This window comes from Anolis carolinensis, chromosome 1 (assembly GCF_035594765.1).
Source record: "Anolis carolinensis isolate JA03-04 chromosome 1, rAnoCar3.1.pri, whole genome shotgun sequence".
NCBI classification, from domain to species: Eukaryota; Metazoa; Chordata; class Lepidosauria; order Squamata; family Dactyloidae; genus Anolis; species Anolis carolinensis.
The window spans coordinates 115205682-115277770 of NC_085841.1; the positions used below are offsets into that span (position 1 = coordinate 115205682).

General features: G+C 40.6%; 1 protein-coding gene across 1 annotated transcript; it reads left to right on the top strand.

Moving 5' to 3' along the window:
• Window positions 1-9593: 9593 nt before the first annotated feature.
• Window positions 9594-48608, top strand: cnr1 (cannabinoid receptor 1). Its single transcript, XM_008119545.3, has 2 exons — window positions 9594-10031; window positions 41565-48608. Exon 2 carries the CDS (start codon window positions 41616-41618, stop codon window positions 43035-43037), a length of 1422 nt encoding a protein of 473 aa, XP_008117752.1. The 5' UTR covers window positions 9594-10031; window positions 41565-41615; the 3' UTR covers window positions 43038-48608.
• The last annotated feature ends 23481 nt before the right edge of the window (window positions 48609-72089 follow it).

The following is a 72089-nucleotide window of genomic DNA, read 5'->3' on the forward strand; positions in this document are numbered from 1 at the left end:
TCACATAAAAGATAAAAAGAAGCATTTCAAAACACTTTACAAAATGCAAATGGTTTCTTATTGTTCAGCTCCTTTATGCTGTTAAATAATTCATCACAGCAAGCTCCTCGATGCTAGGGTCACTTTTGTGTCTGCTTCATTTTGTGGGTGTGTCTCTGACACAAGTGATGGGAGCAAAATTATCTCTGAAGAGAACTATTTTGGATTGGGTTGCTCTGGTAACTTCTCTTATCAGAGCACTCCAAGACAGCACTCAGGAAAAGCACACTCAGGCAGGGATGAGAGACAAAGACTCTGGAACCTAAGCAAAGTTTGGGAGGAACAAAGGACAGTCCACATTAACTGGGGATAGGGGCACAGGACGCTTTTGAACTATGGTGTTGGAGGAAAATCCTGAGAGTGCCTTGGACTGCAAGAAGTCCAACCAGTCCATACCCCAGGAAATAATGCCCGGCTGCTCACTAGAGGGAAGGATATTAGAGGCAAAGATGAAGTACTTTGATGCTGGGGAAAATGGAAGGAAAAAGGAAGAGGAGCCAGCCAAGAACAAGATGGATGGATGGTATCCTTGAAGTGACTGGCTTGAAGGAGCTGGGGGTGGTGACGGGCAACAGGGAACTCTGGCATGGGCTGGTTCATGAGGTCACAAAGAGTTAGAAGCGGCTGAACACATAAACAACAATGGGGGCACAAGACCCTTGCAAAAGCGAATAACCATGATTTTTAAAAAAATGTTAATTTTTACTTCAGAATCTTTACCAGGAATCTTTAGGTTCTCCAGCACAACTTTGCTATATACTGACCATATAATTGCACTAGAAGTCTAGAGAGTCATAGAGGAGTGTCTAAATCCTCCAGAATGACTCTATTACTGACATCTGGTAGAAGTTGGCCATAAAGTTAAACTAGAAGACTTAGAAATTTCTAGAGTGAACATTTTTTCATCAAATTCACAAAAGTCAAAAAGACAAATGTGGAGGGACAGCTGTATATAGTGGGAAACATTATTCCCAATGTACAGGAGCAAAATGAAAATACCTTTCTGAGTCGCAAGCATATTTATTCCAAAGGAAAATCACACTGATGCATGGCCTGTAGCCAATGACCAATAGGCCTCTGAGGTAGGATCCTGAACAGAGTCTTCTGGACACCTATAACAAGTGCCATTGGATACAACTTCTAGTCAACTTTTCTTATTGCAATCCCCATGGAAGTTTCACAAAACCACTATTCTGTTTCTTTGTTCAGCTTTGTTCATGTAAGTTCAGGTGGCTGGATAAATGCAGAAGTACTAATGAGTTTTGTGTGGCAATGAGCTATAACAGTGAACCCTCGCAAACAGAAAAGTACACACTAGGGATTTGCAAATTATTATTGCCTAACTTTCGTAAAGAAATCAGTGGCAGAAACATAGGTGACTGCGGAAGTAGATATCCAGAATGAATATGTTACCTTACAAACTGTCTCTTTCTGTCTGTTGCCATGACAGTTGCAGTAGTCAGACCAGATAGTACTGAAGCTAACAGTTCATTGTTTAATGAAGAGATGTATTCCCAGCCATTTTCATCAGAGGGGATTTAATTCCAGAGGCCAGGCTCTGCCTAGGTTCAACAGAGCTTACACTTCCTGCCCTATGGTTTCTGAGGCAAAGATAAACACAGTTTTATTTAGTAGACTGGAAATAATTGCATTGTGCTTACAATAGTTCTCTTCCTCCCTCCCTTCCCTCTCCCCCCTCTCTCTCGGTATACATATCCAATGGCTGCTACCAATAACTCGGTAGCAGTGTGGATGTTTTGGAAAGTGGGACTTTACAGAGCATATCCTGACCTATATACTCTGTTCAGCAGACAGTGGCTGGCTATATTGCACACTCCCTGCTTAGAAACATGAGTCAGTTGTGTCTCTATTGCAAATTGAGCTGGGTAGAACATCTCGACTAAATACTGAACCTATGAACATTTACCCAGGAATAAACACCCATGAGCTCAGAATGGCTGGCTTTTGAGGAAACATTGTTGTTCTATATTGCCATTGTAGATTTGTAACCTAGTTACAGATCTATAACGGCTTCATATTCATGTAAGACAACAATCGTACTGTAGGTAAAGGTTTAAGTTCCCCCCTGACATTAAGACTAGTCATGTCTGACTCTGGGGGTTACTCATCTGCTCATCTCCATTTCTAAGCCAAAGAGCCGCTGTTGTCTGTAGACACCTCCAAGGTCATGTAGTTGACATGACTGCATATAGAGTGCCGCTACCTTCCCGCCAGAGCAGTACCTATTGATCTACTCATATTTACATGTTTTTGAACTGCTAGGTTGGAAGAAGCTGGGGCTAACAGTGAGAGCTCACCCCGCTCCCTAGATCTGAACCACTGACCTTTTGGTCAGCAAGTTCAGTAGCTCAGCGGTTTAACCCACAGTGCCACCGGGGGTTCTGGGGCCACCAGGGGCTCTTACTGTACATAGATGACCCCCCCAATCCACCTGGGCAGCTAGCAGTTGAATCATGCTAAGGAAGGCTATTTAGCTGCTAATGGGGTGAAAGAAGAATGATCTCCGGGCCCCTTATATCATGGAGCAAGGCTGTGATAATCAGAAGCAGGATCTTGTTGCAATTTTTGATGTTGCTTCACTCACTGGTTGGCAGCATAATACTCTTTGCACCCAAATTTGCAGCTGAACAGTCATCCTTCACCTGATGTGGCTGCTGGATATTAAGGTGGGCCAGGAGACTTTACCTAGTGCTCATCTATGCAGGCATAATAACTCGTACTCAGAATGAATCTTGTCCTCAAGGTAGTCTTTCACTAGCTGTAACAATACTGAACTCCATGGTTTCACACTGATGTGGCATTGGGGGCTGTGCAGTGGTGGTTGGAGTGTGGAGGGATGGGTGTGTTGTTATTGTGATGTATGCTGGGGAAAGCATTTAATTTCGTTGTACAATAAAGTTATTTTATTCTATTCTCTTCACTTCCAGTAGGTATTACAAGATAAATAGAACTAATCTGGTTTAGCCATTTAGAGAAAAGCTTGGGGATTCTCTGGAGTTTACCTGAAACTCCAGAGCAACCTCAGAGCTTTGAAGCAGTGTGAAGATTAGGATGGGGTCTGACTTGGCACAGGGAAAAGAGGATGAATCAGGCCCGTTTTACTGTCATCACCGCTTCCAGATGGCAGAAGAGCTCCATGACAGCTTCTGACCATCACCCCCCCCCCCTTTTTTTTTTCTTCCTGGTCATGAAGGTACCTCTGCTGGTGTCAACATGGGTTGCCTGCAATGGCCAGGAGCTCTCATGGAGGTTTGTGGTCATCTGGCAGTGGTGATAGTGACACGGACGGTAAGCAGGGCCAATGAGATCTCAGTTGGGCTGGACTGGCTGGACTCTGACCTGCCGCAGGCACCAGTTTGGGATGGTGGCCTCAGTTACACTTATGTAACTAGATTCTATTGGTAATACATTTTGAACAGAGATACAGGATGGTGAGGTGTAAAAAATGCTAAAGGCCACCAAGGATGACTATGCATCAGTGTAAACTATTTTTCAGGCCGTAAGTACTGACCCCGGTGCAGAATGATCTGTTTTGCAAATGGTACTGCCACAGCTCTGCCACCTGAATCATGTCAGAAGTGAATTACATTCAGGTACATTGAATTGCAGCGTCCCTTTAAGTACAAGTAACCTTGCTGCCACTCCACCTCTACTCTTTCAACAAACCACACAGGATGGAAAAGAAAGCACTAACCTCTCCCATACTGCACAGTTACAGGATATAGTCTTTTTTCATAAGCCTTCCTCCCATGTTACATCCAGCTAACAGGTAGAAGATGTCCTCGTCCTCTCAATATATTTGAGACCATATCCAGTAATATTTTACATCCCTTACACTGATCTGCTACAGCTGCACACTAAACAAAATCCCTCATTACAAGACAGAAAGAGTATGTCTGTAGTAAAGAGCCTTTTGTTGTTGGGGTGCTGTTTAGATCTGGGGGAGGGGGAATAATTATCCTGCTGTTGAAATCTGTCCTGCGAGTTCAGGTTGCGGTGTTTTAACAAGCTGTGAACACGGAGGAGGGATGAGCCACGGAAAGAAAGCATGCCCTTGAGCTCTCTCTGTGGGCTGGTTCTGGTCTGTTGATATTCACCGAACGTGTTTTACTTTAGGAAGGGAAAAGATGGACCTTGGTGAGGCAAGCAAAGCCTTACACTTTTAAATTAAATTAAAAAGAACAACAAACCTTGCAGGCAATTTCCTCTTAGAACAAGAATCAAATAAAAACGACTAGTCCCGTTAGGAGAAAAAGAAACATAAAATCATAGAAATAGCTTTAATGCAGTGTTATGTGAAATAAGGATCCATGTTTGTAGCACTAGCATTTAAGAACCTGTACCCATGCAAATACTCTTCTTGGGCACAGATGAGGTGGCATTTCTCGCCTGCAAGTAGCAAAACCACTTCTAAAATAAACATGCTTCTCTCTTCATTGCACTTTTAATAATTAGATTACCATCAGCAAGAAGCTTTTGGGAAAGAAATGCATGTAGAATCTAGGATCTTATAGACTTCATAAGTGCCTTGGAGCCAGTTCTAGAATGTTTTCAATTTGGTTATGTTCTCCGATCATGAATTGCTGCATCAATCTCAAAGATGTTATTCCTGAAAGTACAAAAAGCAATTGGGGTGCTTTCCTTCTTATAAACATGGTTATTTCCAGATGGCAACCATTTAATACACAGTTCTGACTCTGCCTTGATAAGTGCTAAATTCCTCAACTTCAATGCTACAAAGATGAGCAATAACCATAATGTTATCTGTATACTACACCAAGAATCATTGATTGGCGTTCAAAGATCATTACTAGACATCTTTTAAACCAGAGGTGGGCAATTGTGAAGGATGAAGGCCATTTCTGGGTTGCTGTGAGTTTTCCGGGCTGTATGGCCATGTTTCAGAAGAATTCTTTCGTGACGTTTCCTATTTCCTATATCCCTCCCTCTCCAATCTATAAGCCAGAGCATCATTCTGATGTGGTTCAAATAAATGTTGGTTTTGGTTTTGGTTTCAGGAGAAAAAACACTAAATTTCTCTGGTTTTTTTGTTGTTTTTTGTGGCAATTTGGGTTGAGTGAGGATATCTGTCTGCAAAAAAGTATTCAAAAGTTTCAGTTGGGGAGCGGAGTACTTTTGAGGTCTTTCCAAATGGAGTTCATTTGAGAAAAATAATGGTGTATAGATTTGCACTTCTTAGAGGAGAACAACTTTTAGCTATGCTGCAATCTACTTTTCTAGAAGTTGTGGGAGTTCACACAACTACACAAAGCTACACAAGTTTGCTTTTCCAGCATCTAGCTGAAACAGAAAGAGATTTTAGGAACTGCACTGCACAAATCCCATTCTTCCCCTTCCATGGAAGAATAACACATCTGCATGGATAAATCATAAACCAGAGGTGACCATAAGCTGTAACACAACAAATCTAATGGACATCTCCATGAGCTACTTGTTTACATAACAAACAACTGGCAATCCCAGGCAGCATCTAGCTGACATATCCATAATTAACCTGACACTGTATTTAACATTAATTGGCTGTAATTCTGCAAGCACAAACATTGTATTGCTTGCAGAAACCTACTTCATCCTTCTACAAGTATCAAATGGAGTACTTTTATTTTCCTTGTACACCATTGTGCATCTGCTTAGATAACTTGTCTTTTTTACATTGTTAAGAATGTATTGATTTTTTTATTATGCATCAAATCACGGTGTAGTATCACCACACTCAGGGAATGAGAGATGTGAGAAAAAGCAGCACTGCAGTCATCATATTCAATGCAGGTATTTTGATTCTCTTCTTCCCAAAACCACCAGGTGGCTCATATGGGGTTCCCAATGATCTCATTCCCAGGAACGGCTGCTTCATTTCAACAGTGCACTCAGCAGCAAGAGAATGGCTTGTGGATCCGGAAGTCCTGTGTTCAAACCTTGGGCATAAGAACATGCATTATTTCTACACATGAAAAGGAAAAGATCTCCACAGGATAAAACAGATCTAACAATAGTAATGGAAGCATATGATCAAAATGGATAGGCATGTGAATAAAAGAAAGTTTGTAGAAGGCAAGAAAGGACATTCAAGAGAAAAGACATACCAAGGTTGAACCAGAGCTGACCTTGCTTAACTTCTAAGATCAGATTGGATCTAATGCCTTTGGGTATTTAAGCCCCTCTGGAGACCACGGGTTGAATACCTGCTCAGCCATGGAAACCCATTGGGTGACCTCAGGAAAGTCACAGTCTCTCAGCCTCAGAAAGCAGGGACAAACCCCTTCTAAACTAACCTTGCCAAGAAAGCTGCATGATAGGGTTAGCTTTTTTTTCCATGTCAGGAGAGACTTCAGAAACTGCAGGTTGCTTCTGGTGTGAGAGAATTGGCCATCTTCAAGGACATTGCCCAGGGGACGCCGGGATGTTTTACCATCCTGTGGGAGGCTTCACTCATGTCTTTGTGTGGGAAGCTGGAGCTGACAGACAGGAGCTCACCCTGCTCCCTGGATTCACATCAAGGGTTTAACCCATTGTGCCCCCGGGTGCTCCATAAGGTTAGCTGACTCAAAGGCAGGCAAAAATATCACAAGTTGTTGTAAGCACTGCAGTGTAAAGAATTACTGAAACATTGTCTGTGAAGTTTTGAGTGGACAGCTGTAAACATGGCAGGTGTAAATAGGGCTTAATCAAATGCCCGCAGACTATTGTCTGCACAACAAATTGTGTCATCAGACAGGAGAGGTTAAGCAGGGCGATCTGATGGAAGAAGTGACTACTGGAACCTTCATGTTCAGCCCATCCCTCCACATTTGCTAGAGGACCCACCCAAGTGAAAGTGAAAAAACGCTAATAAAGAAATTGCTTCTTCTTCTTTCTTTTTTTACCTCAGACAACCCCTCTCTAGGAATTTCTGGGTCTTCCAGAATGACCACAGAATCACACCAGAAAACCCAGAGATGACTAGAGAGGTGTTCTCTCTAGAAATGTCAAGGTCCTCCAACATGACCAGAGGAGGTTGACCCCAATTACACTGGAGGACCGAGATATTTTAATCAAATCCATGAATAATCAAATCTGAGACTGTGGCGTGTAGCGTGGGTCCTTGACATCAGCTGCAGGTTGGCTCCAGGACTTTCGTAGATAGCAAAGTCCATGGGTGCTCATGACATGCAATGGTGCACCTGATGTAACCATGCAATTTCTGAAACAACTGTGGCAGGTTGAATCCTTAGGTGCAAAATCCGTGGATACGGAGGTCTGACTAAAATGATCAAGGATCTGGGGAACAAACCCTATGAGGAGCAAGTGGCTTAAAGAGCTGGGCATGTTTAGCCTGCAAGAAGAGAAGGCTGAGAGGAGACATGATGAAGGCCATGTATAAATATGTGAGGGGGAGTCATAGGGAGGAGGGAGAAAGCTTGGTTTCTGCTGCCCTGGAGACTAGGATGCAGAACAATGGCTTCAAACTACAGGAAAGGAGATTCCACCTGAACATGAGGAAGAACTTCCTGACCGTGAGAGCTGTTTGGCAGTGGAACTCTCTCCCCTGGAGTGTGGTAAGGGCTCCTCCTTTGGAGGCTGGATGGCCATCTGTCGGGGCTGTTTTGAATGCGATTTTCCTGCTTCTTGGCAGGGGATCGGACTGGATAGCACGAGGTCTCTTCCAACTCTATGAGACTGTACTACTGATTTGTACTGAGAGAGAGGTGACGTTGGCGCCAAAGAGAACCGCTGGCAGCCACCCATCCACTCCTAGGACGCATTCTCGTGGATGGTCCACAGCAGTCTTTATTTTATTGGCCAGAAGAAGCGGTTATTAAAGCAAGCCCCTGCGAGGCGGGAAAAGAAATGCCTGGGGACCGAAGCGCTCCGAGTCCGCCTTTGTCGCTCGTGACCTAAAAAAGAGAAGAGAGAAAGCGCGAGAGGCGGCGAAGCGCCTGCAGAATCAGACTAGATTATCTCCCAATTCCGTCGAGAAAGCCGCCCAGACGAGGGAGGGAGGCGGCGGTGGCGATGATTATGAATAATTGAAAGACCCCGGACTGAATGAATGAATGCAGGGAAGAGACGCAGTTTCGCCAAGGAGCGGGGAAGGGTCTCGTCCCCTTGTCGTCGTCGTCCCCCGCCCATGACAGCAGCCCTTTCGAAGAAAACAGGCGAAAGAAAGCGGACGCAGCGAGATCTCGGCGCCTACTTTGCTTCAACTCGAACGCGCGGCGCTCCTCGCCATTCCGCCCCGTTTGTTTACACAAAAGGAGTGTTCAGCGCACAAGCTCCTTCAGGGAAAGGCGCTGCTCCTGGCCCCCCATCCTCCCCCCTTTAGTCTCTCGAAACCATCCCGCTTTGGCCAAACTGCGCATCTTCCCCAAGTAGCACGCGTCTTGCAGCGCCTCTCTTCTCTCTTGAGATGCATCTATAGCAGGCATGGGCACACACAACTCCCACCATTCCTAACAGCCGTCAGGAGTCCAAAACACCTGGAGGGCCCAAGTTTGTCCATGCTTGATCTATAGAAACAGACCCCATCCATACTGCCATATAAAATCCAGATTATCCACTTTGAACTGGATTATATGAGTGTAGACTCAGATAATCCACTTCAAAGCAAACAGTCTGGATTATATAGCAGAGTAGGTCCAGCCAGAGCAATATGACAACACTTTAGCTGCCTTGGCTCAATGCTATGGCCTCCCGGGAGCTGTGCTTTTGTGAGGCACCTGCCCAATTCCCTTGGCTGAGAAGGTTAAAGACCAATTGCACCATTCATAGAATCATTGAGCTGGAAGAGACCTCGTGGGCCATCCAGTCCAACCCCCTGCCAAGAAGCAGGAAATCGCATTCAAAGCACCCCCGACCGATGGCCATTCAGCCTCTGCTTAAAAGCCTCCAAAGAAGGAGCCCCCACCACATTTGTAACTCTATCGAAAAAGAGTGTAGATTCAAAGCCTGGCTGGTTTCTGCATCTACATTGTTCGAATCCATGTTTTAACTGCCTTAGCTCAATGCTATGGGAGCTGTAGTTGCCTCGAGCAGACAAGAGCTTTTTCTCCCACGCTGGACCTTCCGCAGATCTATAATCCCCACTTGCCTAGTTTCCAACAGACCTCACAACCTCTGAGGATGCCTGCCATTGATGCAGGGCGAAACGTCAGGAGAGAATGTCTCTGGAACAAGGCCATACAGCCTGGAAAACTCGCAGCAACCCAGTGTAGATGTCAGTCTCCCCTTTAGATCAAATTTCTCAGGCCTTTCCGTCCCAAAAAGCAGGCACACTTTGTGCCTCATCACACTAGAGTAGACATGGGTAAACTTTAAACCGCTTAAGCGGCTGAGGGGGAAAAGGAAAGGGCCTGAGGTTGTGAGGAATGGTGGGAGTTGGAAGTCCAGAACACCTGGAGGGCCAAAGTTTGCCCATGTCTACACACACGCACCCTTCCAATCTGGCCCAGGAGCGAAGTTTGGGCGAGCGGAGACCGACGCAGGACAAAGGCCCCGTTTGGACACGTGACGGCGGGGACCGGGAGGAGGAGGAGGGCGCTTAAGAAGGGAGACGTCGGGCAAGGCGCCCCAGTCCTCGCCTGAGTGGCAGTGGAGGAGCAGGGGAAGGGAAGGGAGGAGAGGAGGAGACGGGCTGCAAACAAGCCAGGTGGGCGCGCTCGGTGGCGGCGGCGGCGGCGGAGGAGAAGAAGGCTTGATGGCGAGGGGCGGAGGAGGCTGCTTGGAGGAAAGGGGGAGCCACGCAGGAAGACGAAGAAGAGACCCTCTGCCTTCCCAGAACCCCTCCCCTCCGCGCCCCGCCTCCTCCTCTTCCTCCTCCTCCCTTGAAGCCTGAAGGTGGTCAGTGAGGGAGACCACGAGGCGCCCAGCAAAGGCAGGAGACAGAGGCGCGCTTGCCTTCTCCTCCTCCGCCTCCTCTTCTTCCTTTTCCTCCTCGTGTTCCTCCTCAGCCGGGGCCATGTGAAGGGACAAAGGTAAGCCAAAGCGGTGTCTTGGGGAAGGGGCGGTGGTGTCTTCTTCGCCTCGGTCAGCACACCCGCCGGCCTGACCTGCCTCCTGCGGGTCAAAAAAAGGACATGGGAGCCACGCGCGCCTTCCCTGGCCCGTTCCCACGAAGAAGAGCCTCCTTGTGAACCATTCAAGGTCCCCGCGACACCGAAGAGCCCAATCCCTGCCTTCCCGACGGTCCCTTTGGAGCCTCGCTCCCCAACACAGCGAGCCAAGTTGCTGCCAAGTTATCTCCACGGAGGGGCAATTAATGCGGGTCTATTCCCCGGGTGTTTTTTTTTTCCCTCGTGAGAAACTGCAAGTCGCATCTGATGTGAGAGAATCGGCCGTCTACAAGGACGTTGCCCAGGGGACGCCCGGATGTTTTGATGTTTTTACCATTCTTGTGGGAGGCTTCTCTCATGTCCCCGCATGGGGAGCTGGAACTGACAGAGGGAGCTCACCCGCTGTCCCCGGATTCGAACCTCGGAGCAATCCTGCCAGCAATAGAGTTTAACCTATTGTGCCATCCGGGGCTCCTATTCCTTGGTGGGTGGGTGGGTTTTTTAAATGTCTATTTTCCTTGAAGGGAGCTCTAATAATGGCTTGTGTATTATCTGCTCCCTCTCTGTGTTGCGCGCTTGTGTTTCTTCTAGATGGCCACCCCCTCAAAATGTTTTCTGTACACTAAATGCACATACATGGGTGCCTTGGGGTACTGTATCTTTTATTCAGGTAGAGGAGCAAAGGTAGGAAAAGTCAGGTCAGGTAGAGGAGGAGACCGCTCTGAGACCGCTGAGGTACTGAACAGAATCAATGGATCTCTCTGGTTTTGATCATAAGCCACAGTCAAGGTCCAGGATAAAACAGCACCGGATGAACAATATAACAATATGATTATCTGATTATCTGGCTTTGGATCTATGCATAATAGTTGTTTAATGTTTATATATGTTGTTTTAATGTTGTTCTAAATTGTTGCTTAATTGCTTTTAATTGTTTTGCTGTCTAGCCATGAAATAATGCCACCCATGTATGCCACTTGAGTCCCCTTCAGGGTGAAAAGGGCGGGATATAAATGTCATAATAAATAAACAAATAAACATCGGTGGTTGTTTGTTCCTGGAGCTGGGATGTATTACGAAGCTCTCCCAAGTTAAGGAGGAGTATAATGTTCCTTGAGTGATGCCAGAGGTGATCCCAATGAACAGCAATTAATTGGTGATTAAATGGGGAGACTGGATACTGACCCGAGACCTCAGTCTAGATTAGTTTTTTAATCATTGTTATCGGTGATGGCTCCTTAGTAGAAGCTGCCTGCCAAAGCACCACACCCCAAAAGCAACCCCACATTGGTGGGCGGCATCTACAGAAGCCATAGCTTTTCACCTGTATGATACATTGTATACCAATCTGCTTTCTTTCGTGAGTATGGATTGTGTGACCCAGAAGATAACAGGGCAGTGTGACTACATAATAAAGCAAGCAAGACTGAGAGGCTGTGAAATGTTTTTTCTCTCAATTTCATTACTCCTTTTAATGGATATAATTTTAATAAAAGGGGATGTGGGGTTTGAAAAGTGACAGCTTTCTCCAAATGAAAGACTGGTAGTTTCATGGTTAATAGGCATCCATTCTCCACACAGAAGCTCTCAGAGCAGCCAACCTTCCAGGTTCCCATAGGACTTTGTCTGACATAGAGGGTTTCATCTTTAATCCTAACCCTTTGGTGATTAATAATGGAAGACATTCTTATTGATTTTCCCTGTATTATCTCTTCTTCACCCCCATGCCGCCCACGCCCCAACCGCTATGGTTTTGAAGAGTAAGAAAGAAGCAACCCTGACTTCTTGTTTTCTTTTGTGTTTTGCTTTATCTTGGCTTATCCTCAGTACAGAGTTGTTCTGTCAAGCATCAGAGAAGCAAACCATAGAGCATTGTATGCCCTTTAAAACAGTTCAGGATCCAGTCCCATCTCCTTCTTTGGCACAATGTGGTGCCTTAAATACAGCAGTCGTGGAGCGAATAAATGATAGTGCTCAGTGTCAAGTATTTTGACAAGCAAACTCTTCTTTGGGAAGGTTTCTTGTCAAAAATATAAGCTAGTCTACAATAGAAGCATTCCCATGCGAGGAACATAACAAGTTTCCGATGGAATAATACTCTCTGACACCACTTTCCTCATCCTGATTGAATTTAAACTGTACAACAATGTTGGAGCATCAACATTAATGCATTTTCTTGAATAATACAATTATTTTTTTATTTTAAGAAAAGCAGAGCTTGTAATTGGTTTAATTGTACATTTATTTTCAAGAATCTAGATACACTGTGATAGACAAAATTCTCTCTGCTAGGATTATGAAACTTGTGAAGACATATTTGTAAAAAATTTAGAAGCAACAATAAGTATAAGGGCACCATTTTCCTCTCACTCGTTATGCACATTCTTTCAGAGTTATTGTTCTTTGCCTCAAAAAACCACTTCATCTCCATGTGTTATTTGTTATTTCAGTTTGTTATTTGGCCTGAAGAATCCGGCCCGAATAGCATGTTTTATCTTTAATAACCTTTAAGTCATAAGGTTGTTAATGCCGTGACAGGTAGCTGACTGTAATATATTATTTTTCACATTAAACGTACTAGAAACTGTAGATGAGGGGAAAGCTCATTAGAGTGGTGACAGCTCATATTGTGCAGCAACAGTAAAATAACTATATTACTTACTACTTACTTAGGTGATCCCTCATAGGCTGAGGACGATGGTAACTGTATATAGGATGAAAAGGATAAGTGTCTAATTAGTTTGAAGCCAAATGTAAACATGTTAAATTGCACTGACTTGAAATGAGTTAGTAGCAGTGGCACATATAGAGTTATCTCTCAGAATATATTAGAATGGTATGTAGAATGATTTCACTAAAATGATCTTAAGAATTTCTAAAACAAATAATTTCATTTCAGAACTAATGAAAAAGAGAGGCTGTCCACACATAGAAGAGCATCAGTTGTCTTGTAACAGCTCAGATAGATTGTGAAAAATATTGAGGGAAAATATTGTGAAAAATATTGGGTTATCCAAGATTTACAGATTAACTTGAAGTCCTAAAAACATGTTGGAGGTAAATTCATTGCTTTCAATGAATTGCATTGGATTGTTTTGCAACTTGCCTTGGAACTTTTTAGTAGTCCTTTACATAACTGTCTTGACTTGGTTGCATAAAGGACTTTCTTAAGTCCTTTATGTTAATACTTGACTAAATAGCTACTGTATTACAGACAAAGTTTACTTTTCATTTTTGAAATACAGATTTCTAGTTATCCAACTGATATTTTATATATGATTTCTGAAATGTCCTGATTTCATGTAATGACAGATCTTTGTTTAAGATCAAGCTGAAAATATCAATGTTGCTTCCATAATGAAGCTTTGAGGGCTTGTTCGCCTTTGCATTTAAGCAGACGAAACACTTGGATATAACAGACGATTATCTAGTTTCGACTATCATTTTAGAGAGTCTGTTTTGTCCTTCTCTGACTGCACAAGCCTACTTCATCTGCTCACTCCCACACATCTCACTAATTTCTTATGGGAGATTGGTGTCCTTTTTTTAATCTAAGAGATTCATGTTCTTTTCAGACAAACTGATTTCATGAATTTTCTCCAGCAAATCAATCAGACTACAGAGCATCTGTGGAATTCAATTTTGCCCTTTAGGTGTGCGCCTTTTTTCTTCCCTTTCATTATTAGTTTTAGAAATTGTTCGTTTTCAGACAGTGATGTTGTTGTGCCGTTCTCACACATTTCATTTTTTTTGCCATGTGTACAAATTGAAAACTTGGAATGCTTTTATTCCCTTTTCTCTCTTTTGTAAAATGGATATTGTATTGCCGACAACTGTTTTAAAATGTGTGTTACTAGCAATCCTCACACTGAGTTATGGATAGGTTCAAAAACTACAGATAGATACAGGTGCCAAGGAAAAATAGATTCTTTCAATTATAACAATACCATTCTTGTTTCTCTCTCTAATGGACTTCATGCCAGGTCCTTTATTCAAGTACAGCTTTGCAAATGTACTAAGGTAGGCCTAAAACTGCCTTATGCCATCAATGTGAAAGTAAGTTGTAGTAAGATATAACCTTTTTGTCCCTACACTGTTGATCAGTCTGAGCAACTTATGTTGCTAGGACTTATGAGTCTTTGAATGTGTACATACAATTACAGTTGTATAAGTCTCAACAGAACAACAAAATGCGAAGAGATGTTACTGATAATAGTAATCTGAGCCATCTGCTTCTAGAAATTTGTTTTATCAATTATTTTATCCAAAATATCTGCCGATTGGAAGACATGACAAAAATGTATCCCAAATTGTATTTATTGGGAAAGCTTTTCATAAAACTTACTCATTTAAATAGACAAAAAATACAGTTAGAAGGCTCAGTTACATTTCAGCTTCATGCATTTTCAAAGCAGGTTTTTATTATGTTTTATTCCTAGAAGTCAGCATGATCACACTAATGTTATATTTCAGTTTGTTATCATACTGCTAGGTATAGTGGAGAAGAAGACTGACATGCTTTTATTGAATGTTTTGGAAACTTCCAACAGTGCAGCGTATCATAAACTGCTGGTGGGGAAAGAAAAGCTATATTTTTTCTGAACTGTGGAAGGGTCAGGAACCTTGTCCTCTTCTGCACTTGATGTTTTCACATGTTGGTTACGAACAAATTAGATTGTTTCTTCCTCAAATTGATCATAAGCACCCAGCATTTGAGAGTAAAAGAGGTGATGCTTAGGATTTACAGGTTGCCTACAGAAGCAACCTTAGCTCTGTAGCTGTCATGTTTACTGCATTAGTCATCTTCACTAGAAAGATGGGAGTAGAAGGTGCTGATTAAGAAACACTACAAAAATCTATTTTAGTCCAGATGGAGTAGATTTTCACACCTGCATTTTAGGAAAGCTTGCAAAGTTTTTCTCCCCTTGATGACTATGTGAAATTAGTAAGGGATTGGTATTTTTAGCCATGTCTGTCTGTTTTCAACACAGTGTGCTAATAGGTTATATCTGCTTAGTATTACGTGAGATTTTTGTGCAGGGTATTGAGAGTCAATCTACTAGTGATCTCAGTGGAGCCCTCTCACCTTATTTTCTTCTAAGCTGACATGCATAGGGTAGTTTTTCTGTTATATATATTCTTTGGGTTAATTACTTACACTTCGATATGAAGTATTCTGACTTGTGCCATGAATTGCTTCAACATTTACTCAGGTATCAGTAATAGTGTGTGAGTGTGTGTGTGTGTGTGTATTTATATATTTATCATATGCTCTAGCTCATTGCTCAGCTAGGTATACATACTTTTTGTGTGCTTAGAAAAGATCTTGTGCATTTCTTTATCAAACAACAAAGCATTCTTTTAATGGAAAACTATCATGAAGTGGAGGAGTAAAGCTCTAAGATAATACATGTTTTGTCATTCTTAGCAGGATATTCTACATTTTTCCTTTTTGTATAAATATTTATTAATGCTTGAACAATCTGAGGTAGTACCTTAATATACCGTATTACTGTTTCAACAGTTACTAGTTTCCCTTAAGAATACCCTTTTAACTTGAATTCAGACTTATGGCGAGACTTAAAATGTATGCTGGGAAGGGTTCCTCACTTCATCTGATGATAAAAATGGTATATTTCGTGCAAAGCTGTTTTTCTTCTTGCCTGCAAGCCTTACATTATATCAATAATTTTCTCCATGGGTATAGACTTAAGGGCTAGTGTAAAAAATCTTGGCAGTTTTATTAATTGCCATCTGTACACTTTTACGCAAAACGGGCCATCTCCTTAAGACAGGGCTAAATCTATCCCTGTACCTTAGGTGCCATCTAAAACACATACACACACTCCACACACTTGTTGGATTACAAACAGAAGAAGTATGGAGAAGATTATATATGTAATAACATTTGTCGGTGAACAGTGGCAAGGTGATGGCATCTTGACATGCGCTTTCCACCTCTCAAGGGACCAGATACTAGTTTGTGTCTGTGTAACTTTTAGATAAGAGTGTGATTTTGTGTGCTAGTTTACCTCCTAAATATACGTTTGTGTATTTTATACACACAGACAATTCAGCTACTGAATTTTTTTACCCTCACACATAGGCTGTCTGTAAAACCATGTAACATCATCATTTTCCCTCATCAGTAGTTATATACATTCAAGTCCGTTCTTTCCCTCCCCCCCCCCGATCCTGACCATGTCTGTCTCTCTAAGCTATTTATTTGTGTTGTTGTTAATGAACCTATTTGTAGACCTCTGATAAAACCAATTTGCATTTGTTTGATTTAATACTTCCAACATTTTTATCTTGAAAATGCTTTGAGAACGGTATTCTTACAAAAAACACTTCTATGTCAAATATGATGAGGAAACCAATGATAAATGTGGTAGTTTTGTTATCCGTTTATATGACATGTGTTGATCATTCTGCAAAAGCAAATTTATGGAAAATAAAAATATTTATTCAGCCCTTTTAACCTCAGTGAGATGTTTTTGGTTTTTTCCCCAGGGAGAAAAATAAGGAAATGTCTAGGCTATTGTTACCCAAATTATCTGAAGAATTATAGATCGAAGAAGAGAATTTCATTTCCTCCCTGTTTCCTTTATGATCTTGGTCTTGCATTTCTCTCTATTACCTTATCATCATCCCTCATGCTGACTTTCCCTTTCCTCTCACATCCACAGATTCATAAATCCATTCATCGCTTCATCTGCAACATATCCTTAGGCCTCTAGCATCTCATTTCTACTGTCTGATAAAATTTTTATCCATACTCCCATCATTATTGTCTAGCAGAAGAACATTTTCACAGTTGCATATATGAATAAAAAACACATTAGTTTATTATGGCTTCTCTCAACCTTTAACTGGTAAGCAACTAATCTGGGTCAAATGCATCATTTGCATCGTTATTTCGAGATCTGAGATAGGTAAAAGGTAGGTCTACCTCACTCACTGCATGGCTGAATTATGAAATCCACTACTACAAGAGGTAGCGATTGATTGGGTCAGATCTTGAGCAGCCTCCACCCACATGAATCTTTTTCAGAGAACAAACAGTAGCCTTTTCAGTCAGATAGCCAAGAGAAACAGACTGGGTCAAGGGACTTACAAACTGTCCCAGGAAACCCTGGGATCTCCAGGGAAGATTTACACATGCTCCTGCCCGCATCCAGAGGTAGAAGAGGCAACAGAGCCTCTTTCCATCAACAGAGAATGCTGTCTTGTAATGATATGGGCTAGGCTTGCAGTTATGTGAAGGAGTGTTCACTTGAAAAGAAGACCTCATTGGTAATGGACTCCTCAAGAGCAAGGCCCTTTTGTCTGCATCCCACCTCTATGAATGCCTGCAATAGCTTGCAGCTGAGCCCACGGTAGGATTCTTAGAATGCAGTCTTTTAAAGGCTCCCCCTCTCAGGCAGCGAGGATTGCTGAGAAATGCTGTTCACCGTAGTTGTAATCTCCCTGACTGTCTTTCCGTTGCTTTACTGGCCCATTTTTGCTAGATCCTGGACTGGGTTCATCTCTTTAGTGTGCGCTAGCAAAGATATCAACTTTCTGCTTGTGCCCTGCTAGTCTAGACTCATTGATCATCTTGATGTTCTTTCCAGTGCTAATCTAGCCTTGGCTTGAAATAGAACAGATGAAATAATGAAGTATAGGACTGTCCATGGACTAATCATAAATGCCAGTTACCAGGGAACATAAGAGGGTTATGTGCATGTCTTGCTTTATCTTCAGGACATGTTATCTGCCTCTATGGGAACAGAAGACTACTCGATAAACCTTTAGTCTGATCCACTATACCTCCTCTCAGCTTCTTTATTTGTTCTTGTTATGCACCTATATGTTGATTCTGACTTATGGTGATGCTGTTCTTGGGTATTCTTTGCAAGGTGTTGCCATCTGAGTCTGGGAGGATGTGACTTGCCCAAGAACACTCAGTGGATTTCTATGGTCGAATATGGATTTGATATCCGTCATGGGAGGTTTCAACTGTCCTGATATTTGTTGGAGGTCAAACTCTGCCAAGAATTTCAAGTCAGAAAATTCCACACTTGCATTGCAGGCATTTTATTGTCCAGAAGCTGGAAGAGGCAACAAGGAGGTAATCTATTTTAGATCTGATCCTAACCAAGATCTGATAACCTGGTTAATGGTGCAGAATTATTCTCCAGTTTGCCATACAGCGGAAAGGGGGAAATCAAGCATAGATATACATTCTAGACTTTACAAAAGTTAATTTCAACTTGTACGCAGAACACATCATGCGACATGCGGGGCTTGAGGAATCCAAGACCAGAGTTAAAATTTCGGGAAGAAACATTAACAACCTTAGGTATGCAGATGATACCACTCTGATGGCTGAAAGTGAGGAAGAGCTGAGGAGCCTTATAACCAAGGTGAAAGAAGAAAGTGCAAAAGCTGGGTTGCAGTTAAACGTCAAGAAAACCAAGATCATGGCAACTACACCTATTGATAACTGGCAAATAGGAGAAAACGTGGAGGCAATGACAGACTTTATATTTCTAGGTGCAAAGATCACTGCAGATGCAGACTGCAGCCAGGAAATCAGAAGACGTTTACTTCTTGGGAAGAGAGCAATGGCCAACCTTGACAAAATAGTGAAGAGCAGAGACATCACACTGGCAACGAAGGTCCGCATAGTGAAAGCAATAGTATTCCCCATAGTAACCTATGGATGCGAGAACTGGACCATAAGGAGCGAAGGAAGATAGACGCTTTTGAACTTTGGTGCTGGAGGAAAATCCTGAGAGTGCCTTGGACTGCAAGAAGATCCAACCAGTCCATACTCCAGGAAATAATGCCTGGCTGCTCACTGAAGGAAAAGATATTAGAGGCAAAGCTGAAGTATTTTGGCCACATCATGAGGAAACAGGAAAGCTTGGAAAAGATCACGATGCTGGGGAAAATGGAAGGAAAAAGGCAGAGAGGCCGATCAAGGGCAAGATGGATGGACGGTATCCTTGAAGTGACTGGCTTGACCTTGAAGGAACTGGGGGTGGTGACGGCCAACAGGGTGCTCTGGCATGGACTGGTCCATGAGGTCACGAAGAGTCGGAGACGACTAAACGACTGAGCAGCAGCAGCAATTTCAGTAAACTTAGGGGAAAACTGTATGAGACCCCATGGTCAGGAATCCTGAAAGACAAGGAGTTAATGATGGATGAGAGTGAGATATTGAAGACACAATTTCAAATAGTTCCAATGATGGGGAAAATGAGAGGCATCTCAAGAAACCACAATAGCTATTTAAAGAACTTTCAGTGGAGTTAAGATATAAAATGGACATATACAAGACATGGAAAAAGGATAAAATTGCCAAAGAGGCATTTAAAATAATAACCAACATGTGTAGAGAGAAAGAAAAGCTTAAGCTACTAATGAACTCAGGTTTGCTAGATAGGTTTTCCACAGCAAAAGAAAAACCAGGAAATGGTAGGGCTACTATGTAGAGAGGATGTCAAGATGCTGACAGTGGACAGGAAGAATGTGTTGTTGAAGGCTTTCATGGCTGAGATCACAGGGTTGTGTTTTCTGGGCTGTATGGCCATGTTCCAGAAGTATTCTCTCCTGACGCTTCGCCCACATCTATGGTAGGCATCCTCAGAGGGTGTGAGGTATATGTGTTATACCTCACAACCTCTAAGGATGCCTGCCATAGATGTGGGCGAAACGTCAGGAGAGAATACTTCTGGAACATGGCCGTACATCTAGGAAAACACAGGACAGGAAGAACTTCCTGATGGCAAGAGCTGTTCAGCAGTGGAATACATTGCCTGTGGTGGAGTCTCTGGAGGTTTTTAAATAGAGACTAGATGGCCATATATCAAGAGTGCTTTCCTGTGTGGCAGGGATTGGACTAGATGGCTCTTGTGATCTTTTGATTCTATGATTCTGCAAACCTGTTGACTTGGACTCCTAGCCTAATACTCAAACTTTCGTATACCCTCCTTGTTTTACTATAAGATCTGTACTTTAGGATTTTAATATTTGTAAGATACAAGCACTTGGGATAGAATATAGTTTAAATCTAAATAAATAAATGTGAAATGTCTTCCCAAAACTTCAAACACTCTGTATGTTTTGCAGGTTACAAACACTCTGTGTTTTTTCCAATTGCTCTTTAAAAATTCTTCCATTGAGCCTTCTTTAAGCCATCTCAAGCATCTTTCTTTTTTCCTCTTCTCCTTGGTTATAACTTTACAGCTGTTGGATTAAATTCCATCTATAGCCAGTCACTGTCTCATTAGCCTTTATTTTCATTTTAGCAGGGGATTCTTTTTCTTTTTACATTCTGTTGTTTCTTTCCCCTCTCTTCTACACTACCATACCAATCCTACACAGGGATACTCTCACATCACAGGAAGAAATATAAAGTGTTGAGATTCCTCTTAACACAGTCATATCACTAGTTGCATATTAGACTTGCATGGCACTGAATATTCCTTTGAAACTATTTCAGCAGTTCTTCTCTGGTAATATTCTGTATCAAAACATATCTGTGAAAGTTAAAAGGGATACATCATCATTGGAATTCTGAAAAACTTTAATTCTTCAGTAGAACTTTTTGTCGATATATATATATATATATCGACAAAAAGTTCTACTGAAGAATTAAAGTTACTCAGTTTCAGAATTCCAATGATGATGTATCCCTTTATATATATATAGGAGTGCACCATTACCCAATGTGGTACTTGAGTAAAAATGATATTTTTGTCAATATTAAAGCCAAATATGTTCCCTCATTTGTTATTTTGAAATTTCTGTATCCCAAATGGATATGAAATACAACAGGGAATATTTATGCTGAACATAGAGCACATCATTGCATTTAGGAACATCTATTTTGGGGGTCTACTGAAAATGGAATTGCTTGATAGTTTTACCAAAAGTGTTTTTGTTTGCACATACAGATTACTTCTGGAAATAAGTTTTACAGTTTTGATTTTAGTACACTTGTAGGAAATGTCATCATTTATATCCCTCCTTTTTACCAGAACTATATATATTATAGATATATTAAAGACACTTTGAAATGGTTAGTCATAGCTTTTAAGTCAGAGGCAAAGCAAAAAATAGCTAAAGGTTGACACTGCACTGTAAGGCTGAGGTTAACACTTCACTGAGAGATTGATACTGGATTTTTGAAACTCTGCTTTTTCGGTAACCATAAAGAGATCTTTTCTAATAAACATGAGGACATTGCTTAGCAATGTTGCTGTCATTCATTTTGTGTTTTCATTTGTACACCTATGATCACACTAACAGCTTCAAGCTAGATTCTGTGTGGGCTTCAAGGTGGGCTTTATGGAAAATACACCTGCAAAGTTATCATTTTATGGTTATCACTCTTTTGCAATTTTTGCCCAATGTGGTGTCATGGTTTGAGCTTTGGGCTAAGACTCTGGAGATCAGGGTAGGAATCCCTGTTTGGCCTTAGAAACCCACTGTGCAAGTCATGCTGTTTCATAATCTCAGAGGAAGGCTAAGGCAAACTTCCTCTGAACAAATTTGCCAGGAAAACTGCATGATAGGTTTACCTTAGGGTCTCCATAAGTCAGAAATGACTTGAAAGCAGAGAACCATAGCACAATTAAATTCATTAATTGAACTGTGAGAGTTGAAAATGAGAGTAACAAATTCACTCCCCCCCCCCCCCCGTGTCAGGAGCAACTTGAGTCGCTTCTGGAGTGAGAGAATTGGCCGTCTGCAAGGACGTTGCCCAGGGGACGCCCAGGTGTTTTTGATGTTTTTACCATCCTTGTGGGAGACTTCTCTCATGTCCCCGCATGGAGCTGGAGCTGGTAGAGGGAGCTCATCCGCACTCTTCCTGGGTGGGATTCGAACCTGGCAGCTTTCAGGTCAGCAACCCAACCTTCAAGTCATGAGGCTTTAGTCCACTATACCATCGGGGGCTCCTAATTCACTTGTTGAGTGAGGAGAGTTATAAGCAACATGCTTGGTGCTGCTTGAAACAAGCATCGTTACGAAGGCACATATCAAATCATTCTGTCCTTCAGTTAGAGTTACTGGGATGGATTTTAAAAATAATTATTTACACTGTTACTGCCTCTATTTTAAATTACTTTAATGGATTAGTAGATTTGCTGTGCTGCATTGGAAAATGCCTTAAATTGTTGAGGGTTTTAAAAAGGTTTTTCAGTATTAAACCAGTTTATTTCTAATGTTATTTGAAGTCTCAATTTTCTGGGAAAGCCAACCAGGAAAGTTTTGGGGTTGAGGGGGGGTGGTATTGTTTTGTTTTTTGCCCCCAAAGGCTGCTTTGGAATACACTTCAGATAAACAATCCATGATGGTTGGATCATGGCTTCAGAGTGTAGAAGTCTAATATTTAGGAGGCAGCCTAATAAGAGACTTATATGGATCCCTAGAAGAATGGAAACCTATGATTGGAGAGAATGGTGGTACTGCCAGTTTATTTATTTATTTATTTGCCCCATTTATACCCTGCCTTTTTCACCCCAAAGGGGACTCAAGGCGGCTTACACATGGCACAATTCGATGCCCCAAACACATATAAAATCAAAGCTTAAAACATTAAATATTTTTAAAAATTTAGACATAACATTTAAACATTACAACAGTTAAAAATCACACCAACCAAAACATTGTGGTCTAAAGCCATTCCAAGGTAATTGTACATTTTAGACATCCATTCTTGCACTGCACAGTTATCCAAAAGCTTGATCCCAGAGCCAGGTCTTCACTTTCCTTCTGAAGGCCAAAAGGGAGGGAGCTGACCTTACATCGCTGGGGAGGGAGTTCATCTGGCCTTTAGCTTTTTTGTCATGGAAAATCTCTGTTTCCACTTAGAAAATATTACACTGATTACAGTCACTCCATCTAGTGTTGGATAACTCTATTAAATTTGGACTAAAAGCCAAAGCTGACCAAAAGACCATCTGCACTGCAGATTTATAGATGATGACACCAATTTAACTGCCATGGGCTCCATCCTATGGAGTCATGGGATTTGAAGGGTAAATATCTTACAAAACTACGAATCCAAGAATTCTGTATCTTTGAGTCACGGTAGTTAATGAGATGTCAGATGGCTCTTAACTCTGGAGTGTTGGTACAGCCCAACTGTTTCACTGACATGAAAGCCACCCATTGCCACTTGTGATGTGGTTGGAGCTACTACTTTGGGAACCAGCATCTTAAAATGGCAATTTCATTTGAATTAGCCATGAAGTTCACCCAAGTTAAAGTGGGTTGGTCATTGAAATGTTATCACCACCATCAGGAGCTGCTTTAAAAAAAATCTAGGCTTGTGAATAGATGGTCTAGAAAGGCTCACAGAAGTAGTAGCCTATTAAGTCAGATCCATACAGATGGATTTTAATAAAATGTAAATGTATATATGATTAAAAGTAGACCCTAGAGAGACCTGCATAACATGTGGCCCTGAGGATTTGTTGCAGCCTTCAGAGGCCCTGAGCCTAAGCCTTAGAGAGAGAGGTCACATGTAATACTACAGCAGAGTAGCCATTAGAGCCCACCTTTTTCCCTCCGAATTTTTTTACCTCTATTTGTTTTTCTATGTGCCAAAGTTACCAAACTAACCTGTAGTAAGGGGGCATCACCAGTCAGGATGCTGGAAGTGCTGGTCTCCATTGGAGGTTGTTGGACTAGGTTAAAGTAATGGGGAGCAGGAATGAAATTTTAAGGCGTATTGGATCTTTTTTCAGGGGGATGGAATTTTGGGTTCTAGGTTATGTTAAAATGTACCTTTAGATGGCTGTTTTAGAGGCAGGGGGAAGGTGATAAACAAGAAGTGCCTCAGTTCTTGCCTTTGCTGCTCTTCCTTTTTCTTTGCTTCTGAGTTGCCTCATCAGCTCCTTCTCATCCGGTGGCAAAACCACTAACTCCGCACTGCTCATTTTCCCCACGTGTGAGGGAGAAACTTAGATTCACCATAAAGTTGTTGCAGGATCTTCATGATGAAGCTATGTTTTTCTCTCACAAGTGAGGGAAAAGAGTCATGTGGAGTTGGCGGTTTTTCCTTCCGGAGGAGAAGGAGACAAGGGAGGCAACTCAGAGGCAAAGAGAAAGGAAGAGCAGTGGAGGCAAGCACTGAGGCGCTTCTTCTTTCCCTCAGAAAAGGACTGCAGCTTGCCACCATGCTGAAGGGAGGTGGGGAAATCAAGACTAATCAACTTTGCTGCTTGCTCTGAGGGAAAGGCACCTTCTCATAAACCCTGAATGAGGCGCTAAAAACCTGTCTGCTGCTCAAAAAGGTTTAGTCTATTTAATTTCAGCTCCCTACTACTGCTAAGCTGTGCAGGCCTGCCCTAGAGTAAAGCAAGGCAACATTCAGCCTGTGAAGTGAACTGGATGGATCACTATGAATTGCTCATAGATCTATAGCAGATAATGGCTTATCAGGTCGCATCATGCTCAGCACTGCATGTGCCTCTCATAACGGCAACAGGAGAAACGAGTAGGAGTTAAAGGACTCAATTGAGTCCTGGGGAGATTTGCTCTGGTGCAGTGGATTGTGCCCTAGATTTCTGAAAGAGAGATTTCCTGTTGCAGAACAGCTGTTACTGTAGAGCTGGTTTCAATTGATTTCCAGGGCAAAGCAGACAGGAACCAAAAGAACATACAGTTCTAGACTATTTATCCTGTCGAGAAGCTATCTTAATAGTTAAAATAAAGTGGAAATTGCAGTGAAGACAAGTATCATTTTGGGGAGGGGGAATGCATAAAATACATTTAAATGTAAGGTGAGCTGGAATGATAAAAGACAAATAACATTTTGAGGAGGGGAGGGTTGCATAAAATACATTTAAATTTAAGGTGAGCTGTAATATCTAATATTAAATGCATGGGAGAGTTACTGAGTAAATTGGAAACGCTAAGCCTAAGGGATAGGTGACCATGATAGTCAGAAATGAGAGAGTAGAGAGAGAGTACAACAACTTCCATTATCCCCAGCCAGCATAGCAAACCGAAGCCGGTCATGGAAATGGCATTGATTTATATTTGTAGGAAGGCAGAAAGGTAAATAAATTGGAAATTTCAATAGAATATATATAGAATCATTATGGACTGAAATTCCAGGCCAAAAAGTTAACATAGTACTAGGGACAAATTTTTGCCTTTCTCATGCTAGCTCAACTGATGATACTTAGTATACAGGGAAATTTGGATAGCCAAAAGAGTAGCCATAATAGGAATTGTATGCTTTATGATTGAGGAGTTCAGTCTTGGTTACCCAGAGCTCCTAAGAAAAAAAATTGAAAGAAAAGTATGTATGGACAATTTATTAAAGCAAAGGAGAATAATAAATGTATACTTTTAACAAAAGAGAAAGTTTAATACAAGAATTCTTAAAATGATGTAGCCATAAATGAATTTGCTTCTAGCATGAACAGTGAAGGAACCAACAGTTTGTGGAGGAAAACAAGTGAAGATGGAGAGAAATAACATGCAAACACTTTAAAACTCCAAAAATCTCCCTCTAAACATTTTCTTCCTGTCATAAATCACTTGTATTCAAAAACTCATGATGAAATTGTTTAGCAGATTCAAGACAAAAAAATGACATATTTATTGCCTCACTGCAATATTAGTTTATTGGATTTGTTATCAGAAGATGTGAATATGACATTAATTAACTTTAGATGAATTTTATTGAAAGAAGTAGATAAGTTGGGTTTAGACTAATCATTAGGGTTTCTTCATCTTCACTTATTTGGTGTCCTCCACAAACTGGTGGGTCTCTCATTGTTCGTCCCATTGCAAAGGGATTCTTAATTCTTTTAAAAATACAACTGTTTGTGACTTCCTTCTTTAGTCCTGGGTAATGCAAGTCTCATTGATTTTACAGGATCTAAAATGTTCCTAACCTACAGCTAAATCCAATGTTAGACCCAATTAGAGTAGACTCATTAAATAACACGAGAACCTAACTTATTTTGTTAGTTCTGAATAGAGTAAACCCATTAAACCAATCAGATGTAACTACATGTTGAGTTGCCATTCAATAATTGATTGAAAAGGTTTACTATAGAGTACACTCATTCAGTACATTGGGAACTGTACTCATCAGTTATGTGAGTTCCACTGATTTAATGTGTGTCCGCTATTTGGAAACAGCAATGGGATTCATCTTGTAGTGTAGATCCTGCCAACTGAAAACAAACTGAAAGTGGCTGTTAGCCTCAATGTAGTCTCTTTGTTCAGGAACACTAAAATTCCACCGCAGGGCTTGGGAAAGTTGTCATGAGTTTGGCCATGTTGCTTGGGAAAGTTTTGGAACTATAATCCAGATGCAAAAAGAGAAAACTTTTCCAAGCTCTTCTGTATTCTTGAAGGTGGAACTAACCAACGGGGTGTCAGCCACTGAAACAGGCAGCTGGCTTGGATCCAGAAGCAATCTTCCACAGGTGAAGGAGTTCTACGTGTAGAAGTTTTCTCTGCCTGTTATGGGAGAATCCTTCCCATTTCATCTGGGGATACTATACACCCCATTCTTCAACATCTCAGGATGCTCTGTGGAGTATGAAATATAGGAACTAGAGTACCTGTGATGGGGAGCATGGGAAGGGAAAGACCACCTCTTCTAACCCACCTCAGTTTGGATCTAACCCTCAATGTTTAGCATTGCAAATTGAAATCATGTTCTTAATTGCCATGAAATAGATGGCAACACATGGCAACACAATGAATGAAAGACACCCCACCCCCAGGCAATTTTTGGTCATCAACAGCCCTACTTAAATCTTGCAAAACCAGTACTGTGGCTTCTTTGGGTAAGTCTGTCCACCTGTGATATGATCTTCCTCTTTTCCTACTGCCTTCCAATTTATCAAGAATAATTGTATTTTCTAATGAGTTATGTCTTCTCTTGATCTGTCCAAAATCTCAGTTTAATCATTTCACTGTTTAGAGGCCCCATTTACACTGCCCTATATCCCAGGATCTGATCCCAGATTATCTGCTTTGAACTAGATTATTTGAGTCTATGGTACCAGATAATCTGGGATAAACATATAAACTGGGATTAGATCCTGGGATATAGGGCAGTGTAGATGCAGCCAGAGAGAGTTCCAGTTTGATTTGCTCTAGGATCCATTTATTGGTCATTTTGGCTATCTATTGTATCCACAGAACCATGGAGTTGATTTCTCCTCCATCAGCTTTTTTCATTGTCCAGCTTTCACAAGCATGCATAGAAATCAGAAATATGATGGCATGGCTAATTGTTACCCTTGTATTGAATGATACAATAAGCCATGACTTGGAAACAAATCCAGACCAGTATTCACCATAGTTTCCCACTTTAGACATCACTGGAAGCAATTTTTTAACTGTGTGACTCTGACTGAGGGAGATGAGGAAGGGAGGAGATGAGAAGAAGAATGAGCCTGCAACATGTTTCCTCTCTAAGCTTGGTTGCTTTAGTTTTGTTTTTTAAGGCTATGCATGCTCACCTTCCCTTGTTTGTTTGTTTGGAAAGTAAAACAGGTGTTGAGTGTTCCCCTTTCTGGTTGCCATTCATTTTAGAAAGTAATAATCTAGTATCTCTGGTACTGAATCATGCCAACAGAAGCATCACATCTATCAAAAATAATTGTTTGGAGAGTGGGTAAATCATATTAAAGGGGGCCAAGACAAGTGGGACCTATTCCAGTGAATCATCAATCTAGAAATACCTTCATTGGTTATCAAAATCTCAAAGTGTATATGCCTAATTTGTATAAATAAACCTCCAATGAAATGCCTTTCACTATAATTTGAATGATTTGTTTTGATTCGGCTTTAATAAATTTCCACTGCTGTTTTAATAGGTGCCTTTTTCAACATTGTCAGTGATTTGCAATAATGATATTCCCAGCAGCAAACAAAATTAATGTCGGCAGCATCCCCAAAGTCTAAACTAATGAACTCCTGGTACTTTCAAAGAAAATTTTCTCTGCAGTACAGTGCCCTAAAAATTACTTTAATAAGTTAAATGCAAAAATATGGTGTTGAGGAAGGATCATTGAAATGCAATATGGGATTTGCCTGTCATGATCCCATTAACCATGGAGCTGGCAGAGCATATGCATACAGAGTAGTATTTTGCTAAACTCTGGATGGGAACTTTAAAAAATAAAGTAGGGAATCTGGAGGCTTTATTTGTTTTAAACATGGACACAATTTTAGCAAATGTTTATCCTTTAAAGACAGTGAAATTGTATTTAACCTGAGTTCACTGACAAATTATATTCACTGCAGCTTTGTTGCTGATTTTTTAAACATAATGAAAATGTGGAATTTTTTTTATTTCTAACCCTGTCTGCTACTGAATGATTTAAATAGTAATCTCTTCTATTGTAGAAACAAGTCTAGACAAAGTTAAGTAAACAGTTAACTTATATAAAATGTTAAAACATCTTGTAAAACACTCCCCTGTATTATGAATGAGGAAGACTGTGCACATGGGGTGATTACCCAGTGACCTAAATTGTTTAGTAGCATTTTTGTACTCTCTTAAAAATGAGCACATTTCAATTTAGGATTGACTCTATGTTAAATTTTAGGAAATAAATTTGAGTTGTCAGTGTGCTTTATGAGAGCAATTAAAGTGGTCCTTTAGGCTCTGCACAATTTCCAGAAATCATGGATCATTGTGCCCCATATTAGTAAAAGGCAGTGAAACGAATGAGGATGTGCTGAAACCACCATTTAATAATATGGGACATAATTGTCTGCCTTTCTTCATATCCACAATGGGTACCAGAATCTTGCAAATACGTTAGGCCCACTGTATGAACATTTGTGCATGCTACATTGATTACACATTTATCATCACATATCTTCAGAAATGTTCTTAGGCTGCATTCTTACATCAGCTTAACTCAAAAGAAACTCCCATTGAATGCAGTGGACTTCTGAGTGTGAGACTGGTTTGTGCTGTACATTTTAGGAACATAGCACTCTTTTTTGCACAATCCGGAGTTTGTGCAGATCTGTACTATATTATGTTTGTGATAGTGAAATGGATTGACTGAGTTGGTGTTGTGCCATTGAATGTTCATAAATAATCCAACTTATGAGGATTCAAAGCTGCTAAATTTAATTCTATCAAATGCAAAACAACTTTTATAATATTAAACAATATTCACAGTATAATAAATATGCAGATTTCCTAAAAAATAATCATTTTAATGATGTAAACTGAGCCAATAGTTCTCATTATAAAGCATTTGAAAAGCATATACAGTAGAGTCTCACTTATCCAAGCCATTTTTGTATTCAATGTTTTCAATATATCATGATATTTGGTACTAAATTCCTAAATACAGTAATTACAACATAACATTACTGTGTATTGAACTATTTTCTGTCAAATTTGTTGTATAACATGATGTTTTGGTGCTTAATTTGTAAAATCATAACCTAATTTGATGTTTAATAGGCTTTTCCTTAATCCCTCCTTATTATCCAAGATATTTGCTTATCCAACCTTTTGCCGGCCCGTTTAGCTTGGATAAGTGAGATTCTACTGTACCTCCTATACTTGATATAATAAGGCTGTCATCCTTTACTGACTTACAGGTGAATGAGCCTCATTGAACTATAAATCCTTCTAATTTATAGGATTGCATTGTTAACTTTATTTTAAAAGACAAAATATCAACCTTGTTTTGATGAGCTAGTGCTGAAACAAAGGTAAGTACTTCATGTTCCGCATTGCCAGCACTGCTGCTTTCTACCTTAGTTTTTAAAGAATTCTCCATAAAATCAACTGTCATCTTGCACAGATATAAAAATACATTTTTTTCTGTCAAAATGCCACATGGTGATATTTTATTCCAACCATTCTCCAGATGTAGTCTCATTATTTTTGGTAATTGGCACAAAGGATATTTCTTCCATCGCTTCTATACACAAAAATGATTTTAAAGTTTGCACTGGGATCACACTAAGAAAGTTGGCATGAAGGTTCTTTTATGAGAGGCAGTTGCCAAAATAGCTGGAATTAAATTTTGAGAGTCTAGAGAAATGCAGGTCCATGATGTGTGACCCTAAGGACGAAGAGATCCAGGGTCCAACCAAACATAACTTTTCAATGCACCTTTTATGTGCTTTTAAATTGCTGGTGTAGATAGTGTCATGGTTTGAACATTGGACTTTGGATCTGGAAAACAGGGTTGAATACTTGCTTGGCCATTAAAACCCAAAGGTGTGACCTTGAGCAACTCACACTGGGTGAATTCTACACTATAGAACCATTTTAACTGCCTTGGCTCAATGCTGTGGAATTATAAGAATCCACAATTCCTAACAGCTTACCGGCTGTTATGGGAGTTGAAGTCCAAAACACCTAGAAGGCTGAAGTTTGCCCATGCCTGGTATAGATTCACCACTGTCTCAGCCTCAGAGGAAGGCAAAGGACCCCCCCCCCCCTTTAACAAATCTTGCCAAGAAAATATGATAAGGATATGACATAGGGTCACCATAAAGTGAAAATGACTTGGAAGGTACACAACAAAACATTCTATAAAATTTTTATATTGTTTTGATCTTAAATTTTGTATGCTTTAGTTATATGTGATTTTTACTTGAGTGTTTTAGTCCTGTAAAATTCATTGGGTCTTTGGAGAAGTGCAAGTTATAAATAAAATGATGGACTGACCTTTAAAAAGTTGCATAGAATTACTATTTTCATTTTGAGGGAAAAGGAGCTGGGGAGAAGTGTTCATATAGTAAACAAATCTGCTTCTTGTAGCTGTGATCACAGTCCGAAGGCAAAAACATCTCACAATAAAAAAGAGGTAGAAAACACAATAAAAATACAGTGACATTTACAACAGCACTTTTAAATCTCCAATTTTAAACAACAGAACCACAACACAAGAAGCTTGCCTTCCCTAAAAATAGCTAAGGAATCACTACCAATATCAGTTAGATGTCTGTTTCAAAGTAACACTTATAGAGAATGTGTTTCTCCTTCCTGTAGCCAAAAGGAAATCTATACTCGTGTATATTTACATATGATGCTTTAATGTGCAATCGCTCTGCATTCTTCATCAAATTTTGCTGTTGTTGGCAATGAGCCTATATACTTACAGGCCCTTAACCTCTCTTCCTGCAGTGTTCACCAGCCTCTTTTACTTGTAGATAGACATGAGTTGGGTTCTTGCTTATTCAAGTTCCATTCTGCAAATTCAGTTTGAAAAGTTTTTTTCCTGTAAGCTTGGGAATTGCCATCTCAGTATTCTAGGAGGTTGCTATGCCTCTTTGTTCTCACACATGGCCTGGCTCTTTGATCGACCTTAATCCTTTCACAGATCTCTTAAAATAACAAAAGCCTGGATCCATAACCTGATAGCTAGTACGTGCAATGGTTAGAGATCCTGATTATGGAAGAAAGACACCAATGCCTTAGAGAAACAAAATGTATAAACGTTCTAAAGCATGAGAGAAGATTCGTTTCCATTCCTGTACTGTAAATGTTCATAGACATGGCTGGTGTAGACATTGGTCTCTAGCATATAGGATTATCCTAGACATTGTAAAACATTGTTTTCAGCCTTTCATTTTCATCAGACCATTGACTGGGACTTTTAAGTAATGGAAGTCCAAAATATCTAGAGCAAGGTTCTTGACCAGGTTCCCTGGAATCCTAGGGTTCTGTAAGAGATTGGAGAGAAATGGAGCAATAGATTTGGTAAGTTGTATATGAGAAACCAAGATCATGGCAACTACACCTATTGATAACTGGCAAATAGAAGGAGAAAACATGGAGGCAGTGACAAACTTTATATTTCTAGGCGCGAAGATCACTGCAGATGCAGACTGCTGCCAGGAAATCAGAAGACATTTACTTCTTGGGAGGAGAGCAGTGGCCAACCTTGACAAAATAGTGAAGAGCAAAGACATCACACTGGCAACGAAGGTCCCCATAGTCAAAGCAATGGTATTCCCCATAGTAACCTATGGATGCAAGAGCTGGACCATAAGGAAGTCTGAGCGAAGGAAGATAGACGCTTTTGAACTTTGGTGCTGGAGGAAAATCCTGAGAGTGCCTTGGACCGCAAGAAGATCCAACCAGTCCATACTCCAGGAAATAATGCCCGGCTGCTCACTGGAGGGAAGGATATTAGAGGCAAAGAGGAAGTACTTTGGCCACATCATGAGGAGACAGGAAAACTGGGAAAAAATCACGATGCTGAGGAAAATGGAAGGAAAAAGGAAGAGAGGCCGACCAACGGCAAGATGGATGGGCGGTATCCTTGAAGTGACTGGCTTGACCTTGAAGGAACTAGGGGCAGTGATGGCCAACAGGGAGCTCTGGCGTGGACTGGTCCATGAAGTCATGAAGAGTCGGAGACGACTAAACGACTGAGCAGCAGCATGTGAGGATTGCTTGAAACCTGAAAATTATTTCAAGAACTCCTCCAGGATAAAAACACTGAGAAAGAATTATCTGTTCTGGAAAGCAGTGTTCATGAAAGTACCAAACATATGGACTTGACTTGGATACACAGGTCTCAAAAGTGTTTAGGACATGCATGAAAATCTTGTTGATTGGATATCTTTCCCAACGGTCCAAGCCAGTTTAGCAAATGAAGGTGTAACTATCACCTTGAATTGGGCCCATGGTAACACAAAGGGAGAAGAGATAGGTAATTGGTGGTATAAAACTACAACACCACTGAAGGGAACAGCCTTTGTAGCAGGTGCAGCTTCCAAATTGTTTTAGAAGCAACCCTACTTCATGGCTGTTACAGGAATGAGACCAAGAGGCTACAAAAGCATGTTTAAGGGCAAGAACCCCACACTGTATGAAGGAACATTCTAGCACATCAAATGTACTCACGTGATTGCAGATAAAGGAAAGCAGAAACCTGAATTGTAACACAACAACCTGCTGCATATATGTATCAAATGTATAATAGCATTAACATGCTAACATTTCATCATGCACATTTGTAGAAAAAAACATTCCGGTTGCTCAAGGAATTCCTGTTATTCAGATATAAAATCTATAACAGGCCTTATTGACATCATCCTTTGATTGAACATTTTTCTGCTTTATAATGTTTCTTTTTAAAAAAAGTATGTATGTATGAATATAAAATAAGTTTTCTTATATGCAAGTACCGTACAAACACATATGTATACACAACCAAACATTTGCATCTCAAGTCAAAGCAATGAAATATTATTTCAGATTACTCACAAACTACAACCCTTTTCACATTACTGCTAATACTTTTACCAGTTTAGCCTGGTGTCCCAGTTCATGCTGAACCAGAGGCCATTGTTAAGACAGCCTAGGAGTGCATCTGCTGCACTGGACAGCCTCCATCTCACCTCTCCATGCTGCCACCACTGCTGTTGCTTGCCAGCCACTGAGCTCTTGGCCATTGCAGGTGCAATACTGATATCAGACAGAGCATAGAAATTATCAACACGAAAGAGGGGGTTTATCTCCTCTTTTTCTTTGTGATCATATGGCTTCTGCAGCTGAGCTCCATGCCTGGCTAATAACAGCGGTAGCCAAATCCATCCCCTTTCCTGATGAGTGAAGGGAAAAGGTGATGGTGCCAGTATTCAGTCCTAACTGTGAATCTGAACAAATCGGACTTGATCCCGTTATCCAGCTTTCATGAAGTCATGGAAGACAAGTTTAGTTTTAACTATGGTCACTGGGATACAAAGACAAGAGGAAAGATATTGTCTAAAGCCAAGGATAGTAGATAACCATATGCATGGTGGAAAGACAAGAGGAAAGATATTGTCTAAAGCCAAGGATAGTAGATAACCATATGCATGGTGGAAAAAGTTATTGGATTATATTTTGAGATTGGCTGGGAACCAAGAAGGAGATGTGGTAAACTGGCTGAGAGCTCTATCAGACTGGGTTTTAACTAGTGTTATACAGATCTATATTAACACAGCTGTGTGTTCAAGTCTTTACAATGATCCCTCTTGGGCTGTGATCCATGGGTAAACAGCTTTGTATCTGAAGTCTATGATGAAAAATATTGGAAGAGTCCCCCACAACCTTCTGGCAAACAAACTAGTAAAATGTGGGCTAGACAAAACTACAGTTAGGTGGATCTGTAATTGGCTAAGCGAACGAACCCAAAGGGTGCTCACTAATGCGTCGTCTTCATCTTGCAAAGAAGTGACGAGTGGAGCGCCGCAGGGTTCCGTCCTGGGCCCAGTTCTGTTCAATATCTTTATTAACAACTTAGACAAAGGGTTAGAAGGCACAATCATCAAGTTTGCAGATGACACCAAACTCCAGAAGACAGGAGCAGAATTCAAAACAATCTTAACAGACTAGAGAGATGGGCAGAAACTAACAAAATGAAGTTCAACAGGGACAAATGCAAGATACTTCACTTCGGCAGAAAAAAATGGAATGCAAAGATACAGAATGGGGGATGCCTGGCCCGACAGCAGTACATGTGAAAAAGATCTTGGAGTCCTCGTGGACAACAATTTAAACATGAGCCAACAGTGTGATGCGGCTGCTAAAAAAGCCAACGGGATTCTGGCCTGCATAAATAGGGGTATAGCGTCTAGATCCAGGGAAGTCATGCTACCCCTCTATTCTGCCTTGGTCAGACCACACCTGGAATACTGTGTCCAATTCTGGGTACCACAATTGAAGGGAGATGTTGACAAGCTGGAAAGCGTCCAGAGGAGGGCAACTAAAATGATCAAGGGTCTGGAGAACAAGCCCTATGAGGAGCAGCTTAAAGAACTGGACATGTTTAGCCTGCAGAATGAGAAGGCTGAGAGGAGACATGCTAGCCATGTACAAATACGTGAAGGGAAGTCAAAGGGAGGAAGGAGGAAGCTTGTTTTCTGCTGCCCTGCAGACTAGGATGCGGAACAATGGCTTCAAACTACAGGAAAGGAGATTCCACCTGAACATCAGGAAGAACTTCCTCACTGTGTTCGGCAGTGGAACTCCCTCCTCCAGACTGTGGTGGAGGCTCCTTCTTAGGAGGCTTTTAAGCAGAGGCTGGATGGCCATCTGTCGGGGGTGCTTTGGATGCGATTTCCTGCTTCTTGGCAGAGGCTTGGACTAGATGGCCCATGAGGTCTCTTCCAACTCTTCTATGATTCTATGATAAGAAAAAGCTTAGGATTTCTCCCCCATACAAATTGTAAACAGTGGAATCAAACAGTGGAATTGTCTCTAAACATTGATGTAGCTGCACTAAGTGTTTTGGTTAAACAGGAAAGTGGAACTTTATTTATTTATTTATTTATTTTTCAAACTTATATGCCGCCACTCCCCTAGGGCTCGGAGCGGCTTACAGGAACCGGCTAAAATCAACAATTTAAAAAACATTTTAAAAACATCATTTAAAAAAAATCTTTAAAACATCCTAAAAGCACCTTTTAAAACATCAGCAACAGAACTCAAAAGCCTGCCGAAACAGGTGTGTCTTACATGCCCTGCGGAAGGCCAACAAGTCCCGCAAGGCACGAACTTCAGGTGGCAAGGTGTTCCACAGAGATGGCGCCACTACTGAAAAGGCTCTGCGTCTAGTTGCAGTTAGACGCAAGGTCTTAAAACTGGGGACTTCCAGCAGGTCTTGGTCCTCAGAACGGAGGGATCTCTGGGGTTTGTAAGGGGTGAGGCGGTCCCTCAGGTACATCGGCCCTGGACCATGTAAGGCCTTGAAGGTAAGCACCATCACTTTGAAAGTGATCCGGTGCTCAATTGGTAACCAGTGCAGCTGCCGTAAGATTGGTGTTATGTGGCATCTTATGGGGACTCCCGCAAGGAGCCGGGCAGCTGCATTTTGCACCAATTTGAGCTTCCGGATCACCGACACAGGAAGGCCAATGTAAAGGGCATTACAGTAATCCAGTCTCGAGATGACTGTAGCCTGGATCACTGTAGCCAGGTTGTCCCTAGATAGATAGGGGGCTAGCCGTCTAGCCTGCCGAAGATGAAAAAAGGCAGTTTTGGTAACGGCGGAGACCTGGGCCTGCATCGTCAGTGAAGGGTCCAAGAGGACTCCCAGACTCTTTACTAGTGAAGACGGGCGTAGCACTTCACCATCCAGGGTTGGCAACTGGATATCCCCACTGCCCGGTCGGCCCAGCCATAGGAACTCCGTCTTTGCTGGATTCACCCTCAAACTACTGGAACGCAACCATCCAATAATGGCCTCGAGGCACTGGTGAAAACTGTCGGGTACAGACTCCGGTTGGCCTTCCATCTTTAACACAAGCTGAGTGTCGTCAGCATATTGATAACACTCGAGCCCGAAATCTCGGACCAGCTGAGCAAGTGGTTGCATATAGATGTTAAACAACAGAGGGGAGAGAATGGCCCCCTGAGGAACCCCACAATGTAGAGGGGACCTCTCAGAGACCAGGCCCCCCCTCTCCACTCGCTGTCCACGGTTGTGAAGAAAGGAGGCCAGCCAATTTAAAGCTGTCCCCCTAACTCCAGCAACGGCAAGGCGGTGGGGTCAGAAGATTGTGATCGACTGTGTCAAATGCTGCTGTGAGATCCAATAACACAAGCAACACCGACCCGCCCCGGTCAAGCTGGCATCGGAGATGATCTGTGATGGAAACCAATACAGTCTCTGTCCCATGCCCCGCACGGAAGCCAGACTGGAAAGGATCCAGTCCGGCTGTGTCGTCTAGGAACTGCTGCAGCTGCACCGCTACTGCCCTCTCAATCACCTTGCCCAGAAATGAAAGATTCGAAACTGGGCGGTAGCTGGAGGGAACCAAACGATCTAAATCTGGTTTTTTCAGCAGAGGAGAGACCACTGCCTCTTTTAATCCCTCTGGAAAGACTCCTTGCTCAAGGGAGCTGTTTATTATCTTCAGCAGCGGGTCACGTAATCCCTCCAAGCAGGATTTTACTAACCAAGAGGGACACGGGTCAAGGGAGCAAGTGGTCGGTCTAGCTGCAGCTATGAGCCTATCGAGACCCTCTGCGTCCAGTGGGATGAACTGGTCGAGGGTGGGCCCAGCAAGTGGCCACGGAGTCTCAAGTTCTCTCATTGTATCAGTTGTGGCGGGGAGGTCCCGGCGTAGTAGTGAGATCTTGTCAGCAAAATAGCTTTGAAAAGCCTCGGCTGAAGGGGTCTGATCATCACTTTTTGGGTTGGTAGGAACCGTCGTTAGAGATCTAATTATTTTGAACAATTTTGCCGGGCGTGAGCTGGCGGACTCTATCAAAGAGGCATAGTATACTCTCTTTGCTTCGATGGTAGCATGCTCATAGGACTCCATAAATGCCCTGTAAGCTGATCTCGAAGCTCTGTCATGAAGTTCTCGCCACACGCCCTCTAGCCGTCTCTTTTCCCGCTTCATCGATCGAAGTTCCTCGGTGAACCAAGGAGACCGATTTCGGCGGGGTTGGAGAGGGCGTCTAGGGGCGATCTCGTCGAGTGCATTGGACAGCCTGATGTTCCACATGTCCACCTGCACATCGATTGAGTCGCTGACAGGCTCCAGATCCTTCAGAGCATTCTGGAACCTACTAGGTTCCATAAGTCTTCTTGGGCGAGCCCAAATCGGCTCGGCGCCCTTGCCAGGTGGGTAGGCATGCTCCAGCCTGACTCTATATAGACTTGTATAACCAGGATCTCAAGAGGTATGTGTATGCTGTATACATGATGGAGTGGTAGTGGTTTATTGGTGGCAGAGGCATTGCATTTCCAATCGAATCTCATGCAGGAGTATCCCTCAATCCGTAGGAAGGACATTTTGAATACAGTAGAGTCTCACTTATCCAAGCCTCGCTTATCCAAGCCTCTGGATTATTCAAGCCATTTTTGTAGTAAATGTTTTCAATGTATCATGATTTTTTGGTGCTAAATTCGTAAATACAGTAATTACAACATAACGTTACTGCGTATTGAACTACTTTTTCTGTCAAATTTGTTGTATAACATGATGTTTTGGTGCTTAATTTGTAAAATCATAACCTAATTTGATGTTTAATAGGCTTTTCCCTAATCCCTCCTTATTATCCAAGTTATTCGCTTATCCAAGCTTCTGCCAGCCCGTTTAGCTTGGATAAGTGAGACTCTACTGTATATAGAGAATGCCAGTGAAAGGACATGGCTCAAAAAAGTAACTGTAGGTGTCATCCTTTGGATCTTGGATCATTTGCTCTTTGACACTAAATTGTTCTCAAGTTAGCACTTTAGCATCTTGGCTAACAAACATAGCTATATGGAGCATGTAGAAAATCTTGAAATTCTTCTCATCCTTCACATCCAGAGTTGAATTATTCACATGAGTGTGAAGCAGCTCTTTATGTAGTGCTTTAAGATAAGAAAATATGGGGATGCAATGACCAAGGAAATGGGTTGTTTGCTTCACTGAGTAAAGAACATTTGATCCCTGTAGTAGAATTAGGCACCTAGTCTAAGTACTGAAATGTACTTAGAAAACACATTCCATTAGTGGAATGATTTACATATTACATGAATAAAGTGAATAAATAGCAAAAGAATTGGGGGTGATTACGAATGTCTACATTTCTGTTGTCGCTTTATTCTTGTTGTGGTGATTGTGTCCCTTTAAGTCATGTCTCACTAATGGCAATCCTACGACAAACCCATCACCGGGATTTCTTTGGCAGAATTTATTCAAGGGCTGGGGGTCACCTTTGCCTCTGAAGCTGAGAGAGTTGGCCTTTGCCCAAGATTACCAACTGGGTATCCATGGCTTTGTGGGGATTCAAATGCTGGTCTCCCTGTGTCCCAATCAAACACTCAGCCTGCTTCTTCATAATTACACTATTTACAAATTCAATAGGGGTTTTATATACTTCACTACTTTCATCAGGGAGAATTGGATGGGTTTTCTCTTCATAGAGAAGGACTTGAGATGATGATGCAAGTTGTTTGGCTAGCATGTCTTTTGGCATTCTACACCCATGGGTAATGCATGGGCTGTATGATTGTCCATGTGGCACAAACTGCTATTTTTTATTTTGATTTCACCTTTCTCCCAAAATTGGGGTTTCAGGCAGCTCACTTTGAAGGAGGGAAAAGCAGGTACAAAGAGGTGGCTGGTAAATCTGTTGTTACGACGGGGGGGGGGGGGGGGATTCACTCCTGGTCATGCAGCTGCTGTACATACTTTGTGCCAAATCTCTGCTGAGAGTGGTCCCCAGCACTTGGATGGCTCCTGTACAACCAGGAGCAGCTGCGAGACAAGTGGCTGTAAAACAGACTGAATGCTTCTCTCCCCCCAATGGCAATGGATTCACCAGCCAACCTGGATATAAATACAAATTAATTATGAATTAAATTATAATATAAATATTATACATTGTATAATATATAAACAGATTATAATATTAAAACATAATTTCATTGATATCCTTTAAAAATGTTTGTAAAAAGTACAGTGTACATCTTCAAAAGTTCTTCCTCAGTAGCCAAAAGCCTGCCTGACTGTAAAGGTTATTTGGCTTTTCAGTTAAGTTCACATTTAAATTAAGGTGCAAAAACTATGGATGCTTTCTGAAAGCAAGTTTCTGCTTCCAGAAATCAGTTTTAAAAGAAAGGATATGTGTCCCACACCTTGATTTATATTGGAAATGCACTATATAATGGACCTTTTTGCTGCCATATTTCTGAAACTCGGGTTTGTCTACACTAGCAAAAACCTTGAACCCATCTCAAATGAAAGGATAGCAATCTTCATGATGCACAGCTACTTCCAGTGGGTATCCAATGGGGGGTTTTTTTGGTCTATACCAACCGTGCCCTGCTTAAGAGAAAGACAGGAAGCACCAGATTTTCCAGCAAATTCTGGAGTATCTCATGGTCATGGGGCAGTCTGAACAGTTAGATCAGGTCTGATTCAGTGCACGGAAAGGGGATGTTAGAACAGGTTTCCCACATGATCTCCATTCCTGCTTCCTGATCACGCAGACACTCTGTTCTGATATCAGCAGAGGTGCCTACATATCCAAGTGATCTCAGGTCTTCCTGGTCATGCAAGCATCTCTGCCAAGGTCCGAATGGTTCATTTGTGTGACCAGAAAGGAGGAGGGAGGAATTGCTCCCTCTTAGATACTGGTCATGCTGTTGCCTTGTTCTGTTAGCAGAGGTGCCCATGATGACCAAGAACTTGCATGGAGGATGTACACTTCCTCATACCAACAGAGTGGCTGTGTTCCTCAGCTGTGTGAACAACAGCCCCCATCTCAGCACAGATATGCCAGATCTGGGGTATTTTTACACAGTCTGCCCAGTGTAGATGAGCCTCCAGTGATGGTTCAGTGTTTCTGACAATCCTGTTCTGGGGTATGAGTTCTTAGTTTTGGGAGCAGAAGTTCCTTACTCAAGATATAAACCTGGAATGATTGACTGTAGAACCGGAGATGATGTACTGTTTCATACAATGAACTTTTTCATATGACTGAGTGCAGATGTTGAGAAATTATAAAGTACTTGGTCAGCTGTTGTTTTTGGAAGCCTTTCATGATCTATACCCTAGAGTCCTAGCAGGTTGTGCTGATTGAAAAGTTGTCCCATTATTTTTCAACGTTTTTACTTCAGAAATTCATTACATGAACACCAAATATTAAGTAAATATTTATGTTGGGCTAATTTTCACAATTAATAATGTTCACATGAGTAATTCTGCTAACAAAATGAGCACATTGAGACAATTTAGTTGCAGAACAAAGTCTTGTTGCTTCGTTTTGTTAAAATGTTGATTGTTGCAACTCAGTGAAGAAGCATGCATCACACACTTCACGTATAAGCATTTTTAAAATTGTAGCGCTTGATAACCGTGATAATGTCAGAGTACAATCCAGAGGCACATGCTCATTAGCAGCAAAGCCCATGAGTTATACAATGAAATGACCTTTCAGTAGGTTTCCCAGCTGAACCACGTATAACCTTTTAAGCTCTGCAAAAAGAGCTCACTATACAACACAGGGGAGATGGACAATTAATGCAACTGTATGGCTTCAACACAACCATTGTCAGGAGCTCTAAACTTTTCAAGGTGGTGAAAGCATGCAATTAAAAATCTTCAGTTGTTTTAATCTTCTGTAGCAGCCATTGGTCTGATTAAATTTTAAAATGGAGGAGATGAGATAGAATCGTGGGCGGGAGGGAAACATTTTTTACAGAATGCATCCAGCAGAACTAGTTCGGGGAAGTTAATTACTGTTAATGTATTTTCTTACACTTTCCCCCTGATTATTCAGTCTTTTTATTACATAGCCATGCATTATGCTCATGCCATTCTGAAGCTGAATGAATGTTTATCTCTCATAAACGTGGGAGTCTAATTCAACACTTAGAAAGACAGAGGCATTATTGGGCATTACTGAACTATAAATAAATAGCCTGTCTAGATAGCTGGATAACCTTCTCTAACTTTGCAAATATTTAATTAAATTTAATCTTCTCTCTTCTCTACCAGGATTGCCTCACATACTTTCCCCAAAAGCCTACATAACTGACATCTGGGGTTATGAAGTCAGTCCTAGATGGCCTCGCAGATACGACCTTCAGAACAATTACGACAGATCTTCTTTACATGGGTTCTAACGATATCCAGTACGAAGATTTTAAAAGCGACATGGCTTCCAAGTTAGGATATTACCCACAGAAATTTCCTCTGTCTTCTTTTCGAGGTGATTTCCGACCTAAAATGACTGCAGGAGAAGATGCTGTTTTGGGCGTGCACCCAGCAGATCAGGTCAATCTTACAGATTTTTACAACAAGACTTTATCCACCTTCAAGGAAAATGAGGATAATATACAGTGTGGAGATAACTTCATGGATATGGAGTGCTTTATGATTCTAAACCCGAGCCAACAGCTGGCCATTGCAGTACTCTCCCTTACCCTAGGCACCTTCACTGTTCTGGAAAATCTCCTGGTTTTGGTTGTCATCCTGCATTCCCGGAGCCTTCGCTGTCGGCCCTCCTATCATTTCATCAGCAGCCTGGCAGTAGCTGATCTCCTTGGCAGCGTCATCTTTGTCTACAGTTTTGTTGACTTCCATGTTTTCCATCGAAAAGACAGCCCTAATGTTTTCTTGTTCAAATTAGGTGGAGTTACAGCTTCGTTCACAGCCTCGGTTGGCAGCCTTTTCCTCACAGCGATAGACAGGTACATATCTATACACAGGCCCTTGTCTTACAAAAGGATTGTTACCCGATCAAAGGCTGTTGTAGCATTCTGTGTGATGTGGACTATTTCTATTGTAATAGCGGTCCTTCCTCTGCTCGGTTGGAACTGCAAAATGCTAAATTCGGTTTGTTCTGACATATTTCCACTGATTGATGAGAACTATCTGTTGTTCTGGATCGGCGTCACCACTGTACTCTTGCTTTTTATTGTTTATGCCTATATGTACATACTCTGGAAGGCTCATAGCCATGCTGTCAGAATGATTCAGCGTGGCACTCAAAAGAGCATGATCATTCACACTTCAGAGGATGGTAAAGTGCAACAGGTCTCCAGACCTGACCAAACACGTATGGACATCAGGTTAGCCAAAACCTTAGTCCTTATTCTTGTGGTTTTGATCATCTGCTGGGGTCCTCTGCTTGCAATCATGCTCTACGATGTCTTTGGGAAGATGAACAAGCTTGTCAAGACGATCTTTGCCTTCTGCAGCATGCTGTGTCTCATGAATTCCACAGTGAACCCCATTATCTATGCTCTCAGGAGCCAGGACTTGAGACATGCTTTCAGGAGCATGTTTCCACCATGTGTGGGGACTGCACAACCTCTTGATAACAGCTTGGAGTCTGACTGCCAGCACAGACATGGTAACAACCCAGGTAATGTCCACAAGGCTGCTGAAAGGTGTATTAAAAACACAGTTAAGATTGCCAAAGTAACCATGTCTGTCTCTTCAGACACAACAGCAGAGGCATTGTAAACCAAAAGTCTCTCGGCATCATGAGAGCACAAAACAAGTGAAAGTAAGAGAAATTCATTACTATAGAAGTGTACGTTTTTTCAGATGTACCCCCTCCCCTTTTCTTTTAAACAATCGTGGTGTTTTGTTGTTAGTTTTTTTTAGTTCTGAGCAGTAGCCCCCTCCAGGTTTTAAAAATAAACAAGGACTTGGACCTGTATTTTCAAAAATAGGTTTTCTATTAACCAAACATTAATTGAATGGTAATAGTTAATCCTGTAACCATATATAAAAGCATCCAATTGATTGAGGGAAAAATTTATAAACGTACAGAAACTTACTGCAAATTGAGATATGTACAACAATGTAATCAAAACCAACTATGTACTGTATATTTGTAGTTTTATTTTTGGTGTGAAATGCGTTGTTTGTAAGTAGATTTTCTCATCCCTCCCCACCCCAAAAGCGGCAGTACTGGATTGTAAAAGTTTTGTACTATGTCTTGTGAGATCTATGATGTTTTATTGTCCGTTAATAATATTGTCTAATCAAAGTGATTAGGTAGACTTGTGTGAAAGTAATGTAAAGTATGTGATGATGTAAAACCCTCCTCCCACCATGAAAGTACTTCCTGTATTTTGAAGAAGTCCTATGAGGTATTTTGGAATTTTTACATTCTTAGTGGTTTTTAGTGAACTTCAAAGGAAAGACTTTGTATTTCTTCTGCTCACATTTGAAATCCCTATTAAGTTTTGAAACTTATGTAAATACAAGAATAACAGCAAATTGAGGTACTTACACTACCTTTGCAAGAGAAAACTAAACACTGGTTTAGATGAGTAAAGACCAGCTTTAGTCTTACAAATAGCTGGATTCTTGTTGGAAATGATATGAATATCAGCAAAGCCTAAGGGGAAGACGTTTGGCCACTGGTAACCAGAAACTGCTTTTGTTTGTTTGTTGCTAATCCTGGAACTCTGAAGACAACACGTGTCCTATTAAACACACAAAGTTATCACTGTGATGTATACTTGAAATGTGTTGCATTCTTGAGTCCCAAGTTTTAATTTATTTGAAACTTGGGATGCCAAATATCAGTCTTCAGAAGCAAGAGGATGAAGTATAAGTATTAGACTTTTTAAACATGTGTATATATAATTAAGTGGTATCTACTGTATGTATTTGTGTGTGTTGTGTGTATATACTAAATAAGTGTGGGTTACATCAATGTTATTAAGATAAGACAATTGTGACCAAATGTTCTCAATCTTTTTCTTGTTGCATTCTTTGCACATAAATTCTGTTTATAAAAGGTGAGTTCTTCCAATCAATCAATAATGAAAATACCTAACATTTGTAAATCCATACTAAAAACCCAATCTTATAAACAGCAACAATGACACATTCGTATTTGTAGTAGACATATTAGTTAAGAAGGTCATCAGACTATGGCACTTATTGATTAATTGATTTGATGTGTTTTTAGCCCCAGACTTTACAAAATGATTGGAAGAATACTCTCACTGTGCAAGAAATTTTAAAAAGCATTCATAAGTATTAGAATTGGACTGGAATTAAGCAACATGGAAGAGAAACTGTTTAAGGTGAAAGATTTCAAATGCACAAATTCTCTGTAAAAAATAAGAATGCAGAAGATGAAAACTGAAATATTATTGCATTTGAGGGAGCATTATAAATGTTAATCCATTATTTATATTATATCAGTCTGAAAACAAGGTCACCCTGATCAAACAAAAACTTACAATCTGTTAAACCCTGCATGCACAAAAAATGCAGCATATGAAGTTTCCCATTCTTGATCCCTATTTCTTTTATCCTTGGACCATTTATACTGTTCTTGTTGCTAAGTTGGGCATTGAAATCTGTGTGCAACACCAGAATCATTGTAGCATTTTGGTGGGCAGGGTGACAACTGTATATGAAGCAACCATGTGAAGGCCATTCCTCATGCCCAGCAGTTTGCACATAGCACACCATTGTATGTGAGGAACTGTGGAATGGGCCAGTAGATATTAGCTAAATGGAAATGGAAACTATTACAAACCACTAAAAGGCAGGCTAACTTAATCTGATTGTCCAGTAGAATGTAAACAAAAGTAAAGCTGTAAGTAGTTTGAGAGCCCCCATGGACCACTAAAGTTCCTTAGTAAAGACAGTCATTGGCTTAAATGTGATGATTGGTTCCAACTAGAGTAGACACATTGTGCAAGCCTGGTAAGTCAGCATTTATATACCCCCATTGAATCAATGAGATTACTATAGTTCAGGTTAGTGATTGCAGTGATAAGATTCAGGTCTTTCTAGATACGATAGTTGGTGAGAAATGCTGAGTGCTGGAGTCCAAAAACATCTGAAGGGCCACCTGTGTATCATTGGTCCATTTTATTTATCACAGTTCACTGTGTGCAGGGGTTCCCTCTAGTTTTATGGGATAGAAGAGGAGGAGGAAAGTTGAATCACCCTTCCCTACATCATGCTCCTTCCATGTGTGCATACATACATGCCTTAAAGTCTTGTGTTGACTTATGGAGAGCATATGCCCTTCAATTAATTTCCATAAGCAAGAAATACTCAATGGCAGATTGCCATTGCCTTCCTGTGAATTTTTTTTTTCTTCGTGTCAGGAGCAACCGGAGTTGCTTCTGGAGTGAGAGAATTGGCCATCTGCAAGGACGGAAGAATTCCTCTTGGGAGACAATCTCTTCATTTTACCCCCACCAGAGGTTCTTCTCTAACTATGAGGCACCATGATGCACAAAGACATGACAGACTGGGCTAAAAACACCTAAAAACAGCCCTCACCTTTCCCATTAGTCATTCATGTTGAGTTTCAGCTGTGCAAATACTGAGGAAGTAACAACAAAGGTTCCCGTTATTCCTCTACACACTGCTGCTATGCCCACAGTGGGCTGTATATTTTGAAACTCTTCCTTTAACCATCAAACATCAAATCAGTAAACATTTTGTAGATAATCCAAAGGACAATGGAAAGGTATATCCAGAGCCATTTCTTTAAATGTCTTATTGTGACTTCAGTGCTTGCTTGTATGGGTTTCTGTTTATCCAATATCTTAACTTTATGTAACTAAAATAAACTATGGGACAATGGGGCTGTCTTGGCACTAAATATGGTGCTTATTGATATAATAAGAAACAACATCCTGTGAAATACTATAATGTAGTGTTCCGTATATTTCATTTACATACGCGCAGGGTTTTTTTTTGTTTTTTTGTTTTAATTTTTTAAAACTTGTATAACTGTGGATATTATCCTACCACCATTTCTCAACTCATCTAACTATGAAGTCCCTCCAAAGTGAATGCTAAATATAACTTCTGTTAGATACTCTACTGCTTTACTTTAGCCATGCTTTAGAGGCTTTCTCCTCAAGACTGTAAAAATGCTTAGGAAGGTATATTCAGTACAAACTTCCACTCTTATCCCTTCAAAGCAATGCAACACCCAACAAATAATATGTATATTATAGAACCTAAAATGTACTCTCACACTTCAGTTTTCATTTCTGGTCTGGTGGGGCATGTCTTTCTATTTAGCTTTTCTGCAAACTACATAACTATTAACTGAGCATTTGAAACGTATTGTGACTCATTTTTCTCTCTTTAAAGTATTATTTCCTTTGTATCTGCTTCTTCCTGGGCCAAGAACAAAACAAAAATTTGTCAGATAAACTGTCTGCATGGGCTATAGGTTCATTGTGTCCTAGAGACATATCCAGAACTGTGGAAGCAGGGTTTTCTGTCCCAATGTATGGTTCTGGGTATATGTAGGAATCATTGCAGTCAGGCTTAGGGCCATAAAATACTTGCAATGACAGAGATTTCATTTAGCAACTAGGATATCCAAATGCAGCAGCACCCAGTGTGATGGACCATGTTTTAGTGGCTGCGCAACATGCCCCCCACCCCACTGAGTAACAAAGAGGGAGGATTGTTTCACGCTCCTGTGATTAAGCATCTGATGGGAGCAGAAGGTGTCTTACGGGGTACTATGCAAGTGCTATTGGAGCACATGGCCAGCAGTGCCCAATTCAAATGAATCAACAATGACCCATAGCTATATAGGGCCTGCTGGCCATTCATATTACAATCGGTTTTCTGAATTTGCTAAAGTTAGAGGCACATGGCCCCTATGAAAGTGAAAAACCATCAGTATAGAAATTTTCTGCATGAGAGAACATCTCTCATTGAATTTCTAGGTCTTCCAGAACAACACTGTGGTCAATTTCCACTGGAAGCCGACTATTGAATTGCATTGGAGGATTTTAAAATTCCTAGAGGTTTTCTCTCAAGAAATCTCTAGGTCCTCTGGCATGATGGAGAAGTTGACCATAGAATCACAGTGGAAGACCTAAAGATTCTTAGAATAGTTCTAATTAAATCTGTGAATTATCAAATCCACAAATGTCAGATCGGCAAATGTGGAGGGAGGACTGTACTGACTACTTTCTGCACACCTCACTAAGACCCCACTGCCCTCATTATTTCTCCCCTTGTGCTGCCCTATCTCCAGTGAAATGTCCAGTGAATGTCCTGCTCTGACCTTTCATAGTGCATGAGTCATCTCCTGGTCACTGCTGGAGGCTGAGCACTCGTCTCAGTGAGCTTCACTCTGACCCAACAAGGCAATTCTCATGTCCATATGCAGCACAGAGAAGTGTATTTCTTCATTTCAGAACTCTTTAACTACAGCAAAAAAAACCCCTTCATTTAGATAAAGCTATTTCCAATTGTCCACGTTCCCTTGGTAATAGCCTAGGAGCTTATCCACACACTGCTTTATAGTCAGCCACCCACTCTCATGAAATGAGTAGCTCCATAGCTAAAACAATTCTGTGTATTTATTAACTTGAAGTGTTGTGTATATCTGTACCAGAGACCATCTGTATTATGTGCAAGTTAGATTCTCCACCACTTTAATGTAGATTTGTATATTACCTCTTCAATGCTGTGCAATCACCATGGATTTCTTTTTATTGCACTGATCAAAATGCCTCTTGTATGATAAATAAAACTTTTCCTGTGGTGAATGTATGTAAATAAAAAAATAAAAATCATTTCAAATGTCAGCTATACAAGCAGTGGCCTAACACAAATCCAAGTCTATAATTGTAAAATAGAAAATCAGTTAAGTTGCTGTAACATCAGGAAACGATTCTAGGGATGCAATGACAGAGAAAGGAAAGTCTTTCCTTATGATAGTAAGAAATAGCAAAGTTGGATTTATGTAGCTTTTTATTTCCATTGTTTCCTAGTGGAAAGCTTATCTCTTTTTCATGTCTGTAAATCTAACATTATTACTTTCTCTTTGAAGTATATTGTATTGTTAGATGTTCGTTTGAGCTGGTAACTAACATCCTTGCAACTGCTGCAATATGTTTCTGTTGGCAACTTGTATATTACTTTGTACACAAGTACTGGTAAGACTGTCATTAAAAGTAGCTTCTGCCATTAAACTACCTATAGCGGAATAGTACTTCTGTAATATTACCAATGTAGTACTATCATACCATATTTTCTTTCTCCAGTGTAATTAAACTGTTATTTATTCAACGTAAAAGTGTCCTGTTTGTTTGAATCTGAAACTACTCTACATTTCTGTTGCGATTGTAAAACTGCTAGTTTGAAACCTCTGTCCAGGTTGTCATTATTTTTATTCATTTCTTTTCATGAAGAATAAGAAGACCTTTTAAACTTTGATGAGAAGGTAACAAAATCACTTACATCAAATCTTCTGTTGCCATGCAAATTTGGAGTCTCCTTACCAAATCCTGTCCTACATTTCTAATTTTAAAGATATGTGAAACTATCATTCCTTCTGTAGATATTTCTCTCTACCCCAAACTGAGATGGCATGTGTAGGACACATCTATATTAGACATATAATGTCCACAAATCCAGGAATTGTTCCATCAATTACTGTATTTTTTCTTATGTTCATTTTGATCCTACGTAGCAACATTCCTCCTACATCTGGTTTTAAAGGCAGAGAGACTTGACTCAATTGTGCATGGATCCTAATTGAAAGGCATTGAGAGCAGCTATCTATTGTGCATCCATCTGGTCTAAGTAGTGCTCATCATATTCCCCATCCAAAGCAGAGTTAGGCTAGCTATTTTGTCTCCATGCCGTGTAATTACTGCTCATAATAACCCGCAGAACTCAATTCCTAAGCAGCTTGATACTGGTTCCCTGTTCAGTGCACTTCATTTCATTATACAATGTCTTCCAAGATGCACCACTGTTTTATGTCATTGCTGTTGTTGATCTAAAGTAACTGTCTGGAAACCTGTTTCTATAAACCAAGCATTTGCCCCTTTTATATCTGAAGCATCCTTAGAAGTCAGAGGGAAATCCCAGTTTTTGTCATCTGGCGGATTCATATATTAAGTCAAGGGTGGGCAAGAAACAAGTAGCTATTAGCTGTGTCTCTTGCAGCAGATCTCTGGATAATTCATAGATTAGCACAGATTTCTGACTCACCATTGTTTAACAATATCAGTAACAAAATGATTCCTCCCACCATGAGGCATCTGAAAGGAGCTTGAAAGAAATGGAAGTGTGTTTTTTGTCTAGAAGGACTAAGTTCTATTCATTTCTGGCACTCGGTAAATTCCTGAGCTCAGAATTGTTTTATTCTAAGCAAATGTTCTCTGCAATAACCTTAAATATAAATGGATCTTGGCAAGAAAAAAAAACTTCTGCAAGTCTGATGTCTGCCTACCCATGTTACAGCATTTCTGTTCTTGGAAGGCAGATGGAAACAGGTATGGCTATTTCTGCAAAAATTATAGAGCTTCACGCTCTCTCTGGGTATTTCATATTGTGGATAATCTACAATCTCAGCATTTTAAGATCTTCCTCCCAGTCTGCAGAAATAGTCAACATACGCTCCTTTATATGTGTTTGCATCTTGAACCCATTATATGGGAAATATGGGGAAAACTTTGCCTTTTTTAAATGAAGAATTCTTGGCTTAGATGGTGGTGTGCTGATGAATGCTCTAGGCTTTAACCTGAACATTAATGAACCAAACCCAAGGTGATGAGGCTCAGCTTCCAAATAGGCTGTGTATTTCATATAGTTCCTTTAATGTTCAGATTAAAGTGAAGATTGATGCATCTTCACTGTAGAATTAATGCAGTTTGACACCACTATAACTGCTATGTCTTAGTGGGAGTTGAAGTTTTACATGGTCTTTAGGCTTCTCTGCCAAAGAATGCCTGTCCCTCTCCAAACTACAATCTCCCAGGATTCCATGGCCTAGAGCAATGGCAGTTAACGTGGTGTCAAATTGTATTAATTCTACAGTTTCAATAGACTCTGGTTTACCAGCCCAGATATTCTCCGGGTTACCAGACACCTGCCTTCTCTGATGACTTGGTGATAGAAGGAAGTGTAGCAGAAGGAAGTAGATGTTTACCTTCTCCCTGTCTGCTGTTCTTTTTTGTTTTGTTTTGTTTTTTCAAGTACAGCAGAAAAGATACTGAGTCCCCATGTCTCTTGGTGGGAAGAAAGCTATTGGGCAAATGACTGGGTGAGGAATGGAGCAATTTGGAACAGGTAGAAGGAAGGAAGGAACAAGATTTAAGCAACCTCTTTTTCCTTTCCTTTGCCATAAAAAAACTGGTTCTTGGCAAATAGCAACAAGTCAGGAGAATATTTACTTTAGACCACAAAGTACATCTTTGTCATAGAATTTGATCTTTCTTTAATATCTCCAGAGCCACATGAAGGCAGTGAATTAGGGGAAAAAAACTTATTCATGAAATTGGCTAATCCCATGATCTGGATTCTTCCACAAATCTAGTCTCTGCTCACATGATTATCTTTGGACAAGCTGCATATTAGCACACCCCCAAGAGTCATCGTCCAGAAGGAAAAATAGTGGAACTGGGCATCAATTAAACCAATGTTCTAAAATACCACATTAAAGTGAAGTTTTTAAATCGTCTGGTCAGTCATATGGGGAAAGCTATTCACAAGCTTCCAGCATTGAAATCTTCCAAGTGATGATAATGTGTGATGGCAGATGCAAGAAATGTCACAAGTAAAATATTATGCAAGAAGACAGCGAGCCAAATAATTTCTCTAACATATGTACTACACATGTAACTTTATACTGAGAACGCTTTGTAACTCATATACGGCAAATATGCACCGTAGTTATTGTAAAAAGTAGAAAATAAAAATCCGTCTTGCCCCCTTTGATATTGCAGGTGAAATTGTAACAGAGTTACAGATGGTTTCTAGAGCAACCCATGTTGCAATCTGGCACTGCTGCCTCACTTGCTCAAAGTTAGGACATTCACTACTATAAAATAGGGGAACAATATGACAACACTATTGAGGGACTGACATTCCAGTGACACTACAGTCACACAGCTCAGTGGAACAAAACAAGCTTTGAATCTAAATACTTCTAACTTAACCCTGGAATCTTGCATTAATATGATCTATTTATAAGATCCTACTGCAACTTTGGGAAGCAGCTCACAGTGAGTACAAAAAACACAGCTAGTTGTGCCATTTATTTTCTAGATCATAGAATCATAGAATAGTAGAGTTGGAAGAGACCTCATGGGCCATCCAGTCCAACCCCCTGCCAAGTAGCAGGAAATCACATTCAAAGCATCCCCGACAGATGGCCATCCAGCCTCTGCTTAAAAGCCTCCAAAGGAGCCTCCACCACAGTCCGGGGCAGAGAATTCCACTGCCAAACAGCTCTCACAGTGAGGAAGTTCTTCCTGATGTTCAGGTGGAATCTCCTTTCCTGTAGTTTGAAGCCATTGTTCCGTGTCCTAGTCTGCAGGGCAGCAGAAAACAAGCTTGCTCCCTCCTCCCTATGACTTCCCCTCACATATTTATACATAGCTATCATGTCTCCTCTCAGCCTTCTCTTCTGCAGGCTAAACATGCCTAGTTCTTTAAGCCGTTCCTGATAGGGCTTGTTCTCCAGACCCTTGATCATTTTAGTTGCCCTCCTCTGGACGCTTTCCAGCTTGTCAACATCTCCCTTCAATTGCGGTGCCCAGAATTGGACACAGTATTCCAGGTGTGGTCTGACCAAGGCAGAATAGAGGGGTAGCATGACTTCCCTGGATCTAGACACTATACCCCTATTTATGCAGGTCAGAATCCCATTGGCTTTTTTAGCAGCCGCATCACATTGTTGGCTCATGTTTAACTTGTTGTCCACGAGGACTCCAAGATCTTTTTCACACGTACTGCTGTCGGGCCAGGCATCCCCCATTCTGTATCTTTGCATTCCATTTTTTTCTGCCGAAGTGAAGTATCTTGCATTTGTCCCTGTTGAACTTCATTTTGTTAGTTTCTGCCCATCTCTCTAGTCTGTTAAGATCGTTTTGAATTCTGCTCCTTTCTTCTGGAGTGTTGGCTATCCCTCCCAGTTTGATGTCTTCTACAAACTTGATGATCGTGCCTTCTAACCCTTTGTCTAAGTCGTTAATAAAGATATTGAACAGAACTGGGCCCAGGACAGAACCTTGCGGCACTCCACTCGTCACTTCTTTGCAAGATGAAGACGATGCATTGGTGAGCACCCTTTGAGTTCGTTCGCTTAGCCAGTTACAGATCCACCTAACCGTAGTTTTGTTTAGCCCACATTTTACTAGTTTGTTTGCCAGAAGGTTGTGAGTGACTTTGTCAATGGCCTTACTGAAATCCAGGTACGCTACATCCACGGCATTCCCTGCATCTACCCAGCTTGTAACTCTATCGAAAAAAGAGATCAGATTAGTCTGGCATGACTTGTTTTTGGTAAATCCGTGTTGACTATTAGCAATGACCGCATTTGTTTCTAGATGTTCGCAGACCACTTCCTTAATGATCTTTTCCAGAATCTTGCCTGGTATCGATGTGAGACTGACCAGACGGTAATTCTTTGGGTCGTTCCTTTTTCCCTTCTTGAAGATAGGGACCACATTCACCCTCCACCAATCTGCTGGAACTTCTCCCGTTCTCCAAGAACTCTTGAAGATAATTGCCAGTGGTTCTAAAATAACCTCAACTAGTTCCTTCAATACTCTTGGATGTAGCTGATCTGGCCCTGGGGACTTGAATTCATTTAGAGAGGCCAGGTGTTCTGGACAACTTGTTTCCCTATTTGGGGTTGGATTTCCCCTACTCCTATGTCCATTCCATGTTGCTGCGGTTGAAGGTAGCTTTCTTTTTGTGAGAAGACCGAGGCAAAGAAGGCATTAAGTAGTTCTGCCTTTTCCCTGTCCCTTGTCACCATCACCACATCTTCTCGCAGAGGCTCCTTGTTCTTCCTTTTTCTACCAACGTAAGCAAAAAAGCCTTTTTTGTTGTTTTTAATGTCCCTGGCAAACCTGAGCTCATTTTGTGCTTTAGCCTTGCGAACCTTTTTCCTACAGGAGTTGGCTATATGTTTGAATTCTTCTTTGGTGATTTCTCCCCTTTTCCAACTTCTTGTGCATGTCTCTTTTGAGTCTTAGCCCGGTTAGAAGTTCTTTGGACATCCATTCTGGCTTCTTCGCACTTGTCTTATTTTTTTTCTTTGTTGGCACTGTTTGCACTTGCGCCTTGAGTATTTCACTTTTGAAAACCTCCCATCCATCCTTAGCTCCCTTGTCTTTTAGTATTGGTGTCCATGGAATGCCGCTCAGTATTTCCTTCATTTTTTGGAAGTCAGCTCTCTTAAAGTCCAGAATGTGTGTTTGACTTGTCTTAGTTTCAGCCTTCCTTTGTATTACAAACTGCAGGAGCACATGGTCACTTGCCCCTAAGGATCCGACCACTTCGACTGTATTGATCAGGTCTTCCACATTTGTTAAGATTAGATCAAGAGTAGCCCATCCCCTTGTTGCCTCTCCTACCTTCTGGAACATAAAATTGTCTGCAAGGCAAGTGAGGAGTTTGTACTCTTGGCCGAGTTTGTTTTCCAGCAGATATCGGGATAGTTGAAATCGCCCATGACTACTATATCTCTTCTTTGTGCCTGTTTGGTCAGCTGTTGACAGAAGGATTCATCAAGTCCTTCATCCTGACTCGGAGGTCTGTAGTAGACACCCACTACAAGATCTCTTTGAGTCCCGGTTCCCTTGATTCTTATCCAGATGCTTTCAAGCTGTTTTCCCGGATTACAGTCTTGCATTTCTTCTGCAACATAACTGTTTTTGACATATAAAGCTACTCCCCCTCCTCTCCCCTTTGTTCTATTTCTTTGAAAGAGGTTATAGCCCTCAATGGCTACATCCCAGTGATGGGAGTCTTTTCACCAGGTTTCAGTGATGCCTATGACATCGTAATTGTAGTGCTGTGCTAAAAGTTGGAGTTCGTCTTGCTTATTTCCCATGCTCTGTGCATTAGTGTAAAGACATGTAAGCCCCTGTGACCTTCCCCCGAGCTGTTTATTTGGGATTATTGTGCTCTCGGTACTTGGTCCATGTTGTGTTTGTGCAGCCCTCCATTTAGCCTTTGGTGATTCCCTGTGTTCGTGGGTAATATAGTGTTCACCAGGCTGTTGTTCCCCTCCCCCAGTGGATCTAGTTTAAAGTGCGCCTGATGAGGTTTGTGAGTCTGTGTGCAAAAAGATGTTTTCCTACTTGTGTGAGATGCACCACATCACTTGCCAGTAGGCCATCCTCCTGGAAGAGTAGACCATGGTCAAGGAAGCCAAAACGCTCCTCCTGACACCATTTTCTGAGGCAGTTATTGACCTGTACTATTTTTCTGGCCCTTGTAGAGCCGTGTCCTACAACGGGGAGGAGGGATGAAAAGATCACTTGTACATTACACAGTTTTAGATCATTTTGAAAGGACGCACTGGAAGGAAGGATTATCATATATAGTCACGTATAAATTGACCTATGTATGTGGAGGACATGATTTGGGGCCAGAATAATGGATTTTGATATGACTCGTAGATAAACCATGGGTCATTCTGCAGAGAGAGAAATGTGCTAGCACCACTTCAGGGGACCCTTGGCATCAGCTGCAATTTCCCCACCCAAGCATGCAGAAAGGCCCGAAGCAACACCATGGTGGAGAGAGTAGAGGCAGTCGGTACTTTTTAAAGGTTCTCACAGGACTGAATGCTCACCATTCATTATTCACTGCAGAAAGGGGGATGGTTCCTTATTTGGTAAGAGTTAAGGTACAGTATTCCCATTGACCCATGGATAAAATATTTAGACTTTTACATTACTATATACAGCAGGTACAGAGTTCATTCTGAATAAAAACACTACTACTGTATTGTCTGTCATCTGAGCAAAAGAAAAGATCACACAACACATAAATAAAACAGACAGTAATGCTCACAAAGGCATTGTGTGTTATTACCATCCAGCAAATCAATAAAGAAAAATAAAAAAAACAGGCTTTGGAAACACCACTAATTTCAAAGCTACAGGAGGGAAATGAAGAGTGCTGATGAATTTCTATTAGCCACGTAATGGAAGTACACATAAATTATTCCTGGTTTAAATCCAGCAAACAAATGTGATTTGCAAATGAAATATTCAGAAGGAAACAAACATTCTAATCCGATGAAATCTGTCATCATCAGTGACAATCACAAAAGCAATATAATCATCATGCCTGTGGCTCACACCATGTAATATTTTTCATAGTGCCACACATCCAGACTGCTGCAAAACCAAATTTTCTGAGAGACATTCACAGTCCAAATTTCTAAATCAAATGGCAGAACATGTCATGGGGGTTCCTTAGTTGTAAGTCTGCCCCAACCCCATGTAAGGTGCATTAGTTGAATGATTAACACCTCAAAATTGTGTTATAGTTGTGTTGTGTTGTATACAGGCCCATAGCCAGGATTTTGATTGGGGGGGGAGGGGCTGGGATTTGGGTTGGGGGGGGCTGAGTCTGAGTGAGAGAGGATCTACCCTAGCAAACCTTTTGTATTGTTATCCCAATACCCCCTGGTTGTATCCATGCTAAGCTCTCTTGTGCTTGCTTACTAAACTTTCCAAGTCCTTTGTCCTGGGATATTTTTCCTGCCACAGCTGGTCTTCTAGATCAGAAATATGCCCAGATGGGAACAACACGTGAAGAAGTACAAGTAGATAAAGGGAGGTTTCAGTCCTGCTTCTATTTTCCCTTTTGCACTTGGAATCATGCCTCATCCCTTGTGCACACCACAAAGACTTCATACACAATTGGAACTATTTTTTAAATGGACTATACTTTTGTTTTAAAGTTGTAGACCATGGCCTAAATCCTGTAGATGCATGATATCATTGTATACACGTTTTTCAGGGTTACACAGCACTAAGACAAGAAGGCAGACAAAAATATACCAGCTCAGGGCGGTCTATTTATCCTCCACAGCTGCTTTGCTCTTGATCTTTTTGCTTCAGCCACCACTTTCTAGGCCAGTGTAGTTACATCAGCATAGTACACCAAGAGGATTTAAACTGATACACATCAACTTTCAGAACAAGAAGTATCACAGTGTGAGAGTTCATACAATTATCCCTATATTTTGTTTACTGATAATCAGAGAATGGCTTATTTATGCCAAAGTTGCCTCTTTCTCAAGCCCGACATCATTTCATCATAGTCTAGCATTTCCATCTTGGACACAATGGAGCTATATTTCTTACAATACATGTAAAGAAGATATGTTTCAGGCATGGAGATACCACAGATGTAGAGCATGTATGGCAACAGCAATTGTTGATTGTTACTGGTCCCTCTTGTTAGGGAATTCTCCCAAAATAGTAGAGCATCCAAAAATACAAACAGGATACTTAATTGAGGAGTCAGCTCACATCAAGCAGAAAGGTGAAGTGTTGTGTGGCTGCAAAAATTATTTTGAGCTTAGCAGGCAAAGATGTAGAATTCAATTTTTAAAGTTACCGAAAAGGTTTATTTAAAAAATAAGAACTACATTTCTTGATAGGAAATAATTGGGTCTAAGCGTCTCTCTAACTCCACAACTTCTAAGTTCCAAAACAAGAGGAAAACCCTCCAAACACCACATCTCTTCAAATACACAGAGTACAGAGAGGTCAGAATGCAAAGATGGAAAAAACAGAAGTCTTAAAGGCATGCAACCTGAAGAATATCCATTGTACACTATCAATCAAGATTTGAGCAAAAAGAGAGAGTGAGAATAAATTGATACATTCCAACTGACATTCAGGAGTCGGGGGAAGGGGTTCGCTCAGCCCATTCTAAAACTAACTGTTCCTCATTGAGGACTTCAGACTTGGGCAGTGTGGGGTTGACTTCCAACACCTCTTTCCTCTGCCTAAGCATGTTCTCTGTGTGGAAAGGGCACTCTGACACACCATGCCACTCACCAGACATAGCACTATAGCAGTTTGAAAATGCTAATGCTTGTGGAAGTGCTAAGAGAGACTGTGGTGTTAAGGAGCTTTCTTTCGTAAAAGCCAGTAGCAAGACATGCAAACAGTATTGAAAAGATGAGAGATGTAGCGGATCTCTCTAGCAGAACGCCTAATGCACCAGACAGAAGATTGAACCCTCCACCAGCCCACCATGCTCCCTCCCCTTCATGCATACAATATTTAGCATACAGAACTCAAACTTATTCTTCTTAATAAAGGATATAAAATAGTTATTTCCTCACTAATGCTTGTGCATGAAAAACATAGGCTCATCTTCAGAAAGAATAACAAAAACAGTGCTACATAGTATCAGGAAACTAAAATTCAATCAGACAGGCTCTTATGACCATGTGAGTTCAAAGTTGCAAACTCCAATAAGATGAAAGTAACCCACTTTGACGCAAAAGTTACACTGGGTACAAGAAGAAAAATGATTGCAGGGTTGGGTGGCTCAACTAGGTCCACAGCCTATGTCTGTTTCCTGGATCCTGGTGTGGGCCATAAGTGCACAGCATCACCGCCATCACTCAAATCCAGCAACGCAAGTAAACTAGAAATGGGAAAGCTCCAGTTCTTCAAAATCTCAGGTCCTGCCCACCAGTAAAACAAAGCACAATGGGAATATTTGCATAGTTTTAGAATAGAATCATGCTCCCTGCAGTGATGCTATTCAAAAAGAAAATGCATAATTTTTGCACATAATTTTAGGGAGTGGGAACAAATTAATTCAGTTACCAAATTCAGTTGTCGAGGGATCTCTGGGGTTTGGAAAAATGAACCATGCTATGCGTTTGGCCTATCCTGTATTCGTTCTTAATGATCTTAATACTAGATTAAAACCATTCATATTAAAAAAATATATTTTCTTTAAAAAAGGGAACACTAATGGGACAACATTACTTTAACATTGGAAAGCCAGGGAAGTGAGAGAAACCAGCCTCCACAGATTTATCCATTTGCTTATGTCTGCAACTATCCCTATTCCTAAGGAGAAATAAAGCTATTTCAGCATTAATTCTATAAAAGAACCTTCAGTCTCCAATCTGAGTTCATCTCAGTGGAAAATGAAGGTACTAAGTACCAGTATTTCACAGATGGAAGGCTGTTATCTATTACCATATGTTAAGAGATTTCTAGAGATGTTTTTATACCAAACAAGCAGGCTGGAATCCTTAGTCTTGTCCATGTTTGATTTTAAATATATGTAATTACATAGAGGTTAAAGATTCCTTGTTCAGAAATGCAAAATCCTCCAAATTGAAAAATTGTTCACACAAATGACTGGGATTGTGACACCTTTGGTCTCCAATTATTTGTGTATATAAGCTTTGTTTCATGCACACAATTATTAAAATATTTTAAAGATGTCTATGAAATATGAATATATTCAGTGTTTGAGACCTGGTTTCCATCTCTAAGATATCTCATTATGTACATATATGTACATATATATATGCAAACACAGAAAGGCAACACCACCTTTCACGGTGCTGTGCTGTTCTCACTAATCTCTCCAAATCTAATGAGAGTTCTAGAGTATTTTTTAATATAGTCCACATCCCCTCCATTCCCCACATTTGCTGGGATTAGGGGCACAGGACCCGCATGAAAGTGAAAAACGGCAAAAAAAGAGAACTTTTTTAACTTAATACCTCTCTAAGAATTTCTATGTCTTTTAATGGACGTTGGGCATAGAATCACATTGGATGACTTAGAGATTCCAGGAGCCCCCAATGGCTCAGTGGGTTAAACCGCTGAGCTGCTAAACTTGCTGACCGAAAGGCTGGCAGTTTGAATCCAGGGAGTGGGGGGAGCTCTCACTATAAGGCCCAGCTTCTGCCAACCTAGCAGTTCAAAAACATGCAAACATGAGTAGATCAATAGGTACCACTCCAGTGGGAAGGTAATGGTTCTCCATGCAGTCATACCAGCCACATGACTTTGCAGGTGTCTATGGACAATGGCTTAGACAATGGCTCTTTGGCTTAGAAATTGAGATGAGCACCAACTCCCAGAGTCACACACAACTGGACTTAATGTCAGGGGAAAACCTTTACCTTTACCTATTCAAATTTGTGAATAATGAAATTCACAAAAATCAAAACCGCAAATATGGAAAGTCGACTGTAGTTATTTGTGAGCTATATTATTTAAATTAGCTGTCTTCTGCTCCAAACTGTCTTTCTAGTGCAGTGGATCTCAATCTATAGGTCCCCAGATGTTTTGGCCTTCAATTCCCAACAATCCCAACAGCTGGTAACCTGGCTGTGATTTCTGAGAGTTGTAGGCCAAAACACCAGGGGACCCACAGATTGAGAACCACTGTTCTAGTGGAATGTGAAATGAATAACTCAAATTGAAATGTTAAACTTGCCTAATATTTTTGTGGTCTGGGAAAACACCAATATAGCCAAATATTCATATTAAGTTAGAACATGAACGGGTAGGAGGTGTCTTTTAGAGCACATACTATAGATCTTAGTCCTATAAAAGTTCTTACACTGACCACTAGCTTCTTTCTGCTTTCAGTCTCTCACAGCTCCTCTCTTCCTCTACTTTTCCCATCCCCATCTGCTTCTCTATTTATGATTCTTTCTCTTGGCAAAATGCATCTTTTCAAGAGAGCCTTCTGCTGGCACTTGAATCCCAAGGGTCACCTCCAATAGGCTCCCATGCATTAGCGAGATACATTGTCTGTGTTGATTCTGCAACCCCGAGGCTTAATGGCCTGCCTTCATATTCTTGATGAAACACACTGATACCTTTTAGAGTAGGAGGAATTAGGAACTTCAGCTGGGAAACAAGAGGAAGTACTCCATCTGCCCAAAAGCTATAATGGCTGAGCATTCAGCAAAATATTCTCTGTGTAAAGCCATACAGCAATGACATTCCAAAAATGATCAGCATCAAGATATACAATATAAATGTTGCAAAGTGTTTTGTGCAACAGAAATGATCTACAAAGGAATATAAAATTGAACAAATTGAAAGAGCTGCATAATCTTAGTGCTGCGTCCAGCTGAATAACATATATTTTTATCCATGTAAACACAAGAAAGAACTATAACCTGCCTGTGCAATGAGTCCTGTGTGAATTTTCAGCCTGTTGAGTTTGCTGAGTTCTGTCAGCTCTGCAAACCACTAAGGAAGTAACCCTAGTACATTTACATGGGAGTTAAAATCAAAAATCAAAGGTGTGTATTACTCAGTAAACATACTTGGTTAAATGTCTCAAAGAACCAAGACTGAATGCAATCCCTGTCTGTCTTTCTTGCTACCAGTTCTGTCAGGTCTCTTCTACTGGACTTCTCTCTCTTCATTCCTCTTGATATTAGACTTCTCATTTGGAAGAACAGAGCAAGAGTCTGTATTTATTTAAAACTCTTGACATTTCACCTTTCTACCTAAACCTACCACATATATTCATAAGTCAACTTCATGTATAAGATGAAGGCAGGCTCAGAGGCCAAAATTTTGATTTGATCCATGGATAAGTCAAGGCTAAAACTTCAGGAAAAGTAACAAAGGATGTAAAGGATCAAGGAGGAACTTCTTCCTTGCCCGGCCATCCAGCCAGGCATTCCTGCCTCCCACCCACCCACCTGGGCCCTCCTTGTCACCCCCTTTTTTGGGGAAAGAGCCTCAGAGACCTTTGGGAGAACCAAAACTAGCCTTTTGGGGGGAGAAGAAGCACCTGTGATGGAGAACTGGAGCCACTTATGATACTTACATTACTCTTCCAAATGGTCATAGGTCAGTGTTTTGAATCTTAAGTTTTTTGCGTGGGCACCACCCATGTTAAGGAGCCCCTGGTGGCACAACATATTAAACCACTGAGCTGCTGAACTTGCTGACCAAAAGGTTGGCAGTTTGAATCCAGAGAGCAGGGTGAGCTCCTGCTGTTAGCCCCAGCTTCTTCCAACCTAACAGTTTGAAAACTTGCAAATGTGAGTAGATCAATAGGTACCGCTCAGGTGGGAAGGTAACAGCGCTCCATGCAGTCATGCTGGCCACATAAACTAGGAGGTGTCTACGGACAACGCAGGCTCTTTGGCTTAGACATGGAGATGAGCACCAACCCCCAGAGTTGGACTTAATGTCAGGGGAAAACCTTTACTTTTACCTACCACCCATGTTTCTTAATATCGCATCGTATATACAAATCTTAGGAAATGGATGCAACATACGAGGTACAAACGACTTTTTGCACAGATCTAATGAGTATGTTCAGTACTTCAGAAATAATGTAACTCACAATTTTTCAAATATTTATTTTTTAAAAACCCCTAAAATGTACAATGGAAATTAATATGACATAAAGGCACATTAACATGAATTAATCAACCAAAAAATGGTCAGAAGCGGATGGAATGAGGAGGTGTGGGGTGAAAGTCAAACTATAAGTCAAACATCCAACAAGCCAAGGTCTTCTCCATAACACTCACCCCACCCTCCAAATATCTGTCTGAATGAAAATATCATTAGGGAGTGAGCCAAACAGTTCTCTAGGAGCAGAGAATATCCAATCACTGCAACAGAGAAAACTGTTTCATCTGTTCCCACCAAGAAAGATAAAGTACAGACAGTCCACAATCTATGAATAAGATAGGTTCTGTAGGTTTGTTCTTAAGTTGAATTTGTTTGTATGTTTGTATTTGGATAACATAGGAAAGAGTTAACACCCCGGTGGCGTTTGTTTTGCTGTCGGTGCCCCTCTTCAAAAGATTTCCCCTCACTTTCCGTCCCTGTGATAATTGGATTTTGAAAAATGTGGCTTGTTGTGGAAACAAGGATTGGTGATCAAGCTTCAGTGGATACACCTTTCCACATGATAACTTTTTCGGGAGGGAATTTCCCTTCTGAGGAGTAGATTTCTCTTACTTTCTTTTGTCTCACCCCCATTCTTAACTATGAGTCATCTGTAACTCGGGAGCTGTCTGTATTAGCAAAACAGGTCACAAGGTGTTTCCTAGTAATCCCAGAAAGTAGGTAAATATGGTTGGAAGCACTCTTTTAGCAGAAATACACATTGACCAAATTTGGTATTGAAAACCAATTTATTGCATCTAAAAGTGGACCATTTCTGTTAAAACTGTTTCAAATCCAGTCCTCTTTGGCTCAACTCCTGAATCCAAATCAAGATTGGGAAATAAAAAAATTCATCACATCACTAATGATCACTAAACAATGATGGAATTCTTGTTCTCTTTCTCAAATCAGACTATAGTTGCAGGTTTTTTAGCCCCCCAGCAAAGATTTAGTATTTCAGATATCAGGCAAATAAAACCATGGGTGTTTTGGTTTTCTTTAATTTCATTTGAGGTATATGAGTTTGGCATGTACACATTTCCCATGCAAAATGCAATGTAATTAGTTCCCAACCCAGAGATGGTCCAAAAGAACAGATTTCCTAGATATCAGAACAAGATACAAAGCTTCCAGGGGTTGTCTCTAGAATTAATCTCTAGGTCCTCCAGCATTGGCTATAGAGGTTTCACTGGACAACCTTGGAGCCCCTTGTGCTGGCAGGACTGCTGATCTAAAGGTCGGCGGTTACAATCCAGGGAGCGGGATGAGCTCCCTCTGTCAGCTCCAACTCCCCATGCGGGGACATGAGAGAAGCCTCCCACAGGATGGTAAAATATCAAACACCCAAAAGTTCCCTGGGCAATGTCCTTGCAGACGTTGCACCAGAAGCAACTTGCAGTTTCTCAAGTCACTCCTGACTCACACACACACACACACACACACACACCCACCTAGAGATTCCTAGAGATAACATTTTAAAATCAAATCCGTGAAGAATAAAAGGGAATGGCTGAGTAATATTATATTGTTGGAGGTTTCTGCTTTGTTTTTTTGGTTGGTTTTTAACTCTCTTGTACCATTTCAGAATACATGGACTGCCCTAAGTGCAGCCAGGCCCAAATGATTTAGCAGCTTCTGGGATCAGCTATCAAGGGCAGACTCCCTCACTTCGAGGATATAGGTAAAGGGAAAATGATGGTAGAATCTGCAGGTTTAATAGTCCTAGTAGACCATTGTCCTCCCTACCCTTATCAATGAGTATGTCCAGTGGTATTCTGAGCAGCTTAACTGTCTGACAGACATTCAGAGGACTGCTCTGTTACAATGTAATCCTATAAATGTCTGCTCAGAGGAGGGATCCCATTGAGTTAATTGGGGCTTAATCTCTAAGTGTGCAGGAGCTTGAGGTTTTAGTTCATTTCTATCTCTGAAACAAATTGGATGGATTTGCAATCAGAACTGAATTACTAAAGTATGCCTGTCATACTATAATTTCAACTAGCCAATTGGTGTTGCTGCTTGGACTTCCCATGTATTCTTATACAGCTTGTTTAAAAGTGAATTCAGTCATACAAAATGACTGTCTGTCTGTTGCCATAGGCAGGAACTTCATTCCATAGAATAAGTAAAACATTTGAGATCATTGGTTTTCCCATAAGTTTTGCCATGCCCTGTTTTGAAGTCAAATGGAAGATTTTCTTTGCCCTATCACACCTAATTCTTTTCTCCATTTTCTTTAAGATTTATCCGTTTGATTTGCATCACATGGGAGACAGGCAAAAATGACATAATAATCCCCTGAAGTATATGGCATATGTCATTTACTATATAAACAAAGATATCTCTCAATTAAAAAAAGAAATCTATTTATTTTATTTTGAAAAGATATCTATTACCGTTCCTTCCTCCTTGGTCCCAAAACGGTAATGGCAGAAGAAAGGAAACAATTCTGCCCATCTTGACTCTTCCCTCCATGACAATGTTGTTGTTTTATTTTCAAATGGGCAGGAGGGATTCCATCACATCACATGTTAAATTGGGCATTTTTACATGTCTCTACACGTAAAGAAGTCGATTGCCAACCCACACTTTAGAAACCCATGCTTTAGAATACCAGGAACCCACAGTTGAAGCTTCCGTCATGTGATGGGCTCCATGGGTTGCCTATTCTTAAATGTGTGGAAACACTGATTTTAATGTGTATGATGAAGTCACAGATCTTTACAGCTGCTTAAATCAGATGTAAAATACCAGTGAAAAGAGTCCCACTGAAATCACCCCTCGCCTGCATCCCATTGATTGTAATGGGTTTAGTCTGGTTCTTCTAATATTGGATTTAGCTGTATGCCTTATGAATATTTCTTAGCCTCTAGCCTTATAATGGTTGTCAAAAGAAAACATGTTTATTAATTTATATGTTTATCTTTAAAGACAGTATATTGGATTAGATGGTCCATGCAGTCCAAGTCTGTGATGCTATGATTCCAGCCTGCTGTATATCATTCTTATGTAATATCTCCTTTGGAAAAAGGCAAATTATAAATGATAAATAAAATAAATATTGAGAGGTTGAAAGTGGCCAGATGAGGGTCACAATATGATAAAAAGATGGTAAAAAGTTTAGAAACAAAGACTTGTGAGGAACAGCTTACGGAATTGGGTTTGTTTAGCTTGCAGAAGATTAAAATGTAATATGATGGCTATCTTTAATGACCTTACAGGATGTCATGTAGGAGATGGAGCAAGCTTGTTTTCTGCATCTCTGGAGAGAGAACACAAACCAAGGGATTCAACTTACAAGAAAAGAGATTACACCTAAACATTAGGAAGAATTTCTCAATTGTAAGAGCTGTTTGAGAGTGGAATAAATGGTCTCAGATGATGGTAGATGCTCATTCTTTGGAAATTTTAAAGCAAAAATTGGACAACCATCTCTCAGAAGTGATTTATTTGTGTATTCCTGAGTGGTAGAGGGTTGAACTTGATAGTTCTTGCAATTTCTTCCAACTTTATGATTCTTTGAAATGGCACTGATCCATTTTAGAAGTTAGTTGTATTTTTTCTTCCAATTGATCCTTCCCATCATGACAGTTTTTACCATAAACCTCTGAGGAAACAGAAATATCATAATTTACTATTGTTATTACAGAAAGTGTACAAAATATTATTTTATTTTACTTTAATTTATTTTAGACTAAAGCTCCCAGAATACCCCAAGCTCCACAATGACACCCAAAAAATGGTTTGAAGGGGGCAAAAATTGAGCACTATGAATGTATAAAAAAAGAAGAATTGGCTTTGCTAACAATTGATATGGAAAAAGCTTTTGATAATTTAAATTGGGATTTTTTCAAATTACTGATAAAAGAATTAGATATGGGATATAAATTTACCAATGCGATCAACCAAATATACAATAAGCAAGAGGCTAAAGTAAAAACAAATTCCCTCGAATCCCAATATTTCAAAATTCAGAAAGGAACAAGACAGGGTTGCCCGTTGTCTCCTCTTCTGTTCATTTTTTCGATAGAGATTCTATTAAACACAATTAGAAATGGTCCCCAATTAAAAGGTACAAACATCAGGAAATACAATTATAAAATCAGGGCTTTTGCAGACGATTTAATCTGCATAATAGAGGACCCAATAAAGACAATAAATCTATGGATGTCCAAATTTAAGGATTTTGAAGGAATCACAGGATTAAAAATAAATACAGACAAAACGATGATATTAACTAAAAACATGACAGACTCCAGACAAAAAGAATTGACAGAAAAAACGGGTATCCAAACCAGGAAAAAGATCAAATATTTAGGTATATATTTAACGGCTAAAAACTCTCAACTCCTGGAAAACAACTATGATAACAAATGGAAAGAGATTAAAAAGGACCTAGAGAAATGGAAACAGCTTAAACTTTCGCTGCTAGGGAGGGTTTCAGCAATAAAAATGACCATATTGCCTAAAATGACATTTCTGTTTCAAAATATCCCAATTATTAGGAGTACTCAAAGATTTAAGAATTGGAACAAGGACCTGAGTAAGTTTATTTGGATGGGGAAGAAACCTAGAATAAAAAGAATATATTTGACAGACGAGAAAAAAAGAGGTGGATTGGGTCTTCCTAATCTCCAACTTTATCATGATGCATGTGGGTTATCTTGGATCAGAGATTGGGCCACACTTCAGAAAACAAAAATTATAACGTTAGAAGGGGCGGACTTAAGATCAGGGTGGCATGCCTACTTATGGTACAATAAAAAATTAATAGAGAAAAATTTTGGAAATTATTTTATTCGATCCTCGTTGCTGAAAATTTGGGACAAATACAAAAGAAGATTACACTCAAAGACCCCATTATGGATCTCCCCACTTGAAGCGCATCAGAGAAAGGAATTAGGGAGAGAAAACTGGCCAAGATATAAAGATATTCTAATTAAGGTGAACAATATCTACAAGGTTAAAAGTCAGGAAGAACTGAACAATCAATTTACAAACATTGGCTGGTTCCAATACATTCAGATAAAAGAATATTATAATAAGGATAATAATCTAGGATTTGAGGACAAGGAGGGTTACTGGGACATGATCATGAAATCAGAAAGAAAAACGATATCAAAACTTTATAAAAAACTATTAGAATGGGATACAGAAACGCACCAAGTAAAGGATTGTATGTCAAAGTGGGCAAAAAATTTTGGAAAACCGATTCAATTAGTAGATTGGGAAAAAAGTTGGAATACAAGGCTCAAATTCACATATGCAACGGATTTGAAGGAAAATTGGGTCAAAATGTTTTATAGATGGTATTGGACACCACAGAAAATTGCTAAATTCAATAAGAGAGCATCAAATAAATGCTGGAAATGTGGTATAGAAGTGGGGACATTCTACCATTGTTGGTGGACATGCAAAAAAGTGAAAGCCTACTGGAAAGAAATACATTGGAGAATCCAAAAGATGTTGCAAATTAGAATAGACCTGAATCCAAAATATTTTCTCCTGGGGATGTTAGATATAGATAAAGATAGAAATAAGGAGATCTTATTTAATTACCTAAGCACCGCAGCTAGAATGAACTTGGCGAGATTCTGGAAGGACAAGGAGATGCCGGGGATAAAAGGGTGGATAAATAAAGTCTGGGAGATTATGAGTATGGACAAATTAACATATTTACTACGGAATAATCATGGCAAACCAATGAAACAGACAAATTGGGAAATGGTCAAAAGCTATCTGAGGGAAGAAAAATATAATGTGATGATTTAGAATAGAGAGTAAGACAATAAATACAAAATACCGAGTTAGGTGTTTTAAAATGATACAATAAAGCAGAGACACTAGAAAAAAAGTGTCCGTAGGACTACGACAGGGTTTAGAATAAACTAAGAATTTCACTAGATACTGTGCAAAGATGGAAGTCAATGTTACTTTTAATCGGTGTGGTGGTTGGTTTTTCCCATGTTTATTTTAAGTTTATCTATTATTACTCTGTTAGTATTTCAATTCCCCACCTTCCCCTCACTGTCTCGGGCTTATGTATTTTCGTTTTATCGGTGTACTTTTCCCTTTTTTTTTTTTCCCCTCTTCCCCCTTTCCTGTCTTTCTTTTTTTACTTTGATTGTGAAAAACTTCAATAAAATTAATTTGAAAAAAAAAGAAGGGGGCAAAAATCCCCCCTGCAACCCCCCCCCCCCCAAAGTACAAAACAAACCTAAAGCATGGAAACTTTGTTAGTTATGACTTCCCTAGATTACCTCCTTAGTCTGCTTAAAATGATAGATGATAGGTTAAAAACAAAAACAAATATGAGATCACATAACTTTTGAGTGTAGAGGCAGTTGCCCACTCTGATATAAAGTTTCAGAACCATACTTGATCCATGTACAGAGAGCTGCTTAGCCTTGTTTTCAGAGGTTAGAACTCTTTGGGGCCTTCACACTATAGCAGTTATTCTCAACCTGGAGTCTCCAGATGTTTTTGGCCTTCAACTCCCAGAAATCCTAACAGTTGGTAAACTGGCTGGGATTGATGGGAGTTGTGGGCCAAAAACATATGGGGACCCCAGGATGAGCACCACTGCACTATAGAATTATAGTGTTATGATTCCACTTGAATTTTCAAGGTTCTGTCCTACGGAATCCTGAGATTTTCAGTTTAGGGAGAGGATTTCAGAATTCTGAGCCAAGGATTCCAAACTCTCACCAAACTACAAACCCAGGATTGATAGGATGTTGCCATAGCAATTAAGGTGGAATGTACACTTTACAGAATGATATTCACAACAAGCTCTGAAGACAAGAGCTTCTTTTTTAACCCCCTTATTGCCTACACCCACAGGGAGAGTGCCTTTGTCTCCATAATCAACTATCTATGCTTTAGCCCAGGACATTTGGCCTGGATCAAAAAAAAAATTAATCTGCCACAAATTTAATACAAGCCTTAGTGAGGCTTTTATCAAATCCCCCAAAACATAAAAATACATGGAATTATTTATTGTATTTCTTGCCCACGAGGATCCTCACTGAGTAGTAAGTCCCTGTTTGTTCTGGTATAATGCATTCCCAAGTTGACTTCTCACTAGACTTCAGCAGCCTTTAGATGCATGCTTAACTGTGCACAATGCAGTCATCGTGGGGTGACATGAGGGTGAGCAAAAAAAAAGTCACCATATGGTGAGAGAAAAGGATGATTCCATTCTGAGAATAGCTGTCCTGACTTGGTGAGCAGATATGTGGCACGCTGAAAGTTCTGAGGTTGCTACAATGAAAGACACATCTTGTACATAAATACAACTTGGAAAGGGGACAGTTACGCTCTTACAAAAGGGAAAAAGTAAATGGCACGTGTTGACGGTTCTTGGCTCTCAACAAGTATGGTAGAATTCCCTCCCCCATACCACCCCATTTATTTCAATCATAATTTCTGGTGATCTGTTTGAGAAGTAGGCTGATTTTCCCCAACATGTGTTTGTGGGGGAGGCTGTAGACATTGCCTTCCATATATTTACTTCTGTCAAATCTGTTCGGTGTTTATCCCATCGAATCCCACAGCATGGGGAATGTTGTCTCTGAAGGAAATTATGCTGGTTGGCAAGTATAAATTACAAACAAGGATGGGCTTTCCACTGGGGAAAATGAGGTGACTGACTCTGGCAGCAGATGCTGGGAGGGTGGGGTGAAGTACGCTTCCTCTCCCTCATTTTCTTCTTTTGGATGTGGAAGCTGTGTACAAACTATCCTGGGCCATCTAAACTAGCTTGCTGCCTTCAAGGTGGTAGAAGACATTATCCTGTCACCTGTAAATATCCTGCTGATTCCAGTACATGAAATGAGGAAGGAGCACCACTTTAGGTTCTTTCATACATACTCTCCAATTTTTCATGAATTAAAACCAGAACCGCAAAAAGATCAAACCAGTCCATACTCCAGGAAATAATGCCTGACTGCTCACTGGAGGGAAGGATATTAGAGGCAAAGATGAAGTACTTTGGCCACATCATGAGAAGACAGGAAAGCTTGGAGAAGATAATGATGCTGGGAAAATGGAAGAAAAAAGGAAGAGAGGCCAACCAAGGGAAAAATGGATGGATGGAATCCTTGAAGTGACTGGCTTGACTTTGAAGGAACTGGGGGTGGCCACAGCTGACAGGGAGCTCGGGCATGGGCTGGTCCATGACGTCATGAAGAGTTGGAAGCAACTGAACAAATAAACAACAACAAACAAAACCAGAACACAATTAAGCAAACGACATTAGAGTGTGGTCAAGATGACAAAGATATGAACAAAAAGAAACACAAAAGCTAGAAGAGATTGCAGCAGTTGTCTTTTTCCTGAGCCTCCTGGAAAGGACAAGATTCCACACCTTCCTCTCTTCTCCCTCCCCTGAGTTAATTGCATGCAAAATACTTTCCCACTTTGCACTGAGTTTGTGGCAGTTCAAGTAAACCAAATATGAATGGGGAAAGTGGGAAGATGATAGAGAAACTCACATATTTTAAAACAAATAGAAAGTGAGGTGGCAGAGGATTAATTGGGACTGTTCCTGCCAAATCAAAGCAGTTCCAATTTAATTGCCATGGGAACATCCTATGGAGTCCTGGAATTTGTAGCTTAAGGGGGAGGGGTATTTAGAAATCTCAACCAGAAGGCTCTAATTTATTTATTTATTTATTTATTTATTTACAATATTTATATCCCGCCCTTCTCACCCAATAGGGGATTCAGGGCGGCTCACAATAAAACACATATATAAAATTGTACAATACATTGTGAATCAATTAAAAAGTTATTAAATTACATCAGACATTCATAAAAACACTTATCAAATACAGATGGGCATGTTCGAGTCTAAAAGACTGAGTCTGTCAATTGAGTTCCAGCGTACATAATAATAATTAGTGCTGCTAATTGTTATTTGAAAGCCTGGCCCCACAACCAAGTTTTAACTTTCCTACGGAAAGATAGGAGGGAGGGAGCCTGCCTGACTTCACTGGGGAGGGTGTTCCATAGGCTGGGAGCCACTACTGAAAAGGCCCTGTCTCTTGTCCCTGCCAGCCGCATCTGTGAGGCTGACGGGACCGCGAGCAGGGCCTCACCTGACGATCTTAAGCTTCGAGGTGGGTCGTAACGGGGGACATGTTCAGACAGATAAGCTGTCATGGGCAAACTTTGGCCTTCCAGGTGTTTTGGACTTCAACTCCCACAATTCCTAACAGCTGGTAGGCTGTTAGGAATTGTGGGAGTTGAAGTCCAAAACACCTGGAGGACCGAAGTTTGCTCACACCTGCTCTAATGCCTTGCCAAACTACAAGCCCCAGGATTCCATAGGATGCAGTGAAAGTGGAATCATAACAATACAATTATTGTGTGTGGAAGGATTCCTTGTCTTTTACCTCAGGCAGCAGAATATCTTAGACTGACTCTGGGACACACTCACATAACAAAATTATAGCACTTTGATGCCATTTCACCTTCCATGAATCCATTCTGTGAAGTCATGGGTATTATGAGATACTTGGAATTCTCTGCTAGAGAATTCTACTTTTGGGGCAGAGTAACCCCTCCATTAAGCAGGCTGAAGTGACAGTCTCATACTGCTGGAAGGGGAGGGGGAATAGCAACAACATCCCAGATGTTCCTACTTAGTCTCTTTGTCATTCCCTTATTTGGAGGACAGAGCTGAGTGTGCCCTGTAGTTTGTCCTGCCAGAGGTTTATTAAACTGTTGCAGGGCATCCTGCAGAACATTTTGCTTTATTTTTTCAATGAATATTTCATTAAGTCTCAACCAATTCAGCCTAGTTTGTCGCAGCCATAAAAACAAAGTTTCTGGAGTATAACAACTACTTTCAAAGTAAGTATTGCACAATTAAACAGGAAATGTGTCCTTCAAACCAGGAACAGAATTGTTTTCCAATTTTGTTATATGGAGTAATAAGACTATGCATGAAGATTAACAAATCTCTTTGCTACTAGCTAATATCTGGAAATGACATAAGAAAAAGAAACACTGAAATAAGAACAGGCACTTCTATGTCAATGAGGTACATTCTGGTTTTAGTTTGAGCTTGAAAAGAGCTATCCTAGGTTCTGAACCTATTTTATAGTTTCAGTTCAGTATTGTCCAGTGGTTCTCAACCTGTGAGTCCCAGGTGTTTTGGCTTACAACTCCCAGAAATCCCAACCAGTTTAACAGCTGTTAGGATTTCTGGGAGTTGAAGGCCAAAACATCTGGGGACCCACAGGGTGAGAACCACTGGTATAGGATGAATATCCCTTTCTGAAATACCTGGGACCAAATTGTCCTGTGTTTTGGATTATTTTCAAATTTTGAAATACTTTCATTTACATAATGAGGTATT

Excerpts from the sequence above, each read along its gene's own strand:
- cnr1 (XM_008119545.3), top strand. The coding sequence starts at position 41,616 with ATGAAGTCAGTCCTAGATGGCCTCGCAGATACGACCTTCAGAACAATT.